The sequence below is a fragment of the Anoplophora glabripennis genome, unplaced genomic scaffold (assembly GCF_000390285.2).
Source record: "Anoplophora glabripennis isolate ALB-LARVAE unplaced genomic scaffold, Agla_2.0 scaffold156, whole genome shotgun sequence".
Classification (NCBI taxonomy): domain Eukaryota; kingdom Metazoa; phylum Arthropoda; class Insecta; order Coleoptera; family Cerambycidae; genus Anoplophora; species Anoplophora glabripennis.
In genome coordinates this window covers 288,375-353,965 of record NW_019416250.1, presented here as the reverse complement: position 1 = coordinate 353,965, position 65,591 = coordinate 288,375, and the positions used below count along the sequence as shown (strand labels likewise).

The following is a 65,591-nucleotide window of genomic DNA, read 5'->3' as shown; positions in this document are numbered from 1 at the left end:
AAGAGTTGATTTTAGGCGAAAATGGAAGAGGGAAAAAATGTTTGTAATTAAATTTTTTACAAAACATGACTAGTTACAATTCGAATGAATCATGATTATTATGGTAAAAAATTTAATTACAAACATTTTTTTCCTCTTCCATTTTCGCCTAAAATCAACTCTTAAAAAGATACATAATTAAATAGGAAGAAAAATATGACATTTTTCCAATTTTTTTAACATATTGTGCCGTCAAAAGTTAAGCCCACGTTTTTTTTATGCGCATAGAAAAATTTTCATTTCTAGTGATATTTGAAAGCCAAAAAGCCAAAAATCTCCGTGGATATACGATTCACTCAAACCAAAACAGATACCGCCTGGTCTATAAATGTATGGTTCTAAACTAAATTTTTAATTTAGTGGATCAGCCAATTATAATTACGAATAACAATAAAATATAAATTATGACACAGGCCATTACACACAAAAATTGGACAATAATCTCAAATTTAATTATTTAATTTGGAGGAAAGACATATTAGTGAGCATTGTATTTGTTTATTTAACTGATTTATGATTCCTTAGGTGGTTTATCCCGGGAGAAATGACAAATGATAAAAACTTTTATATGAATTTTATAATGAATCTCTTTTTCAGAAGTTTGGTACAAACCCCGTTGACGAGCAGAATCCAGTGGTGTGGTTAGATTTTAAAGAAAAAATTTATAGTTGATACCGAAAAAACGAAAAAAAGTAGGCTTTGATAACTGAAAACGAATGTAATAGAATTTATTAGACACTTAAAATCTTTAAAAAACCAATTAAATCAGTCAATAAATACTTGTTTTACAAGGGTGTTCCCATTTGGGTCACATTGTATGTACAGGGTTAGTCACAATAATCTGACAACTTAAAAAAATTTTTTAGCTTTTTTTATTTAAATAATAGGTTTGATTTGTGGATTGGTAATGGCGGAAATATTCAATGGGCTTCAAATAGACCAGACCTTAAACAGTTTTCTGTGGGGTTATCTAAAAAACGAGGTTTATAAGGAAACTAGTGTACACTTAGATGAATTTAAATGAATGAGAAGACATAAAGTTGATCAATGTATACAAAATTTAAGTGAATTTAATTTCCATTTCATACTAAATGCAGTTCTGAAAATTAATGAGGATTATACGAAATGCATCAATAATAATGGCGGTCACATTGAGCATCTGTGACCATTTGTATTTTAGTTGGTTTTTATTAATTAGATATTAAAATTCTGTTAAAGTTAAGACTTGTTATAGTTAAGAATGATTTTTATTATTATCATAAAATAAACAGATAACTACAAATTTTTCGTTCTCACTAAACATTATTTCTTTGTTAAAATAATTTGTTACAGGAAATAAATTAATGATGATAAATAAACTTCTGTCAAAGTAATTTGTTTGTTCCGCGTGCCTTGTCCATAGCCACTGCGATCCGTCAGACATAAATTTCCTTCCTATTTTTTCAAAGATGGTTTTAAGCTGAAATATGTCGAAAACTCCTGAATCAAACAGTAACATATTATATATTTTTGAAATGAGAAAAATTTAATTTAGTGATTTCCATTATTCAATTGTTTTTTATATACTGTATTATAAAAATTCATAAAAAAGCTAAAATTTTTGTGTTAAAAACTTTTTTGTAATTTCAGTTGTCAGATTATAGTGACTAACCCTTTACATAGAATTATTGGGGCTAGTGCAAGCATGTTTAATGTCAATTAAAATATAGAATGGAAGTTATACAAAAACTGGATTGGCAAATGCCTTCTTCATTACATTAAAAAATATATTTTACTAATCTACTCTATCTAATATAATATTTATCAGAAATTTAAATTTTAAGTTAGTTGGTTTTTAGAAATTAAAAAATAGTATACAAGGTTTCATCAAACAGTAACAAGCATTGTTAATTTTCTCAGAAAGTATTTATTTAATCTTCAATTTTTATCCCATTTCCTTGAAAGTAGTTCCCTTGTGATATTATACACTTATACTAACGTAGTTTCCAGTTTAAGAAACACTGATGCAACAGCCCTTTATATATCGTCTTGAGCTCGGTTTGCAATTTCACCTTTATCTCATCTATTGATGAAAAATGGCGTCCTTTGGGTATCCTTTTAAGTTTTGTGTTTCGCCAAGAACTTTTGCCGGTACGTTGTAGTGCAAAATCCACGAGTTGTCTCTCGTGATCTTATCATTTTCTCCTGATTGCTTCACGCAAATTGTGCAAAACTTGTACTCTTTATTAACTGTACTACAGAGCGACAAAAACTATGAACTATTCTATTGAAGTAGAAGAAAACGGTTAGAAGGTCCTTCACATCTGATCGTACTTGACGTAATTTTTTCGATCTTGGCTCTTCAGAATACTGCCATTGAGACGATTGAGATTCCGCTTCGACGTTGTAGCCATATACCTACGTTTTGTCACCATGTTTGAACAGATTTGGGTCATCAGTGATTTCAATAAGCATTTGTCCAACAATAGCTTTTCTTGAAAATTCAGAAGTTTCGGAACAAATTCTGCTGCCTTTTATGTTCAAAACATTCGTAACAATCGCTTCACATGAGCCGTATGAAATTCCTTTTTCTTCAGTAACATCTCTGATGGTGATTCTTCTATCAGCAAGCACAACTCTTTTATCTGTTCCACGTTTCAACATTGGTGGGCACTCAAGCTTCACGTCTTCTTCGATGTCTTCTCGGTCTTCGTGAAAACGTTTGTACCATTGATAAACTCGTAGTTATGACGCTGTATCTTCGCCAAAGGCCTTCTTTAACATTTTGAACGTTTCGATACACTTAATTTTCCGTTTTAAACACAAAATTCGAAACAAGCGATACAAAAAATCGCCAACAATTCTGTAGTAAGTCTTACTAAAAATTAACAGGTATGTCACAGACAGTTCTACACAAAAAAAGAATTATCTGAACAGACAGCAGCACGAGCAATTTGAAAATTCTCTTTACTTTTTGATCAAACCTCGTATAATATTCTGTATAGATATTCTGAAGTTTACCAATAAAGAATTGCAAAACCATTCTAATATTTTTTTTTAATTGACATTTTTAGACTTACTGCGTACCATTAAATTGTACTCCAGCTAAATCGCCAAACAGAAAAACATCAAACAAAGCAGGAACCATCAAGACGCATAGAATAATTCTGAATATTATCAAGAACTTGCTACTTCCATCGTATCTCCACGTTAACCAAGCCTAAAATTTAACAATAATTTACAAAACAAAAATTAAATATTTTTCCTATCCTACTTGTATACAGCAATATAAAGTTGCACCACCAAATGCACATAACGCTCCCAATACGTGCACCATAAATAAATAGGATTCTTGAAAATTCGCAACCAAATTAATTCCTAAACATGAAATTACTCCTAGCCCTAATGTGCATACGTTTAAATATTTTGGCATATGCAGCTCGGCTATAAGTTCTAATAGTTTGTATCTGATGAAGATCACGATAAACACTAAAAATAGATACAAATTACCTAATTATATATTCTTAATTTTACGTTGATATATTAAAGTAAATATAATCTACGCCCATAATGATTTTATGTAAAATTACACACTGTAATGTAAAATTACATCATACAAGTAGTTACATCAAGTATTTTACACTTTTTGTATAATTCACTCAAAATTTAAATTTAAATAATCGATATACAATTTGATTACTCGGTTACCCATTTTTGGATACCCCGTAAAGGTGTCAGTATAAAAAAAATGGGGTATTATTTTCTTTATACTGACGAACAACATTTTTTGTTTCGAACAATTTTGCATACGGCTATCTGTCACATATCGATTTGTTTGTAATTGTTGTAATTATTTATTGATAGGTAGCTAAAACACTGCTACATTGTTACACCACAAATGAATCTAAACATGTCGATGAAACAACTAGCACAGTTCTCTACACACGCGCGGTGATGCCACATTGGGTGATCACATGATTGATCTGATTGGTTGAGCCAAAGCAGGTCATGTAAATTCATACGTTTATTCGTATTTTTATATCAAGCACATTTTAAAATGTAAGCTTTCAATGCAAGTTGTGATAGATCTTTTCTCAGTCTAACTAAAGAGAATTAAAGACTATTTAACAGGTATAGGTCTAAGAACAGTTATAGGATAGATATTTTAAGTCTAACTAAAAAGAATTAAAGATTGTTTAAGAACAGCTAGAATCAGTTATAGATGCATTTGTTGTTATGATTAATCATAGAATCATAACACCTTTCTAGTATTCTATATAGTTCCTATTTATCTATTTATTATATCTTGTCACCGTCCTTAACGTTATTTTGCTAATTTAAATATATATTTTACATTTTATTAGCCGAGAACATTTTCTTTTTTTTTACAAAGAGATATTTTATAAAATCCAACTCCCCCTCTTACAATGATTAAATATCTGCTGCCCACCCTGTACAATTTTCTACCAATTTTTGCCCAACTGAAAAATAACGCAAGCGCCGCCACTGAATATGTTGCTGTAAAAGCAATATGTTGAAATAGTAAAATAAAATAGGAACATGTTAATACATTGTTAATTTTTAGTAGGCAATTAATATGTTGTATATGAATAGTTACTATTATTACGTACCAACAATTCTTATTCATATTGTCTCAAATTATTTATTTGTGACAGTTTTCATTTTTACATTTTAGATTTTTACATCCACAATAAATCAGAAAATGAAAACAAATAGATTCTCAAAGCGTTAATAACTTTTTAAAGTGCGAGATATAAAGTGATGAATTTTTTGTATTTTGTATTTGTGTACTTTTATAGTGAGATTTTTCATTAAGCAAAACTATTTTTATAAAAATAACTCTTGCCTGACTTTTTGGGGCAATGGTTTATTTCACTAATTTCACAGGTAGCAAAATACCCAAAAAATTAAGAAAAAATTTATTTTTCAGCTTAATAATACTAAAATCAAAACTGAACCCTAAGTTATGTATTATTATTTTAATCTTACTTAAAACTGAACCCATGTTTAACAAGAAACTGAAGATGCAGCTTTCTGGAGGTAACACTCCTGACCAACTAATGTAAGGAAATAAAGGGCTGACATGTCCTTCCAAAACTGCAGTGATGTAGCTGTAAATTAATGAAATTAGATCACCAACTATGAATCTTAAGAATTTTCTGAAGTCTACTATAGTTTCATAAGATTCTAACAATTAAAAAAAAAATATTATATTTAAATAAATCATTGTATTTGGAATAGGATGATGATTAGAAAATAAGGCCAGTTCTTACTTTAAATTCTTTACGTACATTTAGCTCCCTTGCTACATAATATTGACATAATTATGCCTCTAATTTAAAACGTTATACTTTTTATTTGTCTACTTAATTGTGAAAATATCAATAATAACACTAACACTTACGTTAAGATATAGGTTGCCGTAAACCATATTGCTGTTATAATTGGAAAATTGTGCACCTTAAAGCATTTCTTGAACATATTCTATAAATTTACCGTATACTTAACAGAAAAGTATTGCGACATTTAATTATAACCAAATTTATCTCTATTTACATTTCGTAAATATTATTTGTTTTAAGATATTTCATTAGTCATTCTCTGCCACACTATACACCTACCGCAGTACTTACCTTAAAACTACAATGCTGTTATAATTGTCATGAAGATCACAAAGTCAACATCTTTTTGAATATATCTCTAAGTGAATCAAAGCTTGAAGAGAATCTAACTACTAAAGTTGATGACCAATAATGTTTGAGTATGTGTAAGTATATGCCGAAAATAGATTGATTACCCACACTAGAAACACGGAAAACCAACCTAAAAAAATTAAATTAAAAGTCTATAGCGTTTGTTTTCAAGTTCAAGTTCTAATTCTATTTCGATCTCAAAACATACGTTCACCAGTTTGAGGAGAAAAACTTATAGGGTGGTTAAAAGGATATTAACTGGGCGCCAACCTACTAATAAATTAAACTTAAAACCCTATAACGGTTTTCTCACCCCGTAGATAGGAATTGGAGAGGAAAAAAATGCACAAAATAAAATTACAGGTATATTTCTCACAACTGTCGCCCTGTGGTGTACTTAGATGTTCAGCGGAGTTCAGGGGGGCTTGCAAATGATCCGGAGTATATCGGACTCGGGGTACACGAATCTGATGTCGGCAATGGTTGACCTAAATCTCTCTGCTAGGCATCAATAAAAATTATCTGTATACTTGCGGGACTTCAAAATTCACTTAGAATGGACTGATGCTGAATGGCAGCTTCTATTAAATCTTTACTAAATCTTACGTGACTTTATTTAACTGTAACTACTAATTCTTCCCTAACAACTTAAAATTTCTTTACGATTCTACTATTTCTTCAAGAATATCATTTACAAAATAAATCTCCAAAATAATTGTTACTGGTAACGATCTCTTTACAAATTTATAATTTTAATTATAAATCTTTACTTAAATCATACATTTTTATATAAATCTCTTTTTAATCTTTATACAAATCTTTAAATCTTCAAATGTTTAAATGTTTAAATCTTTACTGGTAAATCTTTACTAGTAAGCTCTGATGAGAAAGAGGAAAAAACAAAATTCTATTAGCACATGTTTGTACAGCATTGAAGGTTATAAAAAAAAAATAAGCAAAATTCAAGTGGTTAATAAAACTGCAATCTAGTAGATTTAAAAGGCTAGAAATTTAAATATTTAGTAAATTACCTTGTACGATGGATTTCATTATTCACTGGTGATTAAATTGAGGTAAGCTTTCGGTTTAGAATTATAATCACACACGAGCCATTTTACCAGTTGCAAAATCAAAGAAGTTTCAATTCTTCCGTTATGGGTTTTATTAAATTAAATCTCATAAAAACTGAATTTCTATGATTGGTCGTTCAAACAAATTAAATTTCGGACTAGGCAACTGCTATTTTATCACTACCGAACAGGTTCCATCATTGACCTTAACCTAGATCCAAACTACATATTATTTAGTCCACTTAGCATGCTTCTACGGTATGGTCGAGTTCTTTGCTCAAAATATGACAGAAACAAATCACCTTCAACACTTGACTTCCAAATAACCTAAATGTTGTAGTAAATTGGTACATCAGATTCGTTTACAACAATAATAAAAAAATAATAATTACAAGAATATAGTGCAGTTAAATTATGCAAGCACAGATATTAGTACAATTCGAACAGATTTACAAAATTTCTGAAGTTCATAAACGGGAAAACAGGTAGTAGTAAACATTACAGAATATAGTTTATTAAATCAATGTTCTATAACTAGTTGTAGGGTATAACAAAATTCTACATAATGTTACAAGAATACAACAGTTTACAGTTGGAAACAAAATGTGTTATAACAAAATTGAATTTTTATATCAAGAAGCTGTTAATTGCTGCACACGAGCAGTGTTATAGCTAAAATGGTGACATTCACCCTTATTACTATTGTAAGTGAAAGTTACAAGGTGAAGTACGAAATAGGTGAAGAAGTGGATTAGAATGTAAAATTTGGTCACATCTTATCTTTTGAACATGAGGATTTAAAAAATTATCCAGTTCATTTTTTGATGAGTTAAGAAGTTATTAATATTAATTAATTCAATTATTTTTCTTGGAAAACAATTAGCTCTTTTTCTTTCAGGTTCATTATTTTTACTTACAAAAAAGAAGGGTCTACTAGATTACTGCAAAATAAAATTCACGAAACATGAGCGAAAATATTTTACATTTATATAATAAGAATAAAAAGATATTGTTCCTTCACGAACCAGCTACTAGGACTAGATCTGTAGCACTCCACTATACAAACATGGCAAAATGATATATGTAAGGTTTTCAAAATTCAGAAATTGGTTTGAAATTCATTATATTGACATTCCTTTTGAACATTATTCATCAATAAGAAGGAGACTGTATATACATATATTATATCATTAAATCGGATGTCTGCTTTAAGTGTTTAAAATTTATTATATTACTATATTTTACACTACACTAAAAAAAGTAAAATTTGGTGGTCGTAAATTGAACCAGCATAAAGATAGGTAAAACGACATATTTATTAAAAAACCTATCTCGAAAATAGTTTGAATTAATTAAAAAATAAAAAAAAATAAATCTTATCATTTGAATGCAGACAATGTTGTTCGATACAAATGATCCAGGTATACAAAAGATATCCAACTCCACAGACAGGACTCATAACTGCCGATATTGCGGGGAATAACTACTCTATAGCCTACACCCAACTAAAACTAAATGATTCCACAATCTACCTAACCAAACAACTAGTAATTGAAACCATTGACAAAGACTAATCACTTTGTAGGAGCTGTTTTTTACGATATTAGTTTTTGTTAAGTGTGATAATACAACTAGAATACCAGAAAAAATTCTTTGGATGACTGTATCATTTAATAATTTCAGTATACATATATTAGGCAAGTGTTTTGATATTAATTACATTTAGACATATCATTTTTAGTTTTTGTTTTGGATAATTATTTATTAATTACTAGCTGTTTACTATGTATTGTTATGGAGTAATTCAATTCTATTGGGTTGGGGAATAAGTCATATCCTTTTTTTTCAAATTTAGGTATCAATTGATTAATCAGTGATGTATTCTTCATTATTATTTATGACCTCCTAGTGTTCAGAAAATTTATCGATGCTTCTTCTGCAGAAATCCTTCGGTTTTGAATTGAAGAACTTATCCAACCAAGCTCTCAACTTATTGTCGTTGTTAAAAGAAACACCGCGTAAGGAGTTTGACAAAGAGTGGAAGAGGTGAAGGCGGGTGGGGTAGAACCCAATTCAACTCTTGTTTGGCCATTTTGGTCATATTGCAAAAGAACGTGTAACGCCGATCAGGTTTTTTTTGTTGAATAGCCGCGTGAAGTCGCCGTAATTTGTGGCTTAACCATTCTATCTACTATTTCAAGTTCATCTACAGACACCATTTTTCATCACCAATGACAATACGATGAAGAAAACATTCCTTATGAGCACGTGTTGATCGCTGACGACAGAGCAGACCAGCGGAAATTGCGGGAGTCTTTATTCTTGTTTTCGTTCAAAACATACGGAACCCAAGCGCCGAATCTTTGAACTTTTCCCATCGAATGCAGGTAGTTTACTACTGTTCTGTGATCACATCAAATATCCTGAGCCAATTCCCTTGTTGATTATCGTGTTATTTTGTTCACTAATCAAATCGCTAAGAATTAAAACAGAATATAAGAATATAGTAATGATCACATGCATTTAAACAACTAAACTAACTCGAATAAACCCCAAAAATGTTCCGAAAAATCCTATCAAACGTAGTCAAACAATGTTCTTTGATACCAAAAATCTAGGTGCCCACAGATAATGTCATAGACGAGATTTTTAGCCGGTGATATTGCGGCAAGCAACTATACTTTACCGACTACATGCCCCGACTAAATTTCGATTACTAAATTTCTGTTTTGTTTTGTATTCGTTAGTTATATTAGTTAGGTATCATCAACATGTGCGTTTTACAATTGCTGTTTCTGTTCTGCAATAAATATTTATCTCTGCTCGTTACTGATAAAAAAAACAAATAACTGCTTGCGATTCCATTAGACTGGATATTATAAAATTTAATCTAAAGAATCCACAAAAATTTTGTTATTATTAAAATCGATTTCTGTATTACTCTTTATCTAATCCACCTGTTACGTAATATGGGCAAGATTACATCGACTGAATTTTATCTTGTAAAGCAAATAACATTTTATTCAATTTTCTCTTATCTCGTATTACAATTCTTATCACCAAGAGGTATGAGTACTTACTATAATACATGATAACGGAATTATATTATAATTGAAGGAATTACGCTGTGACGTCAACTTGAATGTATACATAGCGCTGCAGATGGCATAGATTTTTTATTCATTTTATTCATCAAGCTCAAAACTGAACGTGAGAAAGCTTTCAAGCTTTCATAAGACAACATGTACTTATTAGATTTTGGTTATGCAACATTTTATACACTAGTTTATTATTTAGAGGGGGATCTTTTATTTGGCCAGTTTATGTCGACCTAAATAACCCATAGTTCAAAATTCAGGGTACAGAAATAATGGGACACTATTACTTAACAGTTACCAAACTTATAATAAAATATTCGTGGAAAAATATATTTACTGCATATGAAAAAATTACTAAAAGTAAACTTATCAAATAATTTGCAGTAAACATCTGTTATTTCGATACTTATTAATTGTGTTAATTTTCATTGTAAAGGGAATAAATGTAAAGGGTATCCCAAAATTCAAGCAAGAGGTAATTTTGATAGAAAACATTATAGAGGTTTTTAATTAAAAATTATATTTCTTTTTATTCATAAAGTGTACAGTATAGGGTTGTATATGGAATGTGAACGGTAAATTTCCTCCACGGTTTTGCTGGGGCATACGCACTCTTTTGTCGAAATTTTCATTCACCATAAATGTGGCTGAATTTCATTGACACAATTCTCAATTTCCTCCTTTTAGGCGCGGGTGGTCTATGCTTGTTGGCATAAACCTTAGACATCAAAAAAACCCAAAGAAAAAAATCCAACGGAGTTAAACCGCGTGACGTGGGCGGTCAACTCTGATCACCAAAATGGGAAATGACACGACCAGGAAATCATTCATGCTGTATTGCATGGGGTACCGACTTGTTGAAACCACATATCGTCTACATCCATGTCTTGCAAATTAGGCAAGAAAAAACTGGACTATTATATCGCGATAAAGAGCACTATTAACTGTTAATACCTGACTGGCCGCTTCTTGTAGAAGAATGGTCCGATGATGCATCCAGCTCAAAATTCGCACCAAACTGTTAAACGTTGTGGATGCATTTGTTTCTCAACTATCAATCGTGGATTTTCTGAACCCGAAATGCGACAATTTTGACGATTAACGAAGCGATGAAGATGAAAATGAACCCCATCGCTAAAGATGATGTTATTCGAAAAATCAGCATCTACTCGTTGTTGTTCCATAATCGATTCAACGAAATATCTTCGCTCTGTGTGGTCAGTAGGCTTCAGTTCTTGAGTCAAGTGAACTTTGTAAGTAAAGCATGAAGATGCAAATCTTTCGTGAGAATACACTGCTTCTCGAAATGTCTAATTCTTGACCACGCAAAATTTAAGTCTTGCGTAAATTTTGAGACACCCGATATAATATAAAATACCAACTAAAAAAATTAAGTGACCGTTGTTATTAGAAAGAAGGGTAATTGAAATATGAATAATGTTATCTGCTCAACAGTATGCTTAATATCAAAAATACAATACAAAATATGATTATGGAACTCTAGAGGGATATCTGATCATTCTATTGTTTCATGTTCAATGAATTTTAGTAAGCCTAACAATCCCATACGGTTTGTTACGTATAGAGATTTTAAATACTTCGATGATCATTTATTTCATCATGATTTGTCTATTATAAATTGGAATCATATTTACAGTCTTCAGAGTGTAGATGCCATGCTTGATTATTTTAATTTTAATTTACTTGAACTTTTTGATAAGCATGCACCTTTGCGTACTGTTAGAGTGACTAAAAGGCGTGCTCCATGGCTCACCGACACCAATAAGGAGATGATTAAGTTAAGAGATAAGGATTATCATAACTATAAAAAGTCTCGATTAGGTAGAGATTGGTCCTGTTATAAAGATCTTAGAAATTATGTCACTGGGGCTATCCGTAGGGAAAAAAAGTCGTATTTATTTTGGGTCCTTAAAAATAAAAATAGTAGATCCACTTGGAGTACCTTGAGATCTCTGGAGGTTGTCGGTTCAGAAGGTTCAGCTGGAGAATTTTGCCTTCCTATACACTTACATGATCCCAATGTAATAAATACTTATTTTAATAATGTCATGCCAATTTCACCCTCTCATGAACAAGCTGAATTACTAAATAAATATAACAATTATACTCCATTTAAAAATATTGATAAATTTTATTTTCATACTGTGACCATATTAGTAAATACATTAATTTGATCAAATATCAATCAGCTGGTTCTGACTATATCTCTGTTATCATGCTCAAATTGGTTGCAGAACATTTTTTAAATCACCTTACTTATATAATTAATACATCCATTTTAACGCACACTTTTCCCAGATGTTGGAAAAATGCTAATGTTATTCCGTTGCCGATGCTACCGATCTAAATCATCTTCGGCCTATTGGTATCTTGCCTACCATCTCCAAAGTTCTCGAAATGGTTATGAAAACACAAATGTCGCAGTTTGTTTTTGATAATGACATTATCCCTTCCTTTCAGTTCGGCTTTAGGTCCCAGCAGAGTACCACTACTGCTTTAGCACATATTTCAGATGAAATTTACAACGTCACTGATAGTGGTTTAATTACGTCATTGATTCTTTTAGATTATAGCAAGGCATTCGACACATTGGACCACTCTATCCTTTGTAAAAGGTTAATGTACTTTGGCTTTGATAATAGTGCTGCTTTATACATTTTTAGTTATTTGTCTGGCAGAACACAGCAAGTAATCATAAACTCTAATGTATCTGACGTCTTGCCAGTGACTCGTGGAGTTCCTCAGGGATCCATTTTAGGGCCCTTGCTGTTCTCTATTTATATAGCGGATTTTTATACATTTTTGAATAAATGTTCTGTGCATCATTACGCTGATGATACCCAAGTGTATCTCAATTGTCGTGTTACGGACTTGGCTGCTTGTAACGATTGTATTAATTACGACTTAAACTCATTGTTAAATATCTCTGCTGCTCATAGATTGAAGCTAAATCCTGACAAATCTAAAGTCATAATTTTTGGTCCTAAAAATAAACGTATTATGGCGAAAATGGAATTGAATTTAAAATTAGGAGATATTTCTTTAAATTTTACCAATGAGTGTAATAACCTGGGACTTTGATTTGATGAGGAGCTAAGATTTACCAAGCATGTAAACAATCTGTGTCGATCATCGTATAATACCTTAAAGCAACTTTATCCCCATCGTACCATCATGGATTCATCTCTAAAAATCAGTTTATGTAATTCTTTAATATTTTCAAAGCTCTCATACTGTGACTGTATCTATGGCTCGGCTCTACTACACTTCGATATTCAGCGTTTGCAGCGAATTCAAAATAGTTGTTTTGCATATGGAATTAGGAAATTTGAACGAGGAATTACTGAGTTAATTAAGAAACATAATTTTCTTAATCTTTCGTACTCTCGTAAGTTGCACTCTTTATGTTTAACTAATCATAAAATTCTTCAGCAAAAATGCCCTGTATACTTACATAAAAAATTTAAGAGGCTTCATAAAGCCACTTCGACGTTTAATCCTCGTTATTCGCGTTTATTAGAATTCCTCGCCACGCCACTGCCCTGTATACTAGAAGTTTTATCTATCACGCCTGTAAAGAATATAATGCTATGCCAGTTTGTTTTAAGTTTTATTTTGAACTTTAAAAAAAGTTAAAGCAATTTCTTTTGGATGATTTTAATACTAGTTAATAATTTGCTGTCACTAAACTGTCTTTTAGGATGTCGTTAACTATTTGGATTTTTTTTCACTTAGTCACTTAGTCACTACGAGTTTTTAATTTTGATTCATATATATGTGTATCTATATATTTTTCAATTTATGTTTATATTCTGTAGGGATTATATTTAGAGATTCTATTATACTTAGGGTATTTTGTGTTCATTTATTTATTTTTTTTTCTGTTTATTCATACTGTTTCTAGGGGTTAACTTGAAAAGCAGTTTTAAACTGACACTTCGCCCCTTTACAAGCTTATTATTTTATATTTGCTTACATGTACATGTACTTGAGCTAAATTATACTTTATTTCCTCCAACAAGTTGTAAATAAATATGAACATAATATCACATCTATAAAAGAAAAATGAATTTTCCGACAATTAATATATTTTAGCAAGATTATTACTGATGTTTTATAGCTAACAATTCTTAGAAATTCGCGTGCATAACATTCATTTTCTGGCCATAAATTAAATTTCCATATATAACTTGATTTTTAATGGCACATAATTTATGTCTTCAATTAGAAGTGCAGACGTCAAATTCTACCCTGACGATTATTATACTCAGTAACTAATATTAATAATAACATATAAAACATCCTTAAAAAGAATATATTTAAAAAATATTACACTCAATATGAGCAAATAAAAAGAATATAATAGCATCAATTATAATAATATGTATATGATTTAATTAATTTATTTACAATTTTCTCCATTTTCTAAATATTCAGAAACGTATGGTATCAGAACTCCCTAAAAAACATACCTATCTAATGTGTGTTTTCATTTTGCTATAAGAACAAATAAATAATAAATATACAATAGATAATTTAGATATCCTTAATATTAGGTATCTAAATATTTACGTGTTGTGTGTATGATTGTTTTTTGTATTTTCTAAATAACAGCGCTGATTTTAATATACCACTTAAGGCCGCATTTCACTGAGGTTGGTCCAGCTAGGCTGATGCAGCCTGGCGAGACATACCTATAATCGCGCTTGAAAATAACAGCCCTCTATACCAGCCCAGTATGAGTGTATACTCATCTGCTGCATGATACAAAGACTAGAAGATATGATATTGCGCATAACCGCAGCCATGTTATGACATCAGTTGGAGATGTAGAGGAGCATAGACGCCAATTTGGGTATATATGCACGTGATCGGCTTGTTACTAAGACAGTGTAGTCTCCATATCTGTGACGTTCGGTTTCGCTAATTCACTCTTCAGATGACGTCATGTATGTATGTATGTCGGAGGGTGGTGAAATTGTTTTTCCACCGAGGCACTTAGGCCTTATTAGGCTCGTACAGTTTATGTATGATAGCATGGTCTTGAGTTACAGAGATTTTCTTTGCTCTGTTCTCATTACCATTTATCGGGGACCACACGCATGCGGAAAATGTTGAGCGACCCAGGTATCTGGTAGGCTGCCACAGCCACGTCCCCGAGCCTGCATTAGGTCACCCATCCAAATTCCAGCCTGCGTCCGTGATGCTTATCTCGGCAGATAGAAATCCACTGGCCAAGTCACCCGGCTAGGCGGTCCCCCCAGATGACTACTTGCGCCCAGCGAACCAATTTTGGTTCCTAGGAATATCATATCTTGTATTCTTTATATCATGCATTTGTTGCACTACGTTTTGGACCCGCCAGGTTGCACCAGCCTCAGTGAAATTCGGCCTTTATATTTTACTATTTAAAAAAAAATAGAATATAAAAGAAATATATGTTATTCTCATTATGAATATTCCATAAAATTGCATTAAAAAATAAAATGAAATCTAAAATAGATTTTCATGTTCATCCCTGAGTTGTATTTCTTTCAATAGTTTGAGCAAAAATTAATCTTACTTTAATCTATTCAATATTTATATTTGCCTGGTGTTCGTTATGAGTAATGTTTAATGACTAACGAGACGTTAATAAATTTTTGCATAATATGTGATATATGATGGGAACAAAATTCAAAATTTTGAGTGCATACTACAAATATTATCTATATTCGTTTTAAACTTATTGCCTTATTAAAAATTACTAGCCCAGATCTGTATTAATTTTAGGTTCTGAAAACTGGATATATTTGAACTCGAAAGCCAATGTTAGAATTATCAGTTGATTGAATGCCACCATTATCCATTCTGCTATAGTGCTGACTAGATGCAAATCGTAGCCACCGTCCTCCTCTACCCATTTGGTAATATCATCACCTAAAATATTGAAATATTCATTATACATTTGTTCATCAGTCCTTATCATTCATTGGTTATTTTCACGGAATAAATTATTATTTATTATATAAATTTTCTATCATAGAATCCCAGCAAAATGTCGTTAACAAAACAATTTGTTACGATACTATTGTCCCAAAAGTAACGCAGGATTTGAATTGTGCGCCATTTTGATTCCGAAGAGTTGGCAGCACTGTGCAGGGTAACATGTAGTAGATACGTTGCGGTTAGACGAAATTGAGTAACATGAGAATGAGAAAGTGAAGAATGTGAAAATCATTACAAATACAGAGAGCATGTAGCTGAGACTGTGCGCAAATTACATGGAATTTTCGGAAGAAAGAAACCACTGTGAGGAGATTAGTTGCCAAATTTGAACAGGTTTGGTTGAAGTAACATGTCGATCTCGTACTACCCGTTCAGTCCAAAATATTGTTACGGTGAGTGACAGTGTAGCGAAAATTCCCGTAGCTTCAGTGTGTCGCTGCAATTAAACATTTCAAAAAGCAAAATGCAGCAGATTTTTAGAAAGATCTGCATCTGCATACATTCAAGATTCAGCTAACCCAGCAATTGAAACCAGACGACCATTTCATGCACCGGACATTCGCTGATTGGATGTTGGAGAATCAACAAGTGGACGGTGATTTTGCCAAGAAAATCATCTTTAGCGTCGTGGCGTATTTCTATCTTACAATTAGTAGGTATGTGAAAACCGTCGGATTTGAGGCAGAGACAATTCTCGGGCCATTCAAGAACGACCGCTGTTTATCCAAAGAGTAACAGTGTGGTGTGAATTTTACGCTGGTGGTCCGTTTTTTTTTAATAAGACTGGAAACGTAGTGGCTGTCAATGGAGAACAATATCGAGAGATGTTACTAAACATTTTGTGGGCCCATTTAGATGGCATGGATTTGGATGGCATGTGGTTCCAGCAGGATGGTGCCACCTGCCATATGGCATGTGAAACTATCCACTTGTTACGACAGAAATTTAATGGACGACTCATCTCCGACTATTTCCTGTGGGGATTCTTAAAGTCCAAAGTTTATTCTACTCAAATGAATACCATTCCTGAATTAAAGGCAGAAATTCAGAAAGTTATCAACGAAATTCGGCCGCAGGTATGCGGTATAGTAAAAGAGGTTAAGTATGACAAATGAGTCGCGGAGGATACCTGTCCGATATTTTCTTTCATGTTTAATGATACCCTTTAAAAACATGCAAAAAATGTGTCAACTTTTTAATTATTTTTTTCCTCATATGAAATTCTACTTTTCTTTTGGGACAACTTGTATATTAATATGAAATGCAATGGGATGTGTGTATTCATAAGAATTTGATTTGTACATAGAAGCTGTAGATTAAATATTTGAGATTAGGAAAATTTCTTGCTTCAAAATCATTATTCAGTTCCACTCTTTATAGGAAGAGAATACCATAGTGAACTCTATTTTCAGATATTATTGTTGAAAAATGTTTCACAGTTTATTAATTTTTTTCTGTTTTTGTGAATGTTCAATGTGAATAATAAGTCTTGATATTTGATTTTTCATAAGACAACATGGAATCCCACGGTTATGTTCATTATTTTCCAGTATTAAACATAATTGTCTCAGTTGAAATTTGAAAATTTACGCCTTTAAGACTACTTAATTAATACCTGTCGTCCTGAAAATATGTAAATACTTCTGTCATTTGTTTTGGGTGTTCCCAATTAATTGAGCATCCTTAAAATTTCAATTCAGTCATCAAAATAGGAAAAAAGTCTTATGAAGGAATGTCCACAAACGTTACACTTTCGAGATATAAAATAAAAGGTATCACATATATGTCTATTTTAAAATACCCTCTGAAGATGTTTGCAAAAATGCAAAATAATGAATCTTGGACTAATGATTTATTTAATTATGGATAGAAATGGATTATTTCAAATTTCAACACCCTGTATCTTGAAAACGAAGCATTTACAAACAATTCTTTGTAGAACGTTTTTCTTATTTTCATCAACCGAATTCAAATATTAATTTTGTCCAATTAATCCCATAACATCCTATATATAAACATATTTTCAATGACTTTGTTATAAATATACAGGGTGTCCCGGTACTTGATACAAAAAAGTCGAGTACAAATAGGTGAAGTCAAAATAATATCAGTTCTTCCTATACATTTTTTCATACGGGCCTTCGTCAAAAAGTTACGGGCCCTCAAAGTTGAAAATTAAAAAGTTATATTTATTTACAGTCTCTAAACCAATAACTTTAGCATGACGAAATTTGGTGATCGATAACACATGGGTACAGCTTGTTTTTGATGTTGTAAGTGAAACTTCATTATGCGCAGAACGCCAGGGACGGACTATGCCCAATGGTTAACAACCCAGCATTTTTGAATACATGATGATCGCAATCTGCCTGTATCAAAAATAAGTTCCCTGAAGAATGTGCCAACGATCATACCCTCTTGGTTCAACTCGGTAGAATTAACAGTTTAGGATATGAGATTTTATGTCACAGTGCATATCGAGCGGCGCCTCCACCATTTTTTGTTTTTAATTATTAATAATTGGATATTGGCCCATATTGAAAATGTATTTTGATAGTTTTCATTCCTTTAAAATATTTTTTTAACTTCAACTTATTTTTGTTTTGTTTTTCTATTTTGTGTTACGAGTAAAGTGTGTATGTTAAATTTTCTAGGCTCTTATTTTAAAAACATGTACGCTTCTAAAATTAATTAAATGAAATTAAAAATAAAAACAAAAAATCGTGGAGGCGCCGCTCGATGCTCCAGGGAACTTATTTTTGATACAGGCAGATTGCGATCGTCATCTATCCAAAAATTCTGGGTTGTTAACCATTGGGCATAGTCCGTCCCTGGTGTTCTGGGCATAATGAAGTTTCACTTACAACATCAAAAACAAGCTGTACGCATGTGTTATCGATCACCAAATTTGCATCATGCTAAAGTTATTGGTTTAGAGACTAAATAAAAATAATTTTTTAATTTTAACTTTTGAGAGCCCGTAACTTATTAACGAAGGCCCGTATGAAAAAAATTTATTTGAAAAACTGATATTATTTTGACCTCATCTATATGTATACTCGTCTTTTTTGTATCAAGTATCGAGACACCCTATATATTTTATTGTTTGCTCTCGTATGTTTATTTCAAAGATATTAAGCTAATCCAGATAAATTCAAAAATTCCTTTCGCAAGGAGACTGTTGAAAGAATCCAAATAAATTATGGATATGGTAAAATCTTTTTATACTGGTAGGATATTGTTAGAATTATAAAATACAAATACATCTTCCAAAAAAGATATTTACAAAATAATTGGTATAGTACAACGCTTATTAAGGCTCGTAGCCATAGCACAATTAGGAATCTTGTCTGTTAGGTTAAATATATTTTGCGTGTCCAGATTTTTATTGTCGAAGATCATTGTTTGACTTTCATTCGAAGATTTCTTTTTGAATGTATTTGAATTAGCAGTACCTTTAGAATAAAAATATGTTCAATTATATAATAAACTATTATTGTATTTACTTCTTATACCTTTAAATTTGAGTAACGAGAGAACCAAAAATATCGCCGTCAGTGAAAGGGTTACAAAATATAATATGGTGCAGATCAGCCTGTATATATTTAAGCTCTTCTTTCCAAAGGTTGGATATAATGAAAATGATATTATCACCTAAAAACAGAAATAGTTAACCAGGTAATATAACAATACTAATGAACTATAATAAAATAAATCACAATCAGCAATAAAAATAATATAACACAACACAACAAATATAAAAGTTATAGATCATGCGAAAATCTACAACACTTGTAGAGGTCACTTTTTTACATTGTTCCTTTTGGGACTTTTTGGACCAAAAAGCCTTGACGGTTAAAAATCAGTGATTTTCGAGATACAGGTTGTTTATAAAAAAAATGGCAGATTTATCGTTGGACTAATTATATATTTAATTAAAGGAAAATATTCAGTGAATTGGCATACAAATTTATCAATCAATGACGAAGATACTAGGGAGCACAATACCACTTAATATTTTGGAATTTGAATACTATTTTTTAAAAATACGTATTTCATTTTATTCGAAAAACGAGCAATTCCAATTTATTATTATTTTTAATATAAAATAAACAGCATACAGCTGAATAATTTTAAATTATCCTTAAATACTCATTTATCAAGCAAGTGTACTTAGAACTTTTTCGTTTCAAATACAATATTCAATAGTGTATGCCAAAAGTCTAGAAAATTCATTGGTGCAGAAATTATACATTTTTTTAACATTATATCTCATCGCTGCTCCTCAGGTATTTACAAATTTGTATACTAACTAAATTGTACTTTAAAACAGAAACATACTATTTTTGTAAAATTAATGGGGAGAATTATTTTAGATCCATTCATTTGTGAACGATTTCCACGCTGCTTTTCCTGTCGGTGGTTTGGACTTCTTAATATATCGAGAGACATACCGCTTCTTTCAGATGACAAGACCGAAAATTCTTCCAGAAGTTGTGGGTTTGGAACAATTAACAAGAACTTCTTTTTTTCGCATTTACCCACGTGTCTCATATATTTAGTTTTTCTCAAAGTTATTCCACTATAAAACTAATCTTATGAAATCGTTTGCCTTCATATTAAAACAAGGCTAACAAAATCAAGGCTAAGTCAAATGAAGTCAAACAATGCTTTTCGATACTGGACATCTAGGCATGCTAGAGATATCTAGCCCCATATACAAGACTCCTAACTGCCAATGACGTTAAACAAGTATAGTATTGAATTACGCCACGACAATAGTAAAAAGTGTTTTTTTATTATTTCTATGCTCTGTATCTCGAAAACCAGTAACTGTTGTAGTATAACAACCCTAGGTTCGATCGAAAACATAAATAAACGTACGTAGTTGCCAAAAATATGTGATCGTCATAAGGAATACCTACCTTGTGTGTATCTATTTTTAATTTACCGGAAGGCGCTGGCTACTAACTTTGTAGAGGGGATGTATGGTTTAATTTTATAAAACAAAAGCAGAGTAAATATACCTAACTTTATTTACATACAATTCAAATTAAACATGTGACAAATATAAAGGACAACAAAAACATTAACAACCATTTAACATAAAAGGAGAGTGCCAGGCTCACCTAGAGCTCCTGTGGGGAAAGAGCATGGCAGAGAAACCCACGATCGTTGCTCTTACCACCCAAATATAAATACAAAACAACCGCTAGTCAAAGGCATACTTTAAGGACCTTTGCTAATGATAATTAAAACTGGACTTATTTAATTTCTCACTAAATGTCATCTCACTCAAATCTGACATACACACTTCAAAGTAAAACTGAAGAGGTTTTAGTAACAATAATAGCAACAACAACAACAACAACAATAATAATAATAATAACAGTAATAATAGGGAAGGTACTGGAGTCCCATAATATGGGAGGCAATCCAACTAAAGTACAACAATAATAATAATCATGGATGAAAATGTTAGTAAATTCAACAAAGCTCTTACATACGTATGACATAAAGTGAGTACAAGAAATCAAAGAACAACGTAATCAAGATAAAACAAGTTAAATGTGAAACAAAGAAGTTGTTTTGCAATATCTGGGCAGACACGACAATATATACATATTTCAACATGTAATAAATAATGAGCAATCGTTAATAATAATTGTAACAGTTTTATCTTAGAGAAATATACGTCTCTGAGTGTAAGACAATGAAGGCTAAGCATATACAGAATTATTATCATGAAACATCTATATTTTACGTATAACGTAATCGTGGCAAAAACAAGTTAAATGTGAAACAAAGAAGTCGTTATTGTAATGTCTGGCAATCAGGGCAATACATATATTTTTAACATGAAATAAATAATGGGCAAACTTTAAGTATAATTATAACAATTTTACCTTGGAAAAATATATGCCCTTGAGCATAAAGCAATGGAAGCTAAACTTACAAAGAATTATTATCATGAAACAACTATAATCATCACAATCATAAGATTATATAGAACAATTAACAACAAAGTACTTAAAGAATATTACCTGCTAACTAATAACACTTTAAACAATTAACTTTTCACTACTTTGACACACTGCCCGCCGATCGTCTTGCTACTTATCTGCACACTGTTCTCACTTCAACTACCTATCTTCGACTATCTACGCTTCCTTCCAGAATTCCCTACCTAGGCGTTTGTTTTTTGTGCTTCCTTCTACCAACCGTTAATATTACTTTTTCATTATTATACAACACCCATGTAACAGGTGACGTCGAAGTTGATAAGATAAGTACGGTTTTGCACACTGTACTTTTCGTTTATAAAGGCTTTTGTTTTAATTTTTTTTATTCCCCAAAATTAACAATACAGTAACTAATTTTAAAAATAAATATCCAATTTCTCAAAAAATTGTCCTGGGCAGTTTTTATTCCATGATAATTTTTTGATTCGCGATTTTATTAACGTTTCTTTCATTCCAACCTTCTTAAAAATATAAACAAGCGTCATATTTTTTAATTTAAAGGAAGAAAGATTGTATAGGTTCTCATTACCTTTATTTCTTTCCTTTATTTTTATTATTTCCTTTAACAAAAACAAGTTCTTGTTTCTCTTAAATATACAGTGCGTCCCAGAAGTAACGCAAAAAATTCGTATTTTATTTTGTGTTGCGTTTTCACAAAAACGCTAAAACACGTCAATTAGTAAATGGGAATTATCGTTTTGTCACATTGCTTAAACCCTTTTTGCGTTATGTTTCACAAACCTATGACGTCATCGACATTTTTTTAAAATAGCACAACCTAATTTTTTAAACATAAAAAGTAAATACGTCGATATAAAGTGTTAGCAGTTAGACAATGGGCGAGTCGTTGTTCGAATTTATCCGTGATATCTTGAATGGCCTCTGGTAGTATCTGATTAATTTTTTCTCTTATGCTCTCGATAGTGTCCGGTCTAAGCTCTGCTTTTTAAATAGCCCCACAGGAAATAATCTAGAAGAGTTAAATCGGGTGAACGTGGTGGCCACTTAATGGGTACTCGTCGACCTATCTACATATTTCAGCAATCCCAAAATGAGGAGGAGCCCCATCCTGTTGAAGCAACGTTACAAAACGAGAATTCCTATACATGTACTAATTGACGTGTTTTAACGTTTCTGTGAAAACACAACACAAAATAAAATACGAATTTTTTGCGTTACTTCTGAGACGCACTGTATAGCATTTCCAAACTTAAGTTTAATGCTTTAACACTAATAAATTTTTCTTCATTTGTTAACACTAAATCTGTGCCTATAAAAAAAATAAATTAAATTAAATTAAACAATTATCGGCAAAGGTAAATAAAAAATATTTCTCAATTGCGTATTTCAATTAGCATTATCTAAATTAAGTGTCATTATTCCGCGAAAAAAAACGCCAATTAACAAAAAAATGCAATTGACCTCTTTCAATTATGAATTAATGAGACTAAATTAAGAACAATAACTGTATTGGATAAGGTAATTAATTATTATTGTTTCATTTTGGTCAGCTAATTTTATAAGTATATTAGGAAATTACATAAGTCGTTACTAAAAAGTTTATGAATTGTTACCAGAGTAACAAAATTTAAAAAGTATAAACTCTTGAACTAATGATAGTCAATCGAAGTGATTTTTTTTATGTATAGGTGCAGCTATGGACAATAAAAAGTTTCAGGCCTAAACCGCTCAATATCATTTATCCAGGATGAGGTTCTATTAGTTTCCTTTATTTAAATCTCAGTGAACAACTGAGGTCGAAAACGTGGAAATAAATATAATTGAAAGATAACTATAATACTTTATTGAGACTCTAACTGGAACTAATTTTTTAATAACCTTGTCTGGATTCACTGTTTAATCAATTACGTATCTAACGTATAATGCCGTTAATGAGAAAAAAAGGTATTATTAAAGTAGAAAATGATGTTACCTGAATTATGTGATAAATAGATCCTAAACCAAAACACATTCCAGCACCCAATAAATGAACAACAAAAGCATTTGTCTCTTGAAAACTGGCCACCACAACAATTCCCAAAGAGGCACAGAAACCAATATATAATGTCAGTGTATTGATCTTTTTTATGAGTGGTTTGAACTCATTTTTTTCGCACAAATCCCTGACTTGCCTGTAACGTACGTATACTATTAGGGACACTGAAAACAACAAAAGTATTACCATAGGAACACATTTTCTTAATATTAAAATAAATATTTTTAATTTCACAATTATTTATTTACACTGTGTAAGACTTAAGAAAAATTAAAATTTCTAATACCTAACGATGAAATGGAATTTAATATAGGTACGCATTAAATTAAAGTGTGTAGTATGATTGCGACCAAGATGAATAAAAAAAATATGTATTCAATATAAATGATTCGATAAATGATTATAAGTAAGACGTAATACAATTTTTTTCAGACATTCGGGTGATTTTGAAAGGAAAACTATTTTAATTTACTAAATGCCTCAGGCATTTGTATATCGTTGTTATACATTATCACAGAGGCTGTGGTATTATCCTTATTTCTATTTCTCACTAATAAATTATACTTTCTACCTTTAAACAAGTGTATCAGCACCACAAAGTATCAATGTAACATAATGTTAGAAATTTTAAACAGCGTTAAAGTTTTCATTTTCTGATTTACACTGAAAGGTAGAAAAGCTTAGGATTAAAAATTAATTAAGTTTTACACAATAGCGACACATTATTGGAATCTAATGTGGTCAAGTTAGGAGTTGTTAGTTTTTATATCGCTGAAGGATATATGCTTTTCTTAATTATTGAAAATATCGGTTTATGTGAAATTTGAATGAAAACTTCAACAATTTTGTTGCAATGAACTAAAGTGTCAGTTGTTTTGTAAAGAAAGGTAGACTTAAAAGTGCTTTTTATTCGTCATTCTTGGTTACAGTCCGTACGATATTTGTTGAGAGAGAATTCCAAGGAGACACATGCATGACTTTCTTGGAATTAACCGGATTCGACACCCGAGGTAGAAAGACATTGGCGGCGTGGCGTTCACCGTAACAGCTTGCAGTGCATAATGTGTTTTGCAGTTTAAAGGCGTGTTTTTCTCTTGGAATTATATCTCAACAAATATACTTTTTGGTCATTCAAAAAGGGTCTTGGTGGATGAAACGTCGAGTGAACAATGTATATGAGTGATTCAGTCATAATGTCATTAATTTTAACCACGTATTCAGAAGGCCTAATAAAGACACAAAATTAAAAAAAAAAATTTTCGACCTTTTAAAAATAAGCAAATTACCCCTTAACTCCCGTTAATTCGGCGCTCTACTTTGCAATAGGGAACGACGGAGTACAAACGTTCGAACATTGAAGTGAAACAGATGATTTCTCCAGTCGTCTTTAATTTTGCAAATGGTTTCAAAATCAAAGTGCAACGAATCCCAACTTTATAGGAGGATGAGTGAATGTTTTTTAGCCGCAGTGTAATTTTAAGTAGGTAGGTACCATACTACTCTTTGAAAAGCAATAAATCGAGCAATAAGGAAGGTATACGTACTACAAACTGAATAATAACATTCTACTAAAAACTTCATATTCAATTAAAAAACGTAGTGAAAAAGTTAACAATATTAAAAATACTAATTTTTGTAATCCAAAATTTGAAAAGAATTATTATCCTTATACATTTGTTTTTATTAACAAATAAATAATACTTGTTAATATTTAAGTTGTAAAAAATATCGTATTTATTCATGTGTCCACCTAAAAAGCTCTGTTTATTCGTTGTGGTTTACTACAGATTAAAAACTCATTAAAAGCTAGGTTAATGACCGAATAGTTAGTTCAAATAATAAATGATTCATATCTTTTGCCTTTGCAGCAACTTTGATCTTCCATAAAATAGCACCTTTAAGACTTTTATAGTTACAAATTAGGGACAGGGTGTAGCATTGATGATATAATAAATAAAAATAAAATAAACATGTTTAACGATTTGTTTTAAAAACTGCCCATGCCCATGCATTTTCAAAAATATGGTTGAAAATGAGAACTCTTCCAGTTTTTGAGGGATCCAAGAATCCTTAGGAATTGTTATAGAAAATATTGTTTCATGAGTTTATTTTCGCAAAATAATTTGCTACTCCTTAAATCGAGATATGTACATGTAAGGTAGGTATCTTATTTATTTAAAATATTTTATATTAATTATATAAGTGATATAGGCAGCAAGACTATTATTTGTGCCTATAAGTGCTATCCTTGGTCGATCAGTGATACCAATTTACACACATCCGTCCGTATAAGAGAATGGGGAATAAAGCCACATAAAAAAAGGGTGTGTAGACCAAATGAGAAAGTGAAAAATACCTTATTTCCGTGACCATATAATTTTTAAACGGTAAATCATTTAGTTCAGGAAAAGTGTATAAACAATTTTCACTGAAGCTGATATTGAACTGAAACGGCATTGGCGTATACCTATAAGCTATGATAATTGAAAAATAATAAAGTGTCACAGTACATAATTACATTTCAATGTCAGTCTCTAAATTTATACTGATGTTAGTTTTGTAATCAGATATATTTACGGTACATATGGTATAGTTTGTCTAAATCCAACGCATTCAATGGCTTTATGTTTTTTTAATAGCATACGTTAATAAAAATAAAGAAATTGTATGTTTTTACACATGAAGAAAACAAAAATATAAAAAAATTGTTTCAGTGTATATATTTTTTCGTTATTTTTAATACATTTGCTAGAGATATGTTATATTATTATTTATAATGCATTAGTGCAATTTAAAATTTGTTAGTAACCACAAAATTTTTAATTATTTCTGCGGTAACTATCCATAGTGAATTTAGAGTGAACCGTTGTTGCTCAGCTAGATTACAAGTTTTCATCTAAATTTACATTCTAAGTAGCATACAAAGAAGTTAATGTAAGTTTACATGTAATTTTACATATATGCAATTATGTATGTTACGTCAAATAAATGGTTTAATGGATATTCATATAATATTCTGATCATCTTATTTTTTCACTTTTTATTGAGAAAAAGACATTGAAAACAAAAGTTGAGAAAAGTTTTTTGTGAGTTCAAAGAAATAAATAAAAAATAACAACCTATACAGGCTGTTACAAATTCGCTTCTCACTACAGCGATCTCGGAAAAGGTAAGAGATACGAAGTAGCTTAAATAGGGGCAAAGTTGCATAATTAGGGGACCGACATTATGCCTCTAAAAAATCAAGGATAACATGATTAGTGTTCGAAATTTTGGAAAAAAAACGAAATTTTGGAAATCCGTTTTTATTTCATTTCAGCCTTGTTTGATGGCAACTTTTTGCCCTCTATCGAATGGCATAATTAATTTTTAAATGTAACGTTTCTTCTCTCGAGGATCATCATCAACTTCATTTTTTTAAATATAACCCTGGAAATTTTATTACATTTTTCGAAGCCTTCATGATCCGCAATACTGTACTGCTTCAGGCAGAACCAGATTCAGACGTTTTGTCTCGAAAAATCCATCTTTGGCAAGTGTTGAAAATGAAAATAAGCTTAATATGATCGGAATTTATTATATCTGTAACCGCAACTGTGAAAGAGCATGTCAGTTGTATTTGTATGAATATCCTGAGAAAAATTAGATCAAAATTTGTTTGAATTTCGAGCACTCGAGAAACCTAGAAATAACAATGAGCACGGGATTAAAACTCTAATAATGTTTTATTGTAACAGGTAATGGTAATAGTTTAAATAGCTAGGTGGATTCCACAGGATCTAATAACACTTAGAGTGTACAAATAATTCAATTAACATAGAAATAAAAAAAATTATATAAATTTGAAACGAATACATTGAAGATGAATTTTTCGAGACAAAACGTCTGAATCTGGTTTGGGCTGAGGCAGTACAGTATTGGGGGTCGTGAAGGCTTGCAAAAAAATGTAATAAAATTTCCAGGGTCGTATTTAAAAAAATTAAGTTGATGATGGTCCTGGAGAGACGAAGCGTTACATATAAAAATTGATTGTGCCATTCGATAGAGGTAAAAAAGTTATTATGAGAAGGTGCTCTTCTTTTTTCAATATCACGTCAAACAAGGCTAAAATGAAATAAAAACGGACTTCCAAAATTTCGTTTTTTTTAGATATTTCGAAAACTACTCATGTTAGCCTTGATTTTTTAGAGGCATTATGTTGGTCCTCTGATTATGCAACTTTGTCCCCATTTAACCTACTTCGTATCTCTTACCGTTTCCGAGATTCCTGTAGTGAAGAGCGAATTTTAACAGTGTGTATATCTGCCATTTTTTTAAAGCCCATGTTTTTGTACTGATTTTATCGATGTGTAAATGTCATGTATTTACTCTGACAGTTTGCACAACAGTTTGTTTAATTTACTGACCCTGTTAATGAATAAAATCAAGATTACAATGGGATCAATGCATATTTATGCCTTTAATAACGTTTCTTTGATATTGAGCATTTTATCCTAGATTCAGAGGCAGAAAAGATAAGGGGGTTAGAATTTATTAGAACAACCCTACACGCCTAGACACAAATATATGTACCTAAAATAGGTCTCATGACTGCGTAACCGGTATTTGTTATTGTAGGTACGTGGTACGTCAGCATTTTACAATGCAGTTAAAAATAAACAAAGACTAGAATTTTATGAGAATGGAAGGTCAATTTATAAAGATATATTCTTGTGTTTATATGGCACTTTTCTGCATAATGACAAGAAAAACCTTGAACCAAAATACGCGAACTGAAATTTGCCACAGTTTATTAAATTATGAACAAAGGAAACTTCCAGAATTTTGTTTTGTTTGTCGCAAAATGCAGTTTACGTTTAACAGACCCATCACTTAAAAATAAAACAACTTTTATTTTATGACGTTTATTTTGTGTTGTTAATACAAAATTATTTGTGACGTAGATAAAAGTTTATTTTGATGTTAATACAAAAAAACTACATAGTTTTTATGATTTTAATGCAGTAAAATGGTAATAGTAACATGCAATAAAATAGTAAAATAATGCAACTGAAAAGTTTATCTCAAATATGTATTAAAGTTTAAAAAATCTGAATCATAAAATAAAAATAGAAAGAAACTGTGGAACGATTTCTCACGTGATGAAAGCGAAACAAGAAAAATGTAGTAAAAATTAAGCAACGGTCATAATAAAAATGTCATTTATTTCCAACAGGAAAACCCAATTACAGGAAATACACACCATTATAAAAAATAAACATACAACTTAGAGTCATAACAAAACCACATATATATATTTAACAAAAGCTCTATAAAAGAAAAGTGGAAAAAAATCAGAAGATATATCTACAGTTGATCGTTGTTTTGAGCAATGTTTTTTATTGTATTCAGTGACGTCGGAAACTTTGTGGCGACAATCAAATAAATAAACAGTAGTGTCTGTATCGTGCTAATAATAAGCTGCAGTAAGCGTTGTAGTAGCAGAAATAGGCTAAATCTGTGGTCAAGCCGTATGCCGCTCTATGCTCACGATGCACATGCTACTGACTGCCATAAAAACACGTGCCATACACTCGACCAAGCAAAGCATAAAACTCACACACGCATAAATGACAATGAAATAAATGCATGGCCAATGTACCTCAGCAAAGAACCTGAATTATTCACGGGCACGCCAGGCTGACAGGGCAGGCATTAGGGCGCCGCTAGATACGAATGGAATAAATTGATCGATGCGAAAGAACCCAGCCTACAGCTAACCCTGTATCATATTGCAGCCGCCCTAACATTTCCGATCTCTAATTATTACATGCATTATAAATAGGTGCTTAATAAAATGTTAGTTCTAGGCCTATCGCAGTAAAAAGTTTGGTTATATCTTGAACCAACACTCATGGTCGTAGAACAATCACAGATTCAAATGAATACGGTTTAATTTAACTTAGTCCTCCTATTACTATTTGCTAGGTACACAAGTTTCTTTTAACACACTCTTTTGCCTATATCTTCCTTACCATTAAAGATACATTACTAATGAAAATGTCTGATATAATTTCGTTAAAGTAAATATTAAAACAAAATTACTTGTAATGATATGGAAAAATGTTTATAGAGTATGTTCCGATTAAAACAATAATTTCTCTTATACGCTTAAAGGGACAATTTGACAACAATTTAATTGCTGTCATCAAATCTATCATACCCTTTTATGCTGGATGAATCAGGCATTTCATATAAAAGTTACCGATGATTGTCATTAAATAAAAATACTAATTCATAACTAATAAATAATTAATAATAAAAAAAACTATTAACGCTCTCTAAAATAAATAAAGTTTTTAGTAGTTGCTAGTTAATACATTCATGGAATTAACGAATAAAAACCTTCAACGATATCTTATAAATGATAATTATTACTCCAATCGCAATTTAATATTACGTCGATCCCTTTAAAATTATTAATAATAATTAATCTGTTTCTTTACTATAAAATCAATACTCGCAGTTTTTGTCAATTGTACACTATAAAATAAATTATTTTTAATTCTTCTGTTTCTATATTATTACATATTAATTTCTACTTACATCATCCTATTTTCTTTACAAAAAATTTTGTTCTCAAAACTTTATTCAAATTATTTTATTGCTATTACTTATAGACCGATCAAAATAACTCATTTAGAGGAAAAAAAAAGAAAATTGTTACCTGGGCTTTTATGAGTGGAAATGGTAAAGGGGCTTATGATAAACGAAAAAAAAAAAAATAAATGCGTGAGCAGGGGCGGCGGAGGGTTGATTTGGGGGGTTGAAAAGTTATGAGAAATTGTATCATTGGGATTTCTGGCGAAAGTTGACATCAAACAAAAATGTATCCAATACAAAAGTTGTAGATCATGCAATAATCTACAACTTTTATGGAAGTCACTTTTTAACATAACCTCAAAATATCTGAGAAAAATGCGAAAAACAGGTTTTTTCTGATTTTTCGTTTTTTATTTCTCATTTCCGCAAAAATAATTTAATTTTGAGGAAACTTGGTGAAAGTATACCTTTCTCTATCTTAAATAACCTCAAATTTTTTTAGATAAAAAAATCATGAAGTTTCTGAGATATTCATTTTTTTCGGCCTGAAACACTTTTTTTCAAAGAAAAATTCTACTTAAAAAAATCGTACAGAATTCTGCCGGTAATAATTTTTTCCGTTTTGACATATACTTTTTGGTGAAATAAAAAAATTTGTAATCACAGCTCTAAAACATGCTCAAAAATGAAAAAAAGTAAAAAATGTCTTACAACAATGAATTTTTCAGTTATTGTTGATAATTTGTTTAAATTAAAAACATTCAAAAACTGATTACACCATTCAATTCTACAGAAAAAATAAAAAAACATTGTCTCTTTGTTTGACCCAAAACTATTTTTAGTATTGCTATAAACATAAGTCGAATAGTGAATAAATAAAATAAATAATAATTTTTTCCGTAGGATCGATTATTTTTATTAAAGTTTGATGAAATCATAGATATACAGTGTGTCCAAGATAAGGATGGGATAGCATTAGGATCTAGGAAACGGTAAAAGATACGGGGTGGCTCAGATTAGAAAAAAGTTGGGTTTTTTATACCTAACAATATGCTATTTAGAATGTTTTAAAATTCTGGGTAGTTCCGGAGATAAAACTCGAAATTTTGCTAAATTGTTTAATTTTTTCTGGCTTTATTTGAAAACGAATTTTAAAACAAATTACATATTTACAATGCCACTTTTTTCGCTCTATACAATGGCAACATTTTCCTGAGGTAGATGGTATTACTATTGTAAAAAAGGTTTTAGCTTGTTTTAGCTATAATTTAAAATTTTTCCTGAATACGGCTCTGAACGCTTTCAAAATATCTATTGGATGAACAGTATAAAAGTCAATATCGCACAAAATATCCAACAATTTTTGACTACTGTTAGCAATACTAATTAGAAATAATAAAATATTTCATAAATTCGTATTATTTTTTTATTAGATACAACTTTTTTAATTATGGATTAAAAAAATTGTTGGATATTTTGTGCTGTATTGACTTTTATTCTCTCCTCTATCCTCTAATAGATACTGGTATTTTGAAAGCGTTCAAAGCCGTACTCTGGAAAAATTTTTAATGATAGCAAAAAACCTTTTTAAGCGATTACAACAATAATATCATCTAATACAGAATTAAAAATGACTAGATTTTGTCATAAAAATAGCAGCGATATATTTAAAAAAATTAATCTGATGATGGCCCGTCGAAGACGAAACGTGGGATTGCAAAAATGTTGACGCCATTGGATAGAGCGAAAAAAGTAGCAATGTAAATATGCAATTTATTTAAAATTCGTTTTCTAATAAAGCCAGAAAAAAATTAAACGATTTTGCAAAACTTCGGGTTTTCGGATTTCGCGTCAACAGTAAACTTTGCAGTTAATACTTTATATTGCTGAAATCTCAAATCATCCTGAGATAATTCATCATTTGTGCATTTGTAATTCGACTTAGATGTTTATAGCAATACTGTACAAAAATAAAATTCTGGGTCAAACAATGAGACACTGTTTTTTTTTTTTATTTTTTTCCATAGAATTGAATGGTTTAATCAGTTTCTGAATGTTTTTTAATTTAAACAAATTATCAACAATAACTGAAAAATTCATTGTTGCAAGTCATTTTTTACTTTTTTGCATTTTTGAGCATGTTTTTGAAATGTTATTACAGATTTTTTATTTCACCAAAAAGTATGTCAAAACGAAAAAAATGATTACCGGCTCTGTACGATGATTTTTTTAAGTAGAATATTTATTTGAAAAAAAAGTGTTTCAGTCCGAAAAAAATTAAAATCTCAGAAACTTCCTGATTTTTTTATCTAAAAAAAATTGAGGTTATTTAAAACAGAGAAAGGGATACTTTCACCAAGTTTCGTCAAAATTAAATTATTTTTGCGGAAATGAGCAATAGAAAACAAAAAATTAGAATTTTTCTCGGGAATTTTGAGATTATGTTAAAAAGTGACCTCTACAAAAGTTGTAGATTTTTGCATGATCTGCAACATTTGTATTAAATACTTTTTTGTTTGACGTCAACCTTCGCCAGAAACACCAATGATACAATTTTTCATAACTTTTCAACCCCCCAAATCAACCTTCCGCCGCCCCTGCTCACGCATTTATTTTTTTTAGGTTTATTATAAGCCCTTTTACCATTTCCACTTATAAAAGTCCAGGTATCCATTTTTTTTTCTCCAAGTGTAATTCGGTTGAACTATTATGTTTAATTTATAATAATCTAAATATTAAAGCGTTCGTATGTTATGGAAGGTACCTAGACCTAATATTTATCTAAGCAGCATATTTTGATGAATTTTATTAATAATATTCTATAGAAACTATAATTATATTACCGAGGTTGCCAAAAATTATATAAAATTAAAATCAAATTACAGTAATACAAATAAATATATGTAATTTATATTTAAACCCTGAAAAGTTCTTATATTCAAAAACATGTCATTACCTACTTATTTCATTGTTGTTATCAACAGCTGAAAACATATTTTATAGAGACAGGTCAGATCATTCATATTGTCACCCATAAGACAGATATTTCTTTTATCGAAAAATTTATTCTCAAAGCCACAAAAATTTAATTCTTGTTTGTTTACCTTTAGTCTTGATATTGGATGTGTAAATGTCGTTTACCTTGTAACAGAATAAATATAGTTAAAGGTTTAGTATCCCATCTAATAGTTTCATAAAAAATACAGTATTAAGTTGTAAACATTCATGCCATTCTGATATGTATATAGGTATATTATTTTTATTACAAAATACTACAAATTAGGTAATTCAGGGTTATATGGGACTGTTGTATTATAAAGGGTGTTTCCGAATTATAATACGAAACTGAAATAAAAGATAATAAATGTAATTTTTATCAAAAGATTTTCTATAAACATCAGCCCTAGAATGCTAAGTAAAATAGTTACAAACCTTTACATTAACAGTTGCAATAATCTTCTGGGGAAATAGTTTTCTTTTCGTTCATAGTGCCGGAGATGCAAGATGCAAACGTTAATTTTTTATCTAAAATCTCTTTATATAAATTTTAATTGTGTGTGTAATAACCGTTTTCGATAAAATCGGCATTCATGTCGATGTCAAATATTTAACTGTTGTCGCAATAAAGTTTGAAGAGTATCTTTTCATTTTCGGAATATATTCAAGTTCAAAAAAATGTATTATTCATTTTCTAGGAAAATATAAAATTTATCGTTTTGTGCCTTCCCTTTCAGGAATATTTATCAAACATGTCACAAACAATTTAAAATTAAAACATTCTTAAGAACCCCCTGTGTCTCCGCCACTATAAGGAAGAAAAAACTATTCTCCCGTGACATTATTGAAATATACATACAATCAGCTATACTGAATTTCATTTAAAACTGATCAGTTCTTTTGCATCAGTTATTTAAAAAATACACTTTTATCATCCTATAATATTATTATCACTATCAAGTTATTATTCTTTTGTTAAAAACGCCCTGTTGGTATATTTCATCGTCGTGTGCATTTGTACACAGAAATGAAGAACTAATTAATTATGAATACGTTTATCTAGGTAAAATTTTTTTATACTAAATTCAGAAGAAATTTAAATAAAAATGCTTTGGAGAGAATTAGGATCCATTAAATTTCGATACTGTTTACAATAAAGGGTAATTCTTACAAAAGACAATTCGTCAAATATGATAATTTTTATTTATAAAGGGTGTCCCAAAATTGACGCAAGTAATTTGGATAGAAAACACAGGTTTTTAATTATAAATTGTAAATTTTTTATTGATTCATAAAGTATGCAGTATAGGATTACGTATGCAATAAAATATTGAGAGTTGCTGACACAAACGCACTATTTGGTCGAAATTTTCCATAACCGTTTTGCATAAATGTGGCTGAAATGACTCATGCAGTAATTGAATTTTTTTCTCGGGCTGTATGACATGTGGCACCGACTTGTTGTTGTTGAAACTGCATGTCACGAAAGCGAGTACCATTGAATGTTATTTCCTGATAAGCCACATTTTCAAAGAAGAATGATACCTCCATCTTAAATCCGCTTCAAACAGTGTTACGTTGTGGATGCGTTTGTTTCTCAACGATCACTTGTGGATTTTCTGAACCCCAAATGCAACAATTTTGTCGACTAATGAAGCTGTCAAGACGAAAATGAACCTCAACGCTGAAGACGATTTTGTTTGAGAAATCAGCATCCACTTGCTGTTCTCTAATCCATTCAATGAACTCTCTTCGCTCTACGTGGTCAGTAGGCTTCAGTTCTTGTGCCAATTGAACTTTGTAAGCATAAAGATGCAAGTATTTCGTGAGAATACGCTGTAGAGAACTTCTCGAAATGTTCAATTCTTGATTGCCGAATTGATGTTCCTGGACTCTCAGCAACACTCTCACGAACTGCTTCGATGTTTTTTATGTTGAGCGATTTGCTGAACGACATCTAAACTATTTAAGATAACATTGATTCAATCTTCCTAAATTTTTCAAGTAGGTAATCTATTCACACCTGCTAAAGTTAAATCACCATTCCGACTATATTTTGTACGAGAATTGCAAACTTAATTATTTGTTCACCAATGAAAACCCGTTGTTCTTTCGTGTGGCGCTCCATTTTTAATCATCCTGAACTGTCAGCTGTTACGTTGTCCCGTTTTTTCGTTGGCAACACTTTAGCGCACAAGGCGCAAAATTCAAATCTTCCTCGAATTTTAGGACACAATTTATTCATTTGAAAAAAATGCAACTTTGAATTTCCAAAGTTTAGCTTAACGTACTCCTAAAAATCGGATAGTTTTCTACTAGAAAAAAGACATATTTATGTAATTCGGAAGTTAGTTGAAAGTAACAAAAATGTTGCCATCTGAACATTTTTCGAAACGGTTGATTAACTCGAAAACGAAATGAAGTGTTACATAAAATCATATTACAATTGAACATGAAGTATGACAATACAAAAATTTATTCAGTACTCAAACTAATTGTCATAAATGACTTTTTGGCAGATTGTTGGTGTTACTTGTGTCTATATCTTTTGCAAATAATTTCACTGTGGACTCAGAAATACGTTTCAACGTTACAGTTCCAAGAAACTGTCATAATTTCCTTCGCACTTTCTTTTCTGGCCCACTCGGTATACTCATAGTGTATTTACGTGTTGAATGTTACCGACCTTTGTTAGATTGGCAGCGTTCTTTATTTACAATTTGTGTTTTATGTTTTGTATTTTGTATTTTTAAATAATACCTTGCTATAATTATTATTATTGAAAGCACTGTTCTAATTAAAATTAAAAACATCGTATAACATTTCGTAACATACAGGAATTCTTTCTTAAGTGTTTTGGGAAATACGCTTCTTAAATGGTATCGCTCTGTTATGGAATTACCAAGCAGACAAAAACAAAAATAACAATAGTTAAGTTTCTGTATGATGCCAAATGTTAAATTAAATAAATTATAGTTATTTTATGGAAATGACGGGTACCTACTTACCTATTTACATTTTTGGAGAACAACAAACCAAAATATTATCAATTTTTTTTGTAAATAAAGGCCACCAATAATAAATGTACCAAATTTAAAAAGAATCGCTTTGTAGAGAAATATTTAAAATTAATAACTTTGTGGTGATGTAACTTCGTTGTGTCGTTATTTTCATGGGAAGGACCGTTACTTAATTTGTTGCTCATACCTCTGTATTATCTGAGAATAATTTCAATAAAAGTTACAAAATACCCTGCTAAAAAAATATTTAAATAAAGTTTCCAGCTATATCCAGCAAAATTTTTGAAATAGTGCCTATATTTAGTGCTTGTTTTATCTAATATGGAAATTTAATTTATATGAATAAAGTAATGTAACTTTATACCGAGTTCGTAAGATATCTAATGAAACATATATCTTTAATACAATTTTATAAAAATTTGTTAACTTCAGAAATTGATTTGAATAGGTATTTAATTATAGATCCTTATTTCGGAAATAATAATATTCAAAGGACCACGCACACAGTTATTGGAGATTGGCAACCCGTAAAATAGACTGAAAATGAAATATGTTTTAGTTCGAGATGTCCTGATTAAATGTTGATACGGGCCCAAGGTCCAACTATGAATACTTATCGAGATAAGACATCAAGAAAAGACATAGATAAATAATTCAGGGTATTTGTTTGAATCTCAAATGATTCATGTTTATATTTACTATTCCCCGTGTTGTGATTGGTTCATTTAAGTTTCGCGCCACTTTTACGCTCAAATTTTGACATTTTCCAGAAAATTCGAGTTCGCCATTGTTGTGTTTCGTAGTGTAATCTAATGTTTTTGCATTTTTAATGATTTCGTGCTTATTAGTAAGATTTTTTCCAGTGAAAAAAGTGTTGAACAATGCCGAAGAAGTGCTATATTTGCAATATGTACCAAATGAAACAAAATCAACGATCGTTCCATAAGTAACAATAATCATAGACGTAGCAATAAAACAAGCTGTTGGGGTTAAATTTAAATATTTCGCTTTGACAAAATTTAAGTGCCAAAAAGCATTAGTAAATCAGATAAACCAAGGCGTAAAACATTTAATAGATTTTTTTATATGTTACAGAATTCCGAAAAATCTTCTAATTAGAAGACAGTGGTTTAGAAGCTTAAGAATTCCATATACAGAAACAATATAAATATATACCTATATATGCTCTGACCACTTTTGTAATAAAATGCAGGATAATATTCTTAGGATAAAGCATAAGTTAACAAAAAATATATTATTTCATAATCAATAAATTTCTATTTGAGTAATATGGTTGTCTTTTTTCATTCATAACATTCATTCGATAGAGACAACCTAAAAAATAAACCAATTGACAGCTTTATTAGGGACAAACTTTAACTCCAGTAATATAGCCGTAACACGCAATGTAAAAATCTACATGTAATTCTATATAAAATATATATTTAAACCTGTTCTAATTTTTAGTTTTTTATATAAATTCACATATATGTGTTTGTGATAGGTAGGGTTAATGGACCGACTCTATAAAAATGAATTATCATTTTAAAATATGGTCAATCTTTTAGTTTCCTATATACAAATTTTATAAATTCTATGTAAGAGTTGATACCAAATTTTACACCGTGTCATAAGCTATTAAAATTAAAACTAGGATATACCTACCCAAATGGAATTTAAATACTTTGTTTCGTTAAAATCTCGTGAAAATCATAAAATTGTGTCAGTAGATCATCTCAACCGTATTCCAGGAAGAAGTAAATATAGGGGACTGTGGAGTTCATAAGTAATAAAATAGGTTGAAGAAAAGTTAAATAATCTCATAGATACCTTAAGAAATAAAACACGCTTTCTTAATATACCTATTACACCATATTTTCCCTAGTTTATCTGCGGAAAATAAAATTTACAATTATAATTATTAAACTTGTTATTTTAGTTGCAATCAGCCCCAATAAAATGATACGCCACTGCCCATGAGGGAATGTAAACACAACTTCCTCACCCTTCCGATGAATTATTTTGGCTTCAAGCCACATAGGTATAAATTATGTATCTATGTCTTTTTTTGATCTGTGGTCACATCGCTCTTAAGTATACATAAGGTCTGTTCCAACAAGAGTCAGGGATTGGTTCCGAATCGTTCGAAATGTTTGGCCAGCTAAGTTCTAAATTTGTCTTCAGTGAATATATCGCAAGAATTAGTTGAATGCACATTTCGAACGGTTCGGAACCAATTCCTGACTCATGTTGGAACAGACCTATTGTCTTTTTTACGGAAAACCGTATGGCTCTTCTCTCTCTATCTCTGTCTCACTGACGGAAACAAGGCGAGTTCGCATGTGGCACCTTCCTCTCAAAACAGAGAGGATTTTGGAAGGAATAAAAAACGCAGGCGTAAAGAAAAAAGCTTAAATAAGAAAATTGGACATAAAGCAAAAATATGTCAAGAAGCAAAAAAGTCAGGAATAATGAAAGAAAATGGCAAGTGAAATGGAAAAAGCAGATGTAAAGAATAACCAAGAGAATAGAAAGTAATAAAAACGGGCGGAAAGTAAAGAAGCGAGCGTAAAGTAAAAAAACTTGCGTAATATAAAAACAACCACGTGTCTAATAAAACAAGCGGGACAAAAATGTCATATGTAAATGCATGCACAAAGAAAAAAGCGGATGGAAAGTAAAGATACGTGCGTAAAGCAAAAAAATTGCATATAGTAAAAGTAAGCGGTCGTGTAGTAAAAACAAGCAGACGGTAAGTAAGAAAAGTAGGCGTAGAGAAAAATACAGTCCTACAGAAAAAAATTGGCGTAAATACAGGCGTAAAGTAAAAAAGTGAGCGTAATATACAAGTGGGTGTATAATAAAAGAAGTAGGACTGAAAATGGCNTAAGTAAGAAAAATAGGCGTAGAGAAAAATACAGTCCTACAGAAAAAAAAAGGCGTAAATGCAGGCGTAAAGTAAAAAAGTGAGCGTAATATACAAGTGGGTGTATAATAAAAGAAGTAGGACTGAAAATGGCAGGCGTAATGTAAAAAATAAGCGGGCAAAACCCCAGTAAAACAGTAATAGTAAATCAAATGGGCTTAAAGTAAAGGAGCAGGTGTACACTAAAATAGCGGGCGTAAAGTAAAAAGGCATAAAGAGAAAATACAATGGGAGCATACAGAAGGAAAGAGCCATACGGTTTTCCGTAAAAAAGACTGTGTATAAGCGCGATAAGATACGCTCACTTTCAATTTTCAATGTCCCTTATCTCGATAAGTATTAATTTTTGGGTCTTGGGATCTTAACAACTTTTGATCAGGACATTTCAAACTATAACATATTTCATTTTCAGACAATTTTGACGGGTTGCCGATTTCCATAACTGTGTGCGTTCCTTTAGTTAAGAAGCTCGCGTAACATCTGCTCAAAGTTATTATTCACAAAAATGTGCAAATTTATTTTTTCTAAGGTAGTAACTTCAGGAGGTTGTTCCTTGGCTGATTTTAGATGAAAAAATATTAGAAAGCAAGAGTTAAAAATCACAAATTTTCGAGAGGAAGTTGAAAAAAATTATATTTATTCGAATATGTTTGAAAATGTTTAATGTACTTAAATGATAATAAAATTTGGGCTAATAACTTTTTCAATCAGTAGAAGTAATACTGGATGGACACTATATTAAAAACCCTATACATATTCCATACAGTGCAACTGTCAAACATCAAAATAAATAATTGCCCTAGAAATTTCTAATTATTTATAACCAATAAAAAATTAAAACTTCTACGCCTGTGATTTTGTTTGCACTTATCATAATTCCTGTATTTTTCTTTCTTCAAACCAACAATTTTCGCAATATTTAAAAAAATATAATTCCTAATAGATTAATTTTTCAAATTTCTAAGTTTTTCTTAGAAATAGCATTAGGATTAAATATTTTCAAATTAGTGACGTTTAATTTTTGGGATATCGACATCGACATATACTTTCAGTATGACAGAGATTCTGCGAATTTTTTCCTTTAATTAAGTCAACTTTTATCAATGTATATAAACGTCTTTGGCAATATTTGAGTAAACGTATAAAATTTAAAATTTTTTGGTATAAACTAACACTAGCTATATTTTTCATTAATTTTCTGGTTTACCTACTGCTGGATCTAAAACCTTGCAAATAAAAACATTTAATAAACCGTTATAAAATTATATTGTAAATTATTTACCTTAAAACCTAAAACAAAAGTTTTACCCCCATTAGAAATCAATCAAACAATTAAATCTATCGGAGAAGTAATTTCATGTCTTTCTTCATAAATAGATTACAATAAGGCTTGGCCTACAGACTACTAAAATATTTACGATGCAATATTGATCTATCGGAACCCCGTGAACTAAGTCAATAAGATAACACTTACGTAACAATGCACCAAAAGTCAGCAGAAGCCCGAAAATGCAGCTTTCCGGTGACCAACTTCCGGTATCGCTGATATAAGGGAATACCGGCTTCACATTTTGATTTAAAACGGCACTGGTGTACCTGTAAATACAACGTTAATGTAGATTTTATAGTGGGATATCTTAAATTACTCACGTTATGATAAAAGTTACTGGCATCAACAGAGCGAACAGTACAGGTAACAGGTACGCGTGCTTAAACACCATAACTAACAACGGGTATGACTCAAGTTGGGCTCTTGACAACTTCTTCCCGCCGACTGTCAAAGTTAACTAGTCTCAGGTAATGTAGTCGGTGTTATACATTAGTTTTATCACAGAAGGCATCTCCACTGGCCCAATACTGGTAGTTGAACATTAACGTTAATATAAAATCTATAATGTAAATTACATTCACATTACTCTAGGGGCTTCTGTTTTTAATAATGTTTTATTATTCATTTACATAGTGAGTCCGTAAAACTATCGCTAAGGATACAAAGTGGTTTGCACTAAACGTATATTAGAGACGGTACTTTCTAATTATACAGGGTGTCCCGGTACTTGTCGAGTCGAGTACAAATAGATGAGGTCAAAATAAATCAGTTCTTCATATATTTTTTTTTTCATATGGGCCTTCGTTAACAAGTTACGGACCCTCTAAGGTGAAAATTAAAAAGTAATTTTTATTTACAGTCTCCAAACTATTAACTTGAGCATGATGCAAATTTGGTGATCGATAACACATGCGTACAGCTTGTTTTTGAACTTGTCAAACTTCATTATGCCCAGAACGCCAGGGACGGACTGTGAGTTTCACTTACAACATCAAAAACAAGCTGTACGCATGTGTTATCGATCAGCAAATTTGCATCATGCTGAAGTTAATAGTTTAGAGACTAAATAAAAATAACTTTTTAATTTTCACCTTTGAGGACCCGTAACTTGTTAACGAAGGCCCGTAAGAAAAAAATTATATGAAGAACTGATATTATTTTGACCTCATCTATTTGTACTCGACTTTTTTGTATCAAGTACCGGGACACCCTGTATATGTATATGACATTGCAGTCATTATCAGAAGATGATTTAATAAATTTTTTATTTGTAATTATCGCAGACATTATATATACTAATAATAATATGTAATTTTATAAATTATTAAGTAATTACAGGTGGGTAATAAAATGTGTTTTTATCATTAAGCTATAATCTACTTAAGTAGACTCGTAAATAGCTTCATGATAAAAGTGATATACTTGTATTCAGATCAATGTACAATATTTCCATAACATTAGCCTCCATTGCCATTGCCATTACCTATACATACCGTGGGTATTAGATGATAAAAAAGGCACATTATTATTATTATTATTATTATTATAGCTTAGCTCCTGCATTCTATTGTTGTAAGTTTGTATTTTCCCTAAATTCATATCGTTATCAGTAGCTAATTAATTTTAAGCAGCCGTGCAGTTTTAGAACATATAATATATATCAAAAACCAAATAACAAGTCTTTATCCCTACAGCTCACAAAAATTATCAATTAAATTTACTTAAACGCGCTTAGGACTAGCGTTTTATAGACAAGATATCGCACTTTTACTAAGACAATGATAGAGCGAGAAAATCCATCTAAACTATAGAAATGGTGAAATACAAGAACTGTTTTAATTTTTCGCAGTGAAAGATAACGAAAAACATGGGCACCCATGTAAACATTGGAATATGTAATTCCTGTTTTGTCGAGAATTTTATAATTTCTATAACTCGAACACTTTGGAACAGTAAAATTAAAAATTATTAAAACAGTAAGAGCAAGATAGCATTAAATCATAACATTCACCAGCTGGTGATTAGTACAATATTTCAGTAGATTTTATTCAACCAACAGCGATCACATTATCTCGAGCACAGACGTAACGGTTTGTCATTGTTCATTGTATACGAATTACTAATAACGGTGACGCTAAGTTTTAGGGATTTTTAGTTGACAGTACCAGACGTGAAATGTTGGTTGCCTACGGTTGACGGTAACATGGCTTGTGATCATTTATCTACACTTGAGTTTCATTTGTTTTTTACTTATTATGCGAATGGCTGGAATACGTATTAATACAAACACTGACTACAACTTGCTTACAAACTGTTACAGTTTGAAATAAAATAGCCGAAACAGAATCTAGCAAAGTACTAAAATCAAAACTGGGAAAGTAAACCCAGTGCGGCTCTGTCAAAAGACGCGCCCGCCGCGCCGAACTCTAGATCAGATCAATAAAATAATATATCTATAATCAATTGTAATTTTAAAAAATAAGTTTCACTGAATTAATTTACATCACGAATTGTACCTGCTATTAAAAACACACCTGTATACAGTATGTAAAATCTAACTTTTTGGCACTAGCGCGTAAATATTTTTCATACTTGCGCATAAGACACAGTGTTTATGTTTTCGAATTAAAATGTTAAAGAAAGTACATACTTTGCTTAGACTTTAATATGGACGATTTATAACTAAATTAGGATTATATTTTCTATGCCTCCCCTGACTGAGCCACCAAATATTACAATATTTTTTAACAGGTGTCCATATTCTACCATAAAGATAGTGGGTTTTTTCAAGTTTTTTTCTCTCTTGTTGCTAATATTTTTATGTATTGAACGGTTTTCACATAATTATTTTGTTGTCACAACGAACGAATTTTTGAAACATAATAATTGATTTGTTTATCATAAAAATGTATTTTAGCTAGAATTTTCGTAATTATGAATCTCTTAAAATAAGAACAGCATGCATATACAATTAAATAAACAATAAACAAATTGTAATGCAAAATAAATCCAGAAACTTTTAACTGACAGTTCACAAAAAGTGTATGGCATTAAAGATTTTCCTCTTATACCTAAATAGGCCAATCAATAGAGCATTAAATCTGTGATTTTGTAACAAAAATAGTAGTAGCAAATGGACTGTGCTATCATATAAAAGACAATCTGTAGATATGTTTCCTATTCCAATTTAACGTTAATTATAATTTTTTATAAACATATTTATTCAAAAAAACACATTCTTTTTTAGTCTTGCTTATAAACCCTAAACTAACGAAGCAATCTAAATTCTATAACGAGACAATGTGTAGAGAATCGAAATACGAATAAAACGAGAAGTCGATCGATCCGATCGGATAATTAGAAACGAAGAAAACCCGGAAAAATCGGAAAATTTAGCGTTATTTTTTAATTCATTACTCCACAATATTTAAGTTGTGGAACTGACCCCGTGAACAAAAGTAGTGAACTATATATACTTAAAGTGTGCACAAAGCAGGCGCTGCCGGACCATTAGTTTTGGCACGATTGCAATTTGAATTTTTTTGTGCACTATTTTGCAAAATTTCTGGATGCGTTGGAGGTGGACCGATTTTAATTTTGCAGGCGGATTTTAAAAGTATATATAATACTACAAAACGTATACCCTAATTTTCCTATAAAATGAATGCAAAATAGGTGAAAAATTCCTCCAAACATGCTCAAAAACGACCGAGCGCGCGTACGCGGTCGAGTAGTGGAGAAAGATCGGGACATCAAAAAATTCAAATGCAATAATTGTGCCAAAACTAATGATCCGACAGCGCCTTTATGCACACTTAAAGTACATATAATTCATTACTTTTGTGCACAGGATCAGGTCTACAACTTAAAAAATTGTGGAGTAGTGATTTAAAAAAAAAATCCGATTTTTCCGGATTTTCTTCGTTTCTAATTAGAAATAGAAGATGGGCCTCTCGTTTTATTCGTATTTAAGTTCTCTACAAACTGTCTCTTTATAGCGTTCAGATTGTTTTGTAAGTTTAGATTTTATAAGCAAAAAACTAAAAAACTTTGTTTTTTGCATAGAAATGTTTATAAAAAATTAATTAATAGTAAATTGGAGTAGGAAACATATAAATATATATCTACAGACTGTTTTTTTATATGATAGCACAGTCCGTTTGCTACTAGTACTTTTCTCACAAACAAAACCTCTATTAATTGATTTTATTAAAAACGTTAATCATTTTCAACCATTTTTGTGAAAAAACATTCAATAAGAAACTCTACAAACCATTATTTTGTTTTTATTGAGAGATAAATTAAGTTGGAATGAAATTAGATTTGTATCAAACATGCGTTGGTGATTATTAATAAAATAATTTTGAAAACCGTTAGCAAAAAAAAAACTTTACAAAACAGAGAAAGCTTGAAATTGTCCCTTGTTTACGAAAAAACTTGGGAAAAATATATTTGTATTTTCCTCGTTTCTACACATTTAGTATTACTTCGGAAATACACATGAAAGAAAGTCATAGCGATATGCAACTACTAATAACCAAAATTCACTTAAATCGTATAAAGCATTTAAGTTATTTGGAAAAAAAACTGAATTTTTTTACCAACTTGACGCCTCCTAATAGTTAGCATAGTAGCATTTTTGAATAGAGATAAATTTAGTGAATTTATGTTATTTTCACTTCAAGATTCTGTGGTAGATTCATGCAAAATGGAGATTGGTATATTCTGTATATTGCAATTATATTTTTAAATGACAAAAATTGTTTTTATATACATAGATCAGTACTTTTGATCTTTGCACAATTCCAAAAATTGTTTTTATTACTCATGACGAATAAGTCCTATATTTTCGCATGTTTTTTAGGTCTGTAACTAGCTGTTTGCCCACTCTATTTATTTGCGTGCGGTAATTTACATGTCGCGCGCGAATTTCCAATAAAACACGCAAAATTTAAATACCTACATACTCGAAAATATTATTTGTAAAAAGTGACATTTAAATGACAGCTATTTATGTCAACTTAAACTGAATAAAAATATGTGGACCCCACCGGGGTTTCGCCCTTGGACTCTAAGATTTCATTCCATTCGTAATAAAAAATAGTATGTGCAATGCGTGCGATTGTCTATTGCCGACTTGAGCGGATGAGCGAACTCACTTCCTCCGTGTGCTCAACTCCGCTCTCGTGATCAATAGACAACTTACCGCATTTATTGCACAATATACTATTTTCACATTTTTGTCACTTTCAAGTCGATCAAAGAATGTATAAAATTTTTCAAATAGAAATCCCAATTTTTTTGTTCATTTTGAATAGTTTTCTCTAACATTTGAAACTTAGGACAAATTTTGCTTAAATTTTATAAGAAAACTAGGTTACACTGTACCATGTATGAATATTGAGCTATCATAGAGATCTTAGTAATTGTTTTTTTTTTATTACAAATGAAATCACTTGTAGAAATTCATCGCAACGTCTCTGTCACTCTGTATGTATAAGGTAGTACCTATTATGATTATATGGTAATTTCCAAGGATACGCAGTTCTGCAGTTATTGTATTTTTTCACAGAAAAGAGCAAGTCATTATGAGTCGAGACATTTCTTCATATTATCATATCTACACTAATTTAGATTTTGAGATTTCATTGCATTACTAACACACGACGACCTTGAATAACATTTTTACCTTTAGTTTCGACAATATTTCTACCAACTTTTGAATCCATTTAGGTATATACAGAGTGTAAGAAATTTGACTGCCATTACTTCAGCATAAGATAGAGTAATCATAAATGAACAAAAAAGTTGTATATCACAGGGGCGTAAGATTAACAGTTTTCAAAATACAGCGAGTATTAATATTGGGGAGTTTCATCACAACGTGACAACAGCACTAACTACTAAAGCTACACAGCTGGTGCATACCACGTGTGCACGCGGTAGACTTGTCCTACGGAAAAAATGTAAACAACTATTATTGTGAAACATTTAGTAAATTTCAAGACAATTATTACCCAGTTTTTAAATAAATAAAATAAAATGTATCGAATAAGATAGTGTTGTGCTTAAATTTTAGCTCGAATTTTCGTAATTATGAATCTCTTAAAACAGGAACTTGACTTTTAATCAAATTATGAATTTGAAAAATATGTAATTAAAGTACCCAACGATTCACGTCATCCAAATAATCATACGTATTAAAAATAATTTAGGTACTTACCAAAAAGCAAAATTCAGTAATTTTTGAACGCACAAGTACAAAACAAACTACAACATATGCTCAAAATGTCCGCCACTATTTTCGATGCACGCACGACATCTTCGAATCTAATTTTCGCGTACTCGCTGGAAAATACCTCAAGAAAAGGAAATAGTGGTACGCAAAAAACACTCAGACACTGTCCAATTCCAGATACCAACTGAATTGCGAGTACCTCGTGTTATCCGCCGCGCCGTTGTCACATTGCTCGATATGAATTTTATCGAATTTTAAATTTAATACAATGATAATTATTTTTTAGAATTAAGTATAAAGAATTTCAAAAAAGTGATAAACATTGTATTTTAAGGTATTCTATGTACGCAGTTATGTCATTATTCCTTAATTAATCAAACTTTTGTACATCAAGTTGAAGATTTTAATAATTTTCTCGGAAATGGTTGAGTTTAGGTCCCATGTCATATGAGGTTTTTCTGTGTATTTTAATGTATTATATCGTCTGTTAAAATTAAGGCAGTCAAACTTCTAACACCATGTATACTATACATGTTAATGATTTTTGTTTTACTTAATTAAAAATGTAATAATTTAATTACATATATGTCACGTTTTTTAACTCTATTGCCAAGAATAATTAAGTGGAAACACGTTTTGAAAGCTATTTTGGCTTTTGCAAACTTCCTTTAAGATGCGCATTTTTACTATCTTTAGTAATATGTATAAACATATAAATTATCCATGTGGTAACGACCGACGTAACGAAGAATTTTATAGTCTTTGTTTTAATTTGCATCTATTATATGCTAATTAAGTTAACTTTATGTTTTTATTTATATAAATAAATTAAATAAACGCTGATCCTTCATGAGATCCATCGTTAAATGATTTTTACACTTTCCATATATGGTGTTTTTTTTTAACCTAAAACTTTCAAATATTTCGAAAAATAAGCACTCTTATTTCAAAATTATCCGCAGTCCCACCTACAAGGAGGGGTTAGGAAGACTAATTTTGGCACTAATGTATTCCTCCACGAAATTATTGATAATAAAAAATTTTTTGGTAGAGTGCTTACTTTTCGAGATATTTGAAAGTTTCAGGTCAATTGTAAACATGTAGGTACATATCACAAATTGGCTCACCATAAATAAGTGTCACCTCTATTATGTCCGTTACTTTTCGAGATATAATTATCGTTTTGCCAAAATATACCCTAATTAAGGTTTTTTTTAGTGAAATACGCCATATATTTTTCATACCTTCAAGGAGCACTTTCTTATTGTGAAGTTCCGATATACGATATAATGTAAATATCTAGAAAAGAATCTGAACTAATGTTAGAACATGCATACCTAGTATTGGTGTCTTGAAACAAATCCTTTTTAGGGAGCCTCTTTACCATATCACGTTTACTATTACAAATAAGCCTTATAAAATGAATTATTATTAAATTAAAATGAAATGAAAAAAAATTATTTTAGTTCCGGAAACTGGGGTTGTTAGGTCCCTCGAATAGTTTCAAATTGCAGTTAGAATTGTTAGTTTAAATCTTACTGTATAGATGGCGCGGCGATACTAAAAATTTTTTGATTCCTGGAAGGTGGAAAAGTAATTTTTGTAATATAAAGTTTTTCCCAATATTTACTTGTTTTCGAGATATGTCGACTTCAATATGCAATGTATGATATAACAGGAAAATCTATTATTTTATTTAAATCGCACTGACAAAATATTCTTTTAAAATATTGTTATAATGACTTTATTCACACCACATACTAACTAACAAACAATAAATTACAAAAAAAAAAACAAATTATCTGCTACAGAAAAAAGTAACAGAAAGTATTTAAAATTATAACGGAGCTGTAGATGTAGTTATTGAATTAAGATAAAATAAATATTATAGTAAATGTTCAAAATTACGTCCTTCAGCATTAATACACAATGTTAGTCTTCTCGTTAGTTCGACATTACAGGCTTTTAACAAAATGTCACGATTTAAAGCCGCAGTAGCTGCATAAATTTTATTATACAAATCTGCCATATCTTCTATAGGGTCCTGATATACAGTGTTCTTTAAATGACACCATAGGAGAAAATCCAATGGGGTCAAATGTGGTGAACGTGCCGGCCACCTTATAACTCCGTTAGTATCTAACCACCTTTCCGGAAACCCCTGATTTAAGTATTCTTGCACAGCATTAGTAAATAAACCATAAATCATTTACCCTATGTTGAAGGGCAATATTATTCAATAAATTTTTTAGTTCCTTTCTTAGAAAATGTAAATAACGGTTGCCTGTTAATGTTCCGTGGCAAAGTGACACAATTAAATAGCCATTCCGCACCAAACATGTACAGAAAAAACTTAGATTTCGGGTTTGGTGCATTACTCTTGGATTATTGTCAGACCAATAGCTGCAGTTGTGACGTATTACCGTACCATTATTGTGATATCTATTTTCATCACTCTATAAGATATTATTAAGTAAATTATTTCTTCATAGAGCACTGATAATTGAGCTATAAAATTTAATCTCCGTTGCTTACCACGAGCTCTTAAATGTTGGACGAGGTGAATTTTATAGGGGAAATAGTGATTGTCTTTGAATATTTTGCGGCAAGATGTCGTAGAAATATTAGTCTCGTCCTGAAGTTGCTTTAGGGAAGTCTTAGGATTATTATTAATAATTTGTAACACTTGAGCTGTATTCTCATCATTCCTAACAGTTTTAATTCGATATCATTACCGTAATTTAGTAAATTTTGGCATAAACGTATAGCATATAACCGTCGCGTCGTGTAGCAGCATTTCGTTGAGCTTCGCCAAATATTAATACTATTATCTAATTTAACTTCATTATGTAAAAATATTTTAATGACTAGTATAGGTAAAATGAAAAACGCATGCTGGTAAACCTGTAATTATTGGAAAACTAACATGTGTTATCTGTCATACATGTTTTATTTTAAATAAGTGATATGAGCCACCTATCACTGAATTTTTTAATATTTGATAAAATACGGTTCGTCGTTTTCTGTAGTTAATCATTTGTTTTTTTTATAATTTATTGTTTGTTAGTTAGTATGTGATGTGAATAAACCCATTATAACAATATTTTAAAATAATATTTTCTCTCAGTTTGGTTTAAATAAAATAATGCTTTCCTGTTATATCATACATTTTATTTTGTCGACATGTTTCGAAAACAAGTAAATATTGGGGAAAACTTTATATTACAAAAATTACTCAAAATTTGACGGACAGATGGACCGCATCTCCACGTTCTAGGAATCAAAACATTTTTTACTATCGCCACGCCTTCTATACAGAAAGATTTGACATAACAATCCTAACTGCAATTTGAAGCTATTCGAGGGACCTAACAACCCCAGTTTCCGGAACCAAAATAAATTTCCTCATTTCGGAGATATTGCAGTCGAAGTGTTAAATGGCACACCCTGTATAGGAAATATATATTCATTAAACTTCAGGGTTAACTGCTTATAATTACTAGCATGTATTCTTTGGAAGTGCCTACTTTAGGTACAGCTTTTAGTTATTTTAATACCCATAGTTAATGATAGTAATATCAATTTCCAGGAAAGCAATTTTTTGTGACGTTCATTCTATGGTACGTCTCAGAAATGGTTGGAAAAATGAAATGGCGATGTCCTTGTCCATTGTTATGCAAGCTGTTTTACATAAAGATTTTATTTCTAATATTCTCAAAAACAGGTATAGATAGGAAAATGAATTTTGGGAAGTCATAGTTCTGAAGTACTACTACATTAACACGTTCGCGGCGTCGTGACCCACCGGTGGGTCACACAGCATTTTACTAATGGACGTGCGTGTCCACCGGTGGGTCACGATGTGGGATAATCCGAATGGCATTTTAAAATGTACGTTTGTTTTGAATGCTTTTCACAATGAAGTTACGGCTACCTGAAATGTATATCATTACACATACAAAATCGTTTGGGGATCAGAGGGAATTAAATACTTAAAACAAGGGCATTTTGAACAAAGTTAACTTTTTTATTGAAAACTTGTTTAGACGTAATAAAAATGTCTGTCTGCTCTTTTCTCGTTTTCTCTTCTTAGTGTGATTCTCATTTTCATTAACCTGTACGTCTTCCTCACCTTCTTCTTGGTAGGTGACATTGGGGGTGTCTAATTGTAATAGCCCTTCAATTATTTTTTCCCGAAAGCGGAGCATGTCCATATTTTGTTTACCACTGTGGCAGTTATATATTACCCAAGAATTTACAACGCAAGTTCCAAGTAATAACTCAAAAATAACCCGTGTCCACGGGTGGGTCACGACGGCCCATAGGTAAAATTATTACCAGGGGACGTCGTGACCCACCAGTGGGTCACTTTCAAAATCTTGATCGGAATAAAAAAAAACATTATTACTGAAAAAATTACCTTTTATTGACACAAAAATAGGTTCAAATAAACAACTATTAAAAAAAAATGCGTCCTATATAGTGGATTTCCCATTATCGTACCGTCGCGAACGTGTTAATATACAGGGTGATTCAGAGCTTATCCAAAAAAAAATTTCTGGATGTACAGGGGACCCTTACAAATACAATTTTGTAAAGAAAAAATCAAAAAGGGCAGTTCGAAAATGATTTAAAAATACACTTCTGTACGGCACTGGAAACTGGTCCACTGTAAAACCTGACTTCGCACAATGCGACCGGCATGGCTGTGTGATAAAAACACACAAAAACTTTCGCAAGGAAAGAAATATATAAATAGAATTTTATCGCACCTATTTTATATCGGCAAATTCAACTGCATTTGCCTTTATTAATTAATAAAATTAATTTGTGTTTTGAAATAATAAAATCATTTGACATACCCGATGTTACAACAATTGTTCAAAATTTTATCCACCAATGTGCAAACACATTTGGGTCTGTTGTACTCAGTTTCTACGAACTAACACAAATGTTGTCTTGTTTCACCATAACACAAATGCTTCACCATAAATTAAAACGATATCCATCAACTCCGAGTACACGCAAACCATTTTTGACACTAACTACTAAAAACCTGTTGTAAACACCACAGATAGCAAGTAAATATCGCAACGACGATTGCAAAATCCGAATTCAGTATTCGGAGTCGCTGAGGCCTCGTGGCGAATGACTCTAGAGACTACAGTTATCCAGCTATGTAGTGGTTGAATGTACTATAACTTCAATATTTTTTTTCTCGGACACTATAAGGATTTTACAAAATTTTTTTTACGATATTGATTCCATTTCTCATGCTGCATCTATTCCCAAATTTTTTTGGATAAGTTGTGAATCTGTATTTGCCGTTTTTAGGTGCTCTACAAGAGTTTAATATAAACTGCACTATACATTTAGAAACTTCTTATGTCTTGCAAAAATTTCGCTGTCTGTTAATTTTTGATTAAAATGAAATATCTAATACTTACTAAAACATACACGTCGAACTATTTACATGACATTGAAATATTTAACGTGTTTTTTGAATAGTAACCTCGTGTCCTATCATTCTGATTTTGATCTCTACACATTACTAAATTATAGCTTATAGAACGAATGACTGCAATAGATTCTAATACCAAAATATTGGTGAAAAATTATACCGAGATTTTTTAACTCACAGCACCAATACAAAACTATATTATTGGTATTACATGGAAAAATGAAGGATTTTTACAATTCTTGCAAGAAAATATTCTACATTTATCTAAATTAAAGGGTGATTTATTTTTTAACTTTTTTATAAATCTTTAAATCATCTGCATAAAGGGGACACCGAAGAAATTAATGGTGGAAGATCATTTATGTAGATCAAAAATGAAAAGGGGACAAGATTGGTTCCCAGATTTTGCCAAAAACAAATAGGTACGATTCATAATCATATTATTGATTTTTTTGTTGAATAGGTATATGAAATAAATAAATATAATGTTCTATCACTTATACCATAAGAAACCAATTCCACAAGTTGAATATCATGATCACTTTATCAAATACCTACTTTCGGAAAATCTTTCCTCAAAAGATAAAGTTATTTTATTAACAAATGTAACCAAATTTGTTTCTACAGATCGCATCTTACAGAACCCATGCTATTCTTGACTGATATATTTTTCTTAATGTAAAACATCTTTTCATTCATAAAGCTTTGCTATACAGTTAAGAACTGTTACAGGTCTATAATTTGTCACATTACGATCATCGCTTTTATAAAAAGGGAATCAATTCACATTCTGAAATATTATTAACAATGTATACACTACATAAACAGTCTTTAAAAGTATAACATGATACACCATCAGATCTGGCAGAGTGTTTTGCCTTAAATTTCTTAAAGTCTGAAGCCATTTCATTTAATTAATATTAGTAAAATTCATTGTATCTGTTGAAGACAAAACATTTTTAAAGGTAAGTTTTATGTGATTTCCGTCATAAGTAGAATATATCGGATCATATAGTTTAGATAGAAACTATTGTAGAACTTGTAAAATATATAATATATTAATTTTCGAGTAAAAAATGATACCCACTTCCAATATTGAGGCATCTTTTGTACACTTAAGGCTTGTGTTATTCTCGCTTACTTTAATTATTTGCATTACTAAACTGTTATGTATATGTGTAAATCATATAACAACAACGTTATTGTTGTTTTTTATTAGCATAATAGTTAATAATATAAATATTTACTACTAGCTGGTTATTTTTTACAATAAGCAAACAAATAGATATATAGCTTACTTAGATTACGCACCACAATTTACTGATGACTAGAGATCAAAATTAAAATGACTAGGACTATTAAAACAATACCTACTTAAAATATTTCATCCAAGTATGTTTGAACTTTCTACTTCTATTTTTCTACTCACGCTGAAATTTGACAAATAAAAATATTACTAAATATTTTTTGTTTCTAGTTACTAAAAAAAAAAAATAAACGAGAAACCAGAGCGGCAAATATATTAATATAGTGAAAAGGTGACAAAAAAACATGATATTTGTCTCATTTCAAAGGAGCTGTAACTTTTAGGGGTATGATATGTCACTTGATATATTCATATAATATCCAAACCTTAGAAAAATATATTTCTTTAGCATCAAAAACTTTTTTCCTTAGATCCTAAGCAATTTTTGAGAAATACAGACATAACGAATAGGTAATCCAATATATGTGACATCCATCTTTAAAAAAAGTTTTGAATGACATAATACAGTTCGTACGATATTTCATGATAGAGTTACAAGTTACTATGTCACTTTCTTGGAATTAACCGCATTGACATGTATATTAAGATTTTCTCGTTACATATGTGCGTTTTACGTCTTTAGATTAGTTAAATTTGTTCTGCTACATATCCAGATACATTACGTGTTTTTATTGGTATTCATCCTGGTTGTGAATAATTGTACCAAGCAAACTAGATTAAATGAATTTACTTGAAAAGATATCAATATTGTAGGTATCAAAATTTCTTATATATTAACATTTATTGCTGCAAAATGTTAGTTTAATGTTATATATTGCCAATTTTAAAATGCCCACTTAGCACATATTTTGCGTTTTTTACATAGAATTCTGAAAACAGATGTGCAGTGTCCTATTAATTATTTATTAGTACTCCATCAGATTCAGTAGCATCAATAGCAAGATCCTTCTTTTCCTACCTTCCCTTGGACAATAATTTTAATTTGTTTTAAATTAATAAAGCTATTTACAATTTCATTGTTTTATATCTTGTGAATTCATATTTACGTTGTCAAATTATAATGATACCATAGTAACACACTGTTTTATATATTTAAATTTACNCTGGGACCCCCTGTATATTCACCAAGGACACACCTGTATAAATCCAATTAACACCTATGCGGCGCCAACCTTTGATCTATGCCGACAAAGGACGCCGACAAAGGACCAAAGGACGCCGACAAAGGGCCCCGACTTTCCCACGGTCCCCGAAATTTTCCCAGTCTAAACCGACGCTATACCTACTGACATGTATATTAAGATTTCGTTACATATGTGCGTTTTACGTCTTTAGATTAGTTGAATTTGTTCTGCCACATATCCAGATCGTTACGTGTTTTTATTGGTATTCATCCTGGTTGTGAATAATTGTACCAAGCAAACTAGATTAAATGAATTTACTTGAAAAGATATCAATATTGTAGGTATCAAAATTTGTTATATATTAACATTTATTGCTGCAAAATGTTAGTTTAATGTTATATATTGCCAATTTTAAAATGCCCACTTAGCACATATTTTGCGTTTTTTTGCATAGAACTCTGAAAACAGATGTGCAGTGTCATATTAATTATTTATTAGTACTCCATCAGATTCAGTAGCATCAATAGCAAGATCCTTCTTTTCCTACCTTCTCTTGGACAATAATTTTAATTTGTTTTAAATTAATAAAGATATTTACAATTTCATTGTTTTAGATCTTGTGAATTCATATTTATGTTGTCAAATTATAATGATACCATAGTAACACACTGTTTTATATATTTAAATTTACATTTGCCTTTTTATGTGAACAACAAGCTTCACCTTCGTTTTTCTCGAAGTATGTGTATCCCAGAGATTTTCAACTAGTATACCATTTTTTGTATTATCCTTTGGGGTTTGCAAAGCCTTAGGATGTTTAAGAATATTTGTCCTTCAGTTACATCCCTGGAACTACCCGTATCCACGCCACTGCTATTGGGAGGATATTATATTAAAATCAAAAATTTGTTTAATTATTTCATCATTAATAAAAAATCTGATAAAAAATACACTTTGATGACGCGCCGCTTACTTTGATTCTTAAACATTTGTTCATATTCTGTTATATTTTGTTATATATGGCTATGGTTAATTTTTTAAATACATCTTATACTGAAAAGTGGGATTTCCCCGTTTTTTTTGCTCCGCTCCATTAATAGATGTCTTAAAGGTATAAACATCAACAGCTGACGTGCAATGAAGAATAATTGTGTATTTAATTTGGATTTATCCTGCGTCATCATAATACATGTACAAAATCAGTTCAACACAATTTCAACGAAATATAAGTGATGGTTATTCCATTCTTTTAACTATAATAAATTACTACAAAAACGAGAATTAAGCAATGTCGTGACATACAAATTAAAACAGAAACAGAACATAAGGTTAATTGTATATAATATAAGTCAAGGAAATATCTACTCTCAAACTGTTGATCGATGCAACATCTTAACCTTAGAAAATAATTTACTATAAACAAGTATAACTAAAAACAAAAGTTTTGATCATGTATCTACCCTAAACAGTTAAAAAATTAATATTTTAAATAGTATTAACATTTTGTCTACCTACAGACTTTTTTTTGTTATTTGAACCTGAAAATATATTTTATGAATTTTGCCAAAAGCAATGTTTTATTTAAAAATTTTTATCCTTCTTCCACCGCAATTCACAATCATCATCTACCAAAGGCAACCGTTCGATAGATGTTAATTACGTAATAGTCAAAATTTTAAAAGTTCTAATATTTATAGTTATGAAGTTACTACAAAAAAAGAAGTTTTAATAAAATTTTTGTAAATTAATCGACAATGTGTACCTACTGCTTTCCAGATATCATGGTGATCGTTTGATTCACCTTGTATACATGAAAAATATTTTTGAAATAGATAATTTCAATCAGGTATCACAATTCATTTAGAAATTGCTGGGGTTTGTATGTTTGTAGAAGTGTACTTTGTCTTTTCCAATAAAATATAAGAGCTTGATTGTTCAAACCAAACAAGTTAATTCAGAATTTTAGTTGTAAGCGTCTTAGACTACAGGCCCGTGTCAAAAATTGGGGATTGCAACCCTCGATTTTTCTCCTTTGTCCCATGATTTTTGTACGGCGTTGCGGAATAATGGATTAGAAGAGGTATTGAAATTGTGTGGAACCGATGCCGTACAGGATCAAATGACCAAATTTATCCTGAAAATCGCCAGAAAATCAAAACTTTTTCCGACTTTGTAGCGCACTATTTTTGTACGGCACTACGTGTTTTCTTATTATTTTTCATGGATCTATCGATGGTAAGAATGCCGTACAAAAATATATGACCAACATTTACTCCCTCTACCTGTGCTTTTGAATTCTCACCTGCACTCAGTTGGACAGCTTACAAGTGACGGCATAGTGCTGAATCTTATTATTTTATGCCCTTGTATCTTTCTAAATAGGTCTCCTGGTGATTCAAATGACCCATCAATTTTTGACACGGGTCTGTAGTCTATCTTATTAAGATAAATCTGTCTGCTGGCATTTTAACTCATTTTTAATGAAATAAATTTATTATCTGTTTACTCTTGTCTTCGACAATAAGGAATAAAAAACAAGAAGTATAGAAAATTTGCAATATTGTATAGGGCGTTATAGAATATTAACGGGTCATAATTTAGGTTGGCAATTAGTGAAGATCTAGTCAATTTTAATCACTAACTATCTTAAATTGTGTTAAACCAAAAAAAGTTTTCAGTGGCCTTTGTTTTTGAACATTTCAAACATAAATCATCTTTTACTTGTCACAATCATTATAAAGGGTGTCCCAAAAGTAATGCAGTATTTGAATTATGGGCTATTTTCATTACGAAGAGTTGACAGCATTATGCAGGGTCACATGTTGTAAACACGTTGCGGCTAGACAAAATTGAGCGCTATACTACGAATAAGCGAGTGAAGATTGTGAAAATTAATTACAAGTACGGAGTGTGTGTAGCTGAGACTATGCGTAAATTATGTGGAATTTTTGGTAGAATGAACGCCCCGAATGAAACATTTGTGAAAAGAATAGTTGCCAAATCTGAATAAATAGGTTCGGTTGCAGGAATAAAAAACAGTCTGACCTTGTAGCGGCCGTTCAGCCGAAAATATTGTTGCGGTAAGTGATAGTGTGGCGGAAATTCCCGTAACCCCAGTTCGTTGTCGTTTACTGCAAGTGAACATTTTAAAAAGCACAATGCAGCGGATTTTATCAAAAGATCTGCATCTGCATCCATCAAGACTCAGCTAACCCATGAACTGAAACCAGACGACATACGCTGGATATTCGTTGATTGGATGTTGGAGAATCAAAAAGTAGACGGTGATATTCGTTCGTTTTTTTTTTTAATAAAGCTGGAAACGCAGTGACTGTCAATGGAGAACGATATCCAGACATGCTATTGAACTTTTTGTGGCTTCATTTGGATGGCATGGATTTGGATGTCATGTGGTTACAGCAGGATGGTGCCACCTGCCACACGTCGCATGAAAGTATCCACTTGTTACGGCAGAAATTTAATTGATGACTCATACCACGTAACAATGAAGTGACTTGGCCACCAAAACCATGCGATCTTACGCCGCCATGTTACTTTTTTCTGGGGGGGGGCTCGTAAAGTCCAAAGTTTATTCTGCTCAAATGAATACCATTCCTGAATTGAAGGCAGAAATTCGGAGTTATCAAAGAAATTCGGCAGCAGGTGTTCGAAAGCGTTATATATAATTTTCTTAAAAGAAGTCGACTATACCAAATGAGTCGCGGAGGATATCTGTCCGATATCTTCTTTCATATTTAATAGCAATGTCTACCCTCTAAAAACATGTAAAAACTTTGTCAACTTTTTAATTAATAAAATATTTTTTCCTCATATGAAATCTTGCGTTCCATTTGGACCACCTAGGGATAAATTTCAATATAAAATTTAAAATACTGGTATTGGTAATTAGTAATCTCTAAACTATTTCGAACATTAATTTATTAATCGATTGATTATAACACACAATATATATTACTAAATATTAGTAATTAAATTGTTAAACGTATAATTAGTTATACATAATTAAATGATTGCCATTAATGTACAAATTTAAATGTTTTATTAATATTTATAGGCATTTAAATTTTTAAAAATGAAAAGAAAAAAGAATATTTCTGTCTTTGCCCATAGATATTTGAATTTCTGCAAATCCGAAATATAGTCTATTTAAGTCAGATATTAATTACATTTTTTCATTAATTTAATACTTTAATTAAATAATAATTTACATAAAAATATTTACAATATGCGAATAATAATAATTTTGATTTCTTTGATATTATTATTTACAAGATTGATAACAATATAGTTGAAAAGTTTTTAAAATTCATTAATGCAAAAAACAATGTACTACAAAAATTATGTCAATAAGAATAACAAATATTTACCTGGCCTAATTATGAGTAAAGGAATCTAAAAACACTAACAACAAATATTTAATTCTATTGCATAATAATTACATTACTAAATCAAATGGGAGACTAAACTAGATTCAATGTTGCGATAATTTAAAATTTTTTTTATCGATGACTTTTATCAAATTTCTTAATACTACAGTAACTGGTATTAGATTATATCATTTTGCTTTATCAATATGCAGTAGAACAAGATAGCAATCGTTTGCATTGTACGCTCAGTGGTCAGTAGCGTAGCTAATAAATAAAATATCACCTACCACCAATCACATTTTAAAAATAGGTACAGTTCTTTTCATACTTATAGTAGACATAAAAAAATTATCTGCCGGTAAGTGTGGTAGGGGGAGAGTAGGGCAAGACAATTTTTAAATGTCCGTAGAAAATAAATATTATAACAGCTAATTTATTTCACAAATCATAATGCTCTTATCAGGAATACTCATCTAGATAAATTGAATACAAAATTAATGAGAAATAAAGTGATATTAATCAATAATTACATATTAAGTCAGGTATTCAATTTAAAGGTTGCTCCGCTTTATCCTAGATAGGCGGGATCTTGAATCGCCGGACGTGGGCCCTGTGTTGCCGATATGTAATAATATTCCCTAAATGAATAATTGATAAATTGAATTAAATTAATTTATTCAGATATTTACGTTTAAAATATTAAGTTATGTTCTGAAAATATAAGAATATGCTGAATTTGCATACATTTATTTAAATAATAATTGCATTATTCACTTCATTTTTGCAATGTATGTTGTTTATTTTTAGTACAATACTAACTCGCCAAAATATTTGGCAACACAGCTGGGTTGGCAACAGAACAGATTCTGCACATGTCTCTAAGACGTACGTTGTTCTCAAATTCCTAATATGAGACAGAGACAATCAACAATTAGACACGGTGCACTTATTACTTTAAATTTCTGACAGTTTGCGCGGTACAGGGCAGGAGTTGGTGCTGCAATGCGTCATTCTTATTTCTTAGAATAGTTTTGAGTAGTGATTTTTATTTTATTACAAGTTTTTTATTGGATAACTTTTGTAATTCACTACAATTGTCTTCAATTTATAACCATTGTGTAGTAGTGCCTGTTGTGAATTGTTTGAAGGGAGACTTAAATATTATATTCTGTAAAGTTTGCCTAAATACGACCCTGTTCTGCTAGGCAGACAAGTATTTACGACCCCGTTTTTGTCGTTATCGGCAATATAAAAGAGTTTTTTATTTCTACAATATATATGAAAAGAACTATATGTGCCTGGTATGATTCATGTTAATCCTATTTGCTGTGTTTTTTAAAACTTACAAATCCTACAAAATTGATGTATGGTGAGAATATACGTTCATAACTTTTTCCTCTTTCGGGCAATAATGACAACTATTTTTTATTTGATAGGTGATATCATTTGGAAGTTTTTCGGCCTCCTGTAAAATTTTGATTAAATGAGCGGTTTGGGTACAAAAAATATTTTTTAAAAATATACATTATCTTGCCACCCATACTACAATATTTAACAAAGTGCCAGTAGGCTCTGATTTTGTAGATTCACTGTAATTTCAGTTTGATCTTTAAGGGCCAAATTCAGAGACTTCCCTAAATCTATACTAACCTTTCACTCATATCAAACTTATTCTCCACTCAACTTAGGGTGCCCTCATCTCATTCTCAATTCTAATATTCATAAATGTGTCTAAATGAGTGACTAACTTAAGTGTGCATCAAACCACAAATTACTAGATAAGGGAACAGTTGGCTACCCAAATATTACCAAAAATATAATAACATCAATGAAAACCTAATGTCACATTTTTCTTTATTTTGAATTTGAATGTTGAAAATATATAGGTACATAATAAGTTACATTTAAATAATAAATAATCAAGATCAAATTAAAGTCTAATTAATTATCTAGGAAACCCCGCAATTTCAAAAAATTGTCGTTTCAATATTTCCGTGTGGGCTGGAAATTTAATAAGTCTTGGTAAACTTCTTGCAATTTCCTCGCTAATTTCTCGGACAATTCTGCAGACCGAGGACTGACTGACTGTGGCTACATCAGCATAAACTTGCTGAAAAGAAATTAAATTACATTTAAATCAAGATATGAATAATAATAAGAGTCATCAATACCTGATAAGACCCTGTTGAAAAAACCGCAATGCCACATACAACTTTAATGCAGGGGGAACTGGTAGTCCACGATTATCACCACCTCTAATGTTATGATAAACCATTGGAAATACTGTAGTTTCTATAGTATCTCTTGAGAATCTAATAAGTTGTATCAATTCACTGTTAGTGTATCTTTCAAAAGGATTAGAATTATCTCTCAATAAAATTCTGAAAATAAAATGGAAATATTAGTATTACTGCTAATTACAATAGGTAAACACTTTTAGTTACTTACCTAGGTACAGGTAAAAAACCATCAACATCTTCAACATAATTGAAAAATTCCCAAAAATTGTCTTCGATCTTACAGGATATGTATGTATGTAACAGAACTAATTTTTAAAAAATAATTATAATTTATATATCGTTCACGTATAGAATATCCTTTATTGAATACCTTGACTTAATTGTTTGTAAAATATACTGCTATACTATTATGAAACCACAAAATTAATAAATTAGGGACATTTAAGCAAATGTCAAACATCACTAATATGTCACTCACCCAGTACTCATTTGTGAGGACAATTTGAGTATGATTTAAGTGACTCATTGAAGTAGAATTGTTTATGAATACGATTAGGGTGAGTTGAGTATGAGATAAGTGTGAGTGGAACTTTAGTGAGATCTATGAATTTGGGCCTAAATCATTGTACCTGCGAATTCTGTTTTACTAGAAGGGGGATAATAAATATTCACAATGAACTTGTGTATGCTCAAGAAAATCCAAATGCAACAAAGTGAAAGATAACATTATCAGCATGAACTTTGCATCAATGTTTGGTCTGGGATCATTTATAGCAATGTTATGGGCTCTGTTATTCTACCCAATAGACTGAATGGAGAAATTTATTTAGAATTTTTACAAAACCCGAGTTATTGAAAAATGTGCCGCCATTACTCAGAGCTAACATGTGGTTTATGCATGATGGCGCTCCACCACATTTCACTGTAAATGTCCGGCAGTATCTGAACCAAAGATTCCCTCGTCGATGAATCGGCAGAGGTATAATGTTTCTGTTAACTGGCCTGTTCACTAGACTTAACATCTTGCGACTATTATCTTTGGGGCACTCTGAAAACAATAGTACATGCTTCACATCTAACACGGAAGAAGAGTTGTGGAGGCATATCCAAAATACCATAAATGTTTAAAAAAATAGTTTCTAAGAACTGCAAAAGGTGTCATTTAACTTTCTTCTCCGCATTAACTTTTGTTGTAGTCATTTTGAACAGTTTTTATAATAAGTTGTATAATAAATTTAATAACCTCAACTGTGTTACTTTTATCTCCAGCATTTTTTATTGTCTTTGATTGTTTTTACGAATTATTTCAATAAAATTAGGTACGTTGTAAATAACTAATTCGTCGTATGTGTGTATCCATATCGAAAAATTAAGTAACGTGTGGTATATCTTATCAAAGTAAACACTCATTAAGAATTGGCAGATACAATGACTTAAAGATCAAACTGAAATTACAGTCAACCTACAAAATCATGACTACTAGCAAGTATTGTGATATATGTCACTCATTTAATCAAAATTCTATAAGAGGCCCAAATACTTCCAAATGGTATCACCTATCAAATAAAAATTATTGCCCGAAAGAGGAAAAGGTTATGAACGGTTATTATCACCATACATCAATTTTGTAGGAGTTGTGAGTTTTAAAAAACACTCTGTATAACACCATAATTTGTAGATTGAAAGCAAAAGTCCACACCCCAAAAATAATCAAAATTGATTAATACATATTCGAGTAATTTACAAAATGCAATAAAACTTCACGAACTTTGAGGCTATCTAGCGGCTAAACGAAGCGATTTCGGATATAAGTGAATTAACCTAAATCTGCCTATTTTAAGTCCACGAATCTGTGGTCTTCTGTTGTACACGTTATTCTGGGACAGCCTGTATACCAAATTCCTATAAATGGGTATAGCAAGGGGTAGTAATATTTTCCATGCTAAATTTATAAAGACCACGGTGTTTAAATTTTGCCTTACGTTTGCAGAACAGTTAAAAATATTTGGAACTCAATGCGGAAAAACAGTTTAATCTCATAAATGATTATTCCAGGTAACTAAAGATTTTGAATATTAGGTAGATGGCATGGCGAAAAAGTGATAAATGATACATTATAATAAAAAAATAGCTAATTTGCTTATCTAAATAATTGTTCAGTTAAATTTTGATTTGGTGGTGATATCTCCAAATTCCTACTAATCAACTCATATTTACCTGATTATCTACATAGAACTGTAATGAGTTTATCTTCAATATATCTTAAAATTTAGTTGCGATAAAAAGAGGATAAGTACCTACCTATTTTTGGCACAAAATTTTAAAATTACTGCAATACGTACATCATGACCATTAATTTGGTACTTTGAAATAAAATTAGAAAAATTAGACAATCAGTCATTTTAGAAGAAGACAGAATGTCGAAAAAGTAAAAACTTATTTGGTATTACTAACCAATCAGACTGAATTCCATTCATTTTAAGCCATTTCAAGCATTTCAATAATTTACTTGAAATTTTTCCGGTGCAAAATGTGTGGTATAAATTTAAGACCAATGAACATTGAAATATTTAGTATTTTCTTTAATTAAAAATTGAGGAAAGTGCGCATATAGGGCATATTGGGGATAGATACTGTTTCTAGTACTTCTAAGAAGAAAAGAAATTTTTGTATTTTATATTCCATTTATAAATTCATACATATAAATTTGAGCAAATATACTAGAACATTATATTTCTAGCATATTTTTTGTTGACGCAATTGCTTTTTGTTTTAATATAAGTTATTAATTATATTTCTAAGATGGTATTATTGTGAATATATCGTAGGTCCATGGTCTACATCGAGATGGGTATTAATGAAAAGTTATTTAATTAAAAGTCTAAGACATAAAAATAAACTAAAAAAAGCGCCATGATAAAGACGCCCTAATATATTATTTGATAAATACATTCTTTAAAAATGAATGAATGAAAAGTAAATTGATTTATTGTTTATACAAATTAAGTTGTCCCTCCAACGTATTCATATTGATGTATAAGAAATATTATTGTGCTTCTGTGATATAACTTATTGGTTCAACATTAGCATTATCGTTTTTAGTGAAAATATTGGGTTCATGAACAGCAATTTTCTTGAATTCTTCAGTAAATAACATCAAATACATCATCGTGGTTGAACCGCAGATCCATTCGGATATAACACTGATATTGTGATACTCATAGCCACCATCCATTCTTTTCCAGTGCAGAAAACCACCTAAAATATAACTTATTAACAAAGTGGAACAAAAAATTAGGCAATTACATCGTACTATGGCATATTAAAAAAAAGCAGATTAAAATAATGTTACTGTTTTTTTTACCAAAAGCCTTTAAATTGATTCCTACGAAGAGACATTTTCGGTGCTATCATATTCTGCGACTTATACGATAATAACAGCTCATAGTCCAAGAGCTCATGTCACCTGTTTGGTGAAGTGTTTTAAACATGTAGAAATTTTACACGGTGGTATCTTTAGGACGCATAAATAGGGAACAAAAATGTTTGCCTGACATTCTTTGTACGGGAGGTACTGCGCATAAGGCAAAATTTTTAGTAACATATACCCATGGTTAAAATAACTAAAAGCTCGTTTACTTACCACTAATTTTCTTTTGAGAAAAAGACATTACTGCACATACAAAAAACATCAAGAAACTCGCAGCAGATATGACAGATAGCGCTATTCTTAGTTTTATTATTTTCTTTTGCCCCAGCACTTCAGTTAGATATATATAAATTATACTCTAAAATAAAAAAAAACATTATTAATAAAGCAAATACCTACCTCTTGATTACTCGTAACTGATTATAATAAATATTTATGTGCCACAATTCAAATTCAAATATTTTTTTACTACCAATTGCATTTGGAATTTTTAAGAAATATCTACCTACGGGTTATAAAGATAAACTTTCATTTGAACCATATGGGCGAGGAATCTTGAAAATTTGTGTATAGGATATCTGCCAAAGAATAAGTTAAATTTTCTCACTAGATTCTACAATGAATCGACAGAAATCGACTTTCGGGCCCAGAGGCCAGACC

At 30.8% G+C, this 65,591-nt stretch overlaps 2 protein-coding genes across 5 annotated transcripts in view; both read right to left on the bottom strand.

The window, feature by feature from the left end:
• The window catches only part of LOC108905657 (DNA damage-regulated autophagy modulator protein 2-like), a 7,908-nt gene extending 2,147 nt beyond the window's left edge, over window positions 1-5,761 (bottom strand). The window contains exons 1-4 of one of the 4 annotated variants that reach the window (XM_018708615.1): window positions 5,673-5,761; window positions 5,029-5,150; window positions 3,293-3,507; window positions 3,106-3,238 (exon numbers count right to left, since the gene is read on the bottom strand). In XM_018708615.1, the coding sequence (XP_018564131.1) occupies window positions 3,106-3,238; window positions 3,293-3,507; window positions 5,029-5,044 (364 nt within the window). In that variant the 5' untranslated portion in view covers window positions 5,045-5,150; window positions 5,673-5,761. Of the gene's footprint in view, window positions 1-3,098; window positions 3,239-3,292; window positions 3,508-5,028; window positions 5,151-5,443; window positions 5,552-5,672 lie in introns of those variants that run through there. The other 3 variants (XM_018708614.2, XM_018708613.1, XR_002763240.1) reach the window with 3 other exon arrangements.
• Window positions 5,762-15,056: 9,295 nt separating this feature from the next.
• On the bottom strand, window positions 15,057-59,319 carry LOC108905654 (DNA damage-regulated autophagy modulator protein 2). Its single transcript, XM_018708608.1, has 6 exons — window positions 59,262-59,319; window positions 41,104-41,342; window positions 40,928-41,049; window positions 23,866-24,092; window positions 19,425-19,563; window positions 15,057-15,840 (listed from the first exon to the last, which is right to left on the bottom strand). Exons 2-6 carry the CDS (start codon window positions 41,172-41,174, stop codon window positions 15,668-15,670), a joined length of 732 nt encoding a protein of 243 aa, XP_018564124.1. The 5' UTR covers window positions 41,175-41,342; window positions 59,262-59,319; the 3' UTR covers window positions 15,057-15,667.
• Window positions 59,320-65,591: the final 6,272 nt, after the last annotated feature.

Excerpts from the sequence above, each read along its gene's own strand:
- LOC108905654 (XM_018708608.1), bottom strand. The coding sequence starts at position 41,174 with ATGGTGTTTAAGCACGCGTACCTGTTACCTGTACTGTTCGCTCTGTTG. Across the intron at positions 41,050-41,103 it reads CCAGTAACTTTTATCATAAC|GTACACCAGTGCCGTTTTAA; the intron begins GTGAGTAATTTA and ends TTGTATTTACAG. Across the intron at positions 15,841-19,424 it reads CTCGTTACTCAAATTTAAAG|GTGATGATATTACCAAATGG; the intron begins GTATAAGAAGTA and ends TCAATATTTTAG.